Source organism: Protomyctophum bolini, assembly GCF_963924005.1.
Source record: "Protomyctophum bolini genome assembly, chromosome: 6".
NCBI classification, from domain to species: domain Eukaryota; kingdom Metazoa; phylum Chordata; class Actinopteri; order Myctophiformes; family Myctophidae; genus Protomyctophum; species Protomyctophum bolini.
In genome coordinates this window covers 24,713,937-24,776,741 of record NC_137867.1, presented here as the reverse complement: position 1 = coordinate 24,776,741, position 62,805 = coordinate 24,713,937, and the positions used below count along the sequence as shown (strand labels likewise).

General features: G+C 41.4%; 2 protein-coding genes across 2 annotated transcripts; both read left to right on the top strand.

Annotated features, from left to right (window-relative positions):
• Positions 1 to 2,121: 2,121 nt before the first annotated feature.
• Positions 2,122 to 49,697, top strand: coro1ca (coronin, actin binding protein, 1Ca). Its single transcript, XM_080766828.1, has 11 exons — positions 2,122 to 2,256; positions 24,290 to 24,489; positions 39,440 to 39,562; positions 41,051 to 41,180; positions 41,555 to 41,736; positions 42,812 to 42,931; positions 43,408 to 43,512; positions 43,617 to 43,762; positions 44,710 to 44,767; positions 44,903 to 45,145; positions 46,391 to 49,697. Exons 2-11 carry the CDS (start codon positions 24,292 to 24,294, stop codon positions 46,508 to 46,510), a joined length of 1,425 nt encoding a protein of 474 aa, XP_080622954.1. The 5' UTR covers positions 2,122 to 2,256; positions 24,290 to 24,291; the 3' UTR covers positions 46,511 to 49,697.
• Positions 49,698 to 58,166: 8,469 nt separating this feature from the next.
• tmem119a (transmembrane protein 119a) lies at positions 58,167 to 62,339 on the top strand. Its single transcript, XM_080766104.1, has 2 exons — positions 58,167 to 58,308; positions 60,121 to 62,339. The coding sequence occupies exon 2, from the start codon at positions 60,136 to 60,138 to the stop codon at positions 60,874 to 60,876; it is 741 nt and encodes a 246-aa protein (XP_080622230.1). The 5' UTR covers positions 58,167 to 58,308; positions 60,121 to 60,135; the 3' UTR covers positions 60,877 to 62,339.
• The last annotated feature ends 466 nt before the right edge of the window (positions 62,340 to 62,805 follow it).

Genomic DNA, 62,805 nt, shown 5'->3' with positions numbered 1-62,805 from the left:
GTCCCCACATGACATGAACCATGTCCAAAATGTCATCAGTAGCACAAAGCAGATTGGAAAGGTTGACAACGTGGCATCTGATGAAACTGAGACCCATGAGATATCACAAACAAAATCCCATTCAAATGCTGATTGCCAGCATTTTGAGCAGGATGTCAACTCATATGCCTCATTCCAGGAGGAGGAGATCTTACTGAATGTTGCAGCCTTTAAAAACATTTCCCCAGAGAACATACAGTCAACTGTTCCTGATGAAAGCGGGCCCTGTGAAGTGAGTGTCACTATCACAGATGAATGCTCATCTCCTGCATCATCCATTGCACCTGACAGCATCAGAGATGCTCAGTCTTCTTCCAGAGAAAATGATGACCACACCACAGATTCACACAGTTTACATAACAATGAGAAACAACGGATGGTCACTATTACTGAAATACCCCCCACTCTATCATGTAATGACAGATTACATATCTCAGAGACCCTGAATGCTCAGTCTGGGGAGAAGATAAACAAGATAAAGGTCACCATTCAAGACACTGAAGACAGTGGCAGTACTTCATTGGTGGCAGATGCTAGTTTGCCTCAACATGTGACAGAGAATAAAATGGCAGTGCAGCCTGATCAACAATCTGACAAGGAGAAAGGTGAAGGTCCTAAACTGAGAGACAAATCTCCACACTCTCACAAGTCTAGACCTCTCTCTGATCTCATAAAGGAGAACGTTCTACTTCTTGAAAAACTGCAGCAGCAGGATAGGCCGAAGCCAATCGAGGTCAAACACGATGGGATTTCAGAGCAAGGCCACTCTGTGAAGATTGCAGAGATGATGGCAACTTTTGACGTGCCTCATAAATCCCCAGAAAAGGATCTTGAGAGAAAGCCATCTGTGAGAAAAGGTAAGGGAATTAAAATAGTCTACTAACCTCATTACAGTGTCAAGTAAGAAGGTGCATGTTGAATGCACTGCAAATAACAAGGCAGAAGGTGAATTGTTTAATAACTTTTTCAATTCAATTCAAAGGAGCTTTATTGGCATGAGAAAAAGTATGTTTACATTGCCAAAGCAGAAGTGGAACAAGACAATCAAAATAAAACATTTGTATTTACAAATAAATATTGGATATAAATAGGAATTAAATAAAGGTGTAAAGAGAGCTGTGTTACATTAACACTTTAAACCGTCTTGTGAAACTATAAAAAGATTGTGCATTTTCTGTTAGAGATAGTTATACAATATACATCCATATAGGAGACGTTAGCTTTATACTTTTGATGAACAGTGTACACACAATGGTTTGAATTCCTTAAGGTGCTTGTATTCCATTTGACATCCTTCTCCTGTCACAGCAGCTCACAAATCTCGCTGCTGTGCAGTGTGCACATTGTTGTACTTCACCCAACCCTACAGATATGGGAGTTTTTTTGTCATTAGTCAATCATCCATGATCATTAAAATGCAATGCGATCCAGTGAAGTTAGCCTTCCTTTCTAGACAACAGGACGTCAGGACCTGAGGATTCCACAATCCACCACCTTTATCTTTTTTGCATGGTGCAATACAGTTCCACCAAATTTGAAATAGTGCCATCTTGTGGTGTTGTAAATAATAAATAAGTGGTACATTTTGTTCTTAGACTGAATTGAAATGCATTATTAATAAGTGTGAAGTGAACTATTATTCTTCACACGCACGCACGCACGCACGCACGCACGCACGCACGCACGCACGCACGCACGCACACACACACACACACACACACACACAGGGAGAGGGAGAGAGAGATGGAGAGAGAGACACACACGCGCGCGCGCACACACACACACACACACACACACACACACACACACACACGTTACGTACAACGTTAGATTTAGACCTGTGTCTCACAGTGAGACACAGGTCTAATCTAACGTTGTACGTAACGACAGCGGACTCCTCTGGGCTCACCTCATCATGGTACCTGAAAGATGCAGCGGTCCAACGGGTAGACAGCGGTAGGCAGCCCTAGAAGCATGTGGTTTGTTGTTCGTTGATTGGTGGCCGTGGCTGCTGCTCACCGTGGCCAGAACAGAGGCGGGATTAACGGGAGGGCGTTGCAAACTGCACCGCGCAGTGACAGACAGTGAGGAAAGAGAGACACACAAGCGAATTGTCAGCAGCGGCGCTCCAGCAGGGTGGAATTGGATAAACGTTGGGCTGTGCTCTCTCTTTAGATCATTCGTCTTTCAGGAATATTTTTATTTTCACCCGGGAAGGTAAGTTTCAATCATATGTTATCTTAATTTGGCGGGGGGTTTCTTTCTTTCCGAATTGGTGTTTTTGCCGCGAGCTTATCTGCTGTGGCCATCAAGACAGGAAAGTGCATGCGCTAGCTAAACGAACTGGACTGGTCCATAGAATGTGAATTGGGTTTGCAGCTAGCGTTAGCCGACGGTTAGGTAGCCTACACATCTAGAATGCTCATCCATCTTTCTAAAGCAAGAGTAATCAGACAGTGTTTTGACCTGTGTCGTCTTGTGTTGTTAGTAAGTTTTCCTTGGTAGTCTTCTACATTATGTGTCCAGTGAGTCGCTCGTGCAGGGTGGGGTGGGGTAGCTAACGCTTACGGAAGCATAACTTATCAACGATAGATCCATAGAGGCGGGGATACAGGACAGGAGGTGTAGGCAGTGCAACCGCACCCAGGCCCGTGGCAATGGGATCTATTAATGTGAACCCCTCCAGCAATGAATAGTGGGCTCCACGACACGAGAACGTGCTATAAACATAATACATACTACTGGGTACTGGCCAGGCTGGCCGTACAATGCTGGCTGGAAAGTGTGCTTAAAATATACACAGCTTTAAGATTAGCTCTACAATATAATATTGCTTTTACCTACTAATGAAATGACATACTATGGCCTATGGGGTCATGGTCGGGGTGACTGAGGACTAGGAGGAATGATGTGGAGTGTGGACTGACAGACATGCTTGCAACTGGGGCCATCATGCATGGTTCCTGTGTATCTGTCATGGTCTTTCACATTCCGCTTGTTTAGCCATAACACGTGGAAAAGTGTTAGTGAGAAAGTATGCACTATAGTCACAACAATAACCTAGAATCTCGTCGTGATGGGTTGCTTAGTGAATACAGAAAGTATTATACTCAACTGTGCTCGTGTACTTATAATTTATATAGAGCTTAGTTTCATTCATTATGTTGAAACTTGAAATCATACCGCTGTAGGAGTGCCGCTTTAGATAGAGATTTCTACCGAACCATGAGATGGACAAACTGGATAAGAACATGTGTAAAGGAATGGATGAGAGCTCTCCCTATACCACAACAGTTAGCTTAATGTATCTGTTATAGGGTGCACCGTGCAAGTGCATCTAGGGAATAGCCTATTGAACAAGTCAATTTCTCAAATCTGTCAAACATTTATTTTATTTTATTGCACCTGGTTGCCAATCAAGATGGTCAGTTAAAAAAACAAAAATACATTGCATGGATGCATTTGGGACGTATTGTCAGTGATGTATCTTAAGGTCATCAGGGTTTCAGGTCTCTCAACATCTTACCCCTCACTCAGGTGACCCAGCTGGGGGGGATCAAGTCCCCATTTAAGGTCCCCACCTTAGAGTATATTATGAATAGAGACGGCACCCAAGTTCTCCTCCCATCCACTTGCATTAAGTTGCTCTAAAGAGCATGAGGCGATTTCACTCCTCCTTCCGGGTAGGAACAGAGTGCATTCTGGGATGGATTTGCCCCAAACACATGAACGCGCTGCCGTTGACTATCATTGCACGCGTTCACGACTTCACGTATGAAACAGCGTTCACGTGTCATCGTGAACGTGCACAATGATAGTCAACGGACCAGCATATTCATGTGTTTGGGCCCACGCTGCAATACAAATTCGGCCACTATGTCCATTTCTCCTCAGGGTTTCATCCGGGTGCCGTCTCTATTCATATATACTCTAAGGTCCCCACACACCGAGCACATTTTTCGGGTTTTTAGCAGCGTTTCTCCATTGGTTTCCCTAAAAACGCGTTCAGTGTGCAACTACCTTTACTTCCCAGCCAGTCATAAATCCACGGGTCCGCCTGCAGTCCCCGCTCTAACCAGTAGGGCCGAGTGCTTCAACATTGGAGAGCCTCCCTGGGGGCTTGGTAGCTACCCTCGATCAGTCCCATTAGGGAAAGACGGGGCCACACAATCCGATGCTCCGGAACTACTCTGCCGGAACTGGGTGTGAGAGGAACTGGCACATGGACGGACTAGGCTCTGTGGGTTGACTCCTGTCTGGGCCCCCCTACTAAAACTACTACTCTGTACAACTATCTTACTCAATGTACTTGCATATTTTGGCTTGGGGGTTTTGGGAGTTCCTTGGTTGATTTGTGTTGTAATTCTTGTGGAGATGTAGAGCAGGTGAAGGCTGGCTGATAGACTGAAGGGGTTTATGTCATGTCCAGTGTCCACTTTAAGCACATCAACCTCTGAGGGCCCTTTTATGTTGCAATGCACAAGGTCTTTAGAAGTCCCCTGTCTGTTCTGAGAGAGGAAGTGAGGAAGTGGGTCAGGAAACAGGGAAATTAAGCACGAGATGTGAGGAAGTGTTGGTTAGGACTCAGGAGCAGACTTCATTTTTTATTTAACCAGCAGAACAAGGCACAGTGATGTGCCGTGGAGACGAGAGAAGTGTCCTTTTAAGATTAAATTGTTTAGAAGTCTGACTTTCACTTCCACGGCAAGCAGCTACATGTATGCTGACCCCCATGTAGCCTTCTGTGTCTGACCATAGCCATACAAGACTTGTGTGACATTTTCAAGAAGTTGCTGGGTCTTTACTTGTTTTTGTTGTTGCTGTAGTTCTCTTAATTCAGTGTTCATGTCACTGAAAATCGTTGCTTTTAGGAAGCTTGGCTGATCAGGGAATGGAATAATTGCATTTTGCACTTCATAGAATAGATTTCATGTTTTACCAGACCTCATTCTGTTCACATGTTTGACATTCCTCGGTTTGTGTCAGGTCCTGTCTGTGTGAGAGAGCAGATGTTATCAGTACTAACTCTCAGTAGGACTATTCTTGAAATATTTCAGAATGTAAAGACAGTTTTTGTTTGATTTTACAAATGTAATAATAATAATTTCTTTTCTGATAATATGTGAGGAGGGCAGGTGGGAAGATATCTGCACAGAACAGTAGTGTGTGACATTTGTACCCGCCTAGTGAGTGTGGAAATCTGCAGTACATGCAAAGGTTAATCACACTCATAAGTCATCACTCCCCAACAGTCAATGTTACTGTGGAACACATGTACACACACACACACACACACACGCACGCACGCACGCACGCACGCACGCACGCACGCACACACACACACACACACACACACACACACACACACACACACACACACACACACATTACAGAACAAACATGGTAAGTTCAATTCAAATAAATCTCAACATCAGCACAGCAGCACATAGAGTACTGTGATTGTTGCGAGACACTGGCCTCACCCTTCATACCGTTTACCGTACCTTACACTTTCAGTTATGGCTAATAAAAGTTGTGATTGTTGTCCAATGTCTGTGTAATACGTTTTTGATCCCCCTATAGACATTTCTTTTTAAAGACAATTAGTTAAGCATTGGTAATGAGGATTATTATTATTTATTCAGAAGGAATTCAAGTACCTTTCTCTATTTTCCCCATCCTGCTTTCAGAGCGTTATAATGCTTTGTAACACAAAACGTCCAGCAGATTGCACAGGCTAATAGTAATTCTTCCATTCATTCTTACACCCACATGACAACATCTGGTGAAATGGGGCAGTGGCCGGGAGGACTATTCATTGGGGGAGGGGAAACTGGCTGAACAGGAAGAGGACAGAGCAGGCTCAGCCTGTCATATATGGAAGTACAGTATTTTTGACAGTGATAGTTAAAGTCTTTAGCACTCTAGCTGACTAATGTTATTAGTCAGGCTATTATTATTATTATTACTTTAGTTCCATTCCTGTTGCGATGTTGAATTATCATTAGATTTGTGATGTGAGTGATCCCCCACTTTCAATTTCACTTTAAATATGTGAAAAATTAGCACTTCTAAAAAGTTTAAGAAGCTTTATAGGATTTCCCAAGAAGCCTAGTCTCTTTCAAAACTTGGAATTAAGTTGGATTATTGGATAAGAACCAGTTTAGATGGCAGCCTCCCTTTTGAGAGACAGTCAACATCTGATCTTTGAGCTTTAAGCTTTGTGTTTTAAATGTTCCTGTTATCGATATTGGAAAGTGCAATCTCATCATTTGACACTTGCAGCTATTGAGATTTTAGTCAATGTTGGTATCTCTCCCTGGCTCAGATATAGCAGATGGTTCTGTCTGTTGTGGAGAGATTAATAATGAGGTAGCTCGTGGCTATTTATCCCATGAAGTATTGGAAGAATTCCATGGGACACCCATCCAAATTATACATTCTGTTGCATACTACAATGTGTTTCCTATACTTTCCGTTGTATTTCACAATGACAGGGTAGTAGTGCATGGACCACATGGTTGCTCTGGGGCACAGAGAAGTGAAAAAGCAGCACCTTAACTCATTGTTGCTAAAAGTGCTGGAATGTAGCTGGAATCTGATCACAATGGTGGTCCATGGACTTGGATACAGGAAGGGGATTTAGGTGGCGTCTCATGCGTTCTTGGTGACAAAAGGCGAAAGGCTGCCAGTGTATGTAGAGCAGTGATGCGACAGCATTGGGGGTGAGAACCATGGGAGACTATGGGCAGCAGACTGTGGTCTAATGTCTATGTAGTAAAATATTTAGTGCTGTGTGTAACAACTAGCTTTCTGCTCCCCATGTGTTTAATAGAAATCTGCAGTGATGTAAATATGCTTTCAATCCCGAGACCCAGGGGTGGTGTTTTAGATGGGTGCCAGGGACATTGTATGAGTATTGAGTCCTACTAGTATTGCATCAAGTCACCATCCTTGGATGGTGACTTGATTGCGTCCTTTCTCAATTTAGTGAGTATAAGGATGCAGGCTATTTGCGTCACTGAATCTGTCAATCTGATCTCCTTTACAGGCCTGGTCCTCCTAGTTGAATATTACAATAACTGTGCTACACAAAAATGAGAAATCACAAGGATGTGGCAAATGTCCCCAAAGTTAACTGCAAAGTGTCTGCATGTCACATTGTCACTCTGCTTGCTGCAATGTGAGGTCTTAATTTCTGGTCATGACGGTCATACTCTCTGCCAACAGCTTCAGGGTGGACTGGTATTTGTGGGAAAACTCATCCTATTATGATAAAGTAGCTAGCTAAAGAAAATGCTTTGAGCTACACATTGTAACACCAGCTTTCTCAGAAGTAACGGTAAAAATGTAGTTACGTATGTTCTATATAAAAAGCCTGCATTGCTTATTTTGCATTTAGATGATCTCTTCAGATTCTGATTTAGGCGGTATCAAACTTTTTATATTTATTGACAATGTTTTTGATCATTTTGATAGCTGTTTTTGAATAATGCCTAGTCCCATTTTGGAAATATTGCCCATAAGTATACAGAACAGATACACACTTGGACAATTTGAACTGACTTTGTTCACCTTAGATTGGATCCCATACCCAGAATAAGCCCATATCATTCAGTCACACAAGGATGTAATATGAGTATTTGAATCCATGCTGTAGGCAGGTTAGTAGTTGCAATCTCTGTACCTGGATGTTCACTTTGCACTTCAGAAGACTAGCTACTCATCTAGATTTTCAGATTGATCAGTAGAGCCACTTTCAGACATGCGCTTTATTATGGAAGTTTTCCAGCGTTCAAACGTTGGGTTTTTTATGAATGCAACATTCCAGATCAGTAGGATCGGACATGCAACAGAATTTTTGCGGGCAGGACCCTGGCCTTGATTTAAGTCTGGGTAATATCCGCTCTCCTCTGTGAATGGATGCGGTGATTGTCCTGACGTATTGATGACGTTTCTATTGTTAAAGGGTGGAGCCTCCCTCCTCCCGTGTGTTTAGAGAGACTGAGAGAGAGAACTGAATACCAGTTAAATCATTTGTTATATAATTCATGTGGGAGTAGCTAATGTGTGCATCTAGTACCCACCCAGACCTCGGCCATCACCTTATGAGTATTTACTTTAAAGAAATAGTTCACCCAGAAAAATAACTATCAATTACACCCCATGAAGCCTTGAATTCATGGAGATTTTTTAGTTTTTGTCGCATTCCTAAGCCGGGTCATCGGTCAGTAGGAGACTCGGTAGGAGACTCCGGTTATCAAATTATTGGCTCACGACAAATTAAATCTCCTTGAATTCAAGGATGCATGGGGTGTGTACTGTGTAATCACTAGAAAACGAGCCATTTTTTGGGTGAACTACTTTTTGGGTGAACCAAACCGACAACTGCTAGTGGCGCAACGTTCCGTCAGATAAGCTTTATTATTGATATCAAACCAGATGGCTGATTCCTTTTTTTTTTCTTTTTTTGGCTTGGCCTTTCCTTCTTTAGTGAGACGGGTTCGCGCATCTGCACTGCCGTTCACCTCCCTTTATACAGGCTGACTAAAAAGCTGAATAACTCAAAATCTACGGAGCTCTCCATGGTTTGGATAAAACGTGCGATGTTCGGAGGTCTTTGCTGATTATCCGGTGATCTAGATGGGAACATTGGCGCTTTCTAGAGCAAGGATGGCTTCATTTTATCTCGCTAGCATTGACGCTATTTATTTAGCATCTAAGATGGCAGCCCAAACAGGATGAGAATCCAGAGTGTGTCACATTACAACTAGCCTGGGGTCCACCTATGCTTTCTATGGCATAGGCAGCTCCCGGCAGGATCCACCGGGAGAATCTAGACGTAGCTGCGCGACATGAGACTAATTAATTAGAGGGACAGACAGAGAGAGGAGTGTACGTGTGCGTGTGTGCGTCAATTTAACAAAGGTGCAGACAAAATCAGCAGAGAGTGATCTAATTTTGCGCTACTGTATGCCGTATTGAAGTGGACTCGGACCCAGACTTTTTTTCTCTCCCTGGAAATAAAAACGTCTGGTTTTACAACCGGCTCGGTTGCCAGGTGGCAGTAGATGGATTAATGTGTGAATACATCTGCATGCCACTGGACATTGTCCCGATCTGATTGTCTCCACCAGGTCGAAGGCATGGGGAGAGAGTATGTTTTGCACTCCGTCCGTGTGTGTCCCCGTCCGTCTGTGAACAGCTAATCTCCGGCACCGTTAACTCGGTCGATGCCAAATTTTGCACACACACTCCCTGGATGCCAATGATGAACCTCTGCCCCAACATTTCCAAAACTCCTGTTACAGCGCCACCAGGAGGACGTTTTTGGACCGTACACCTACAGATTTTGTCCAAACATCACGCAAATTGGTACACAGTCTCTCTAGAGCCATTCAACGAAACCGGTCTTTCAGATTTCTCAGACTCCATCCTGATTGGCTAAGATTGGCTTCCAAAGTTCGCAGGAGTGCTCAGTTTCAAACAAAATGCTGCAAATCATGAACACATCGTGAGGTTTCCGTGAAATTGTGCACGCACATTCCCACTAGTCCGAGGAAGAAATGCCACATGAACATTTTCAACTCAGTCTCATGGTGGTGCTATAACTGGCCGAAAAGTGTTTTTACCTCCAACTGCACGGATCTGTGGAGATCTTTGTATGCCAACTTCCTAGAGGCCAAGGAAAAACCTTTGCCTGGAATTTTTCACATCTGCTCTTTATAGCACCACCAGGAGGCTGACATATGTAAAACACATTTTCTAATATTACTCCTTCAGATTTTATCCAAATTTCACGCAAATCGGTACACATGCTCTCCGTAGTCATGTGATCAAGACGGCTTTGTTTGATTTCTCATAATCCACCCTCATTGGCTACGATTGGCTTCTAAACCTTTCAGGAGTAGCCCGCTTTGTACCCGTTTTGTACAAATCGCCACAACTACTCAACGCAGCTTCCGATTGTGGTGAAACTGTGCATGCATATTCCCACTAGTCTTTGGAAGAAATGCCACTTGACCGTTTTCAAATCAGCCTCATGGTGGCGCTACAACAGGCCAAGCCGCGACACACACACACACACACACACACACACACACACACACACACACACACGTTTATATTTCTCCTAAACATTTTGCCAAACATCACACACACACACTCCTATCCTCCTGATGGAGACCTGTGCCCAAAAGGGCACCTTTTCTAGTTCCCAGTCTTTTTCCAGTGTTCAAATGTGAATCTGGCTTAGGTCAGTTGTCGCTACTTGGGTCAGTTGTCGCTACTTGTGTTTGTGAATGTAGGCCTATTTCCTCATTGCTATTGTATTTTACTGTCAGCCCTGTGGCTCATTCTCAGGGTGTGGCAGTAGTATCTCTGTTGCAGTCCTCTCAATGACAAACCAGTTCGAGTACAAATAGCCATTGACAGAACGGGATGGCCAAAGGCTTAATTAGAATGCATGAACGTCACCATGTATGGCAGGGACAACGTCCGTCCATTGCTTAAGACAAGTCACCAAAAAGGGTGCTGGAATCCTCAGATGTGAGACTACTTTATGCACTGCTGTAAAACACACACAGATTCATATAGCCTGCCCTAATACATTGCCGTAGCATACACATACTTTGTGAACTGTACTGGCTGTATGTTGAAAAGTTGAACTTAAATTGAGATTATACATGCATGTCTCTCCAGGACATTTATAATATCTAAGAGTCACTTTATACGCTATATTTTCACTTACACATGTGTTTCTTGTCTATTATTATTAAATAAGTATGGATTTATATTCTAGAGTCTACTCTAGACCTTAAATTATATAAAAAATTATTTTCTTCTTTAGCCAAACAAACATAGGCTAAGTTATAATAGTAGTAGTAGTAAATAATGCAATTTTATTTTAATGTAATATGTCTCACAGACTCATGGAATCATGGGTTGTGAATAACGTGTGTGCTTAAGGTGGATGGACTGGATGAGTGTTACTATACAATAAGAATTATTTTGACCTAGAGATTGTACAAATAATGATTTCGTCCTTTCAGTGACAGTACACAATTTAAGATTGGGTATTAGCTATGACGTTGGTGTACTTTAGCAATGATCATCATTATGACCAAATGTTAATGTATGAGTACTTGATACTTGGGTGACTGATCTAGCCTTTGGGCCATCAGTGATTCATCACTGTTGTGTTGAGACACCATCTCAACAGCACAGGCAAATTGAGGCAATAAAAGAAGGCATGCTGGCAGATATGAGCCATCTCTCTCTCTCCCTTTGCCCCCCCCCCCCCATCCCCACAGCTCTGTTCCTGCTTTTCAGTCAAGGCACAACAATTCCCCTTGGTTTAAATAGAACAGTAGGCAGCCGTTTGCCTCCCTGATTAATTATGTTTAGAGTCGAGAAGAAAAGGCTCCCTGATTAGTTATGATAGAGTTGAGAAGAAAAGGCTGCAAGATCTTACTCCCTGTGTGCCTAAGTCAAGGCTGCAAGAGCTTACTCCCTGTGTGCCTAAGTCAAGGCTGCAAGATCTTACTCCCTGTGTGCCTAAGTCAAGGCTGCAAGATCTTACTCCCTGTGTGACCTCAATTCCTCCTTCCATTATCACTTCACATATTGTGCCCAATCCCTCAGGGCAGCCTTATTGATTATGTTGTGAGATTGTTTAATGTATATTGCACACATGGCACGGGGCAGGGTTGCAATAATATAGCTGCTTCTGAGATAAGTGTGACCTGGTAATATCAGATGACATGATGGAACAAGATATCTTGGCCTGTATGTTCAAGTTTTAGCTAGACTAACTACTGAAAGACACAACAATAAACTTACTGACTTTTGCTGAGCTGTAGATATCTAATGTCTGTATGGAGTGAGTTGTGGATTGCAGAGTAGGATGTTAAGCCTGTACTCACAATTACAAACCACGCCATATCACTATGATTTTTACATCACTTGACAACATGGCAGGCGTGCCAACAGCAACGTCTTGAGGCTCAGTGATGTTGAAATGCTGCACATCGCCTGTCTCTGACACATTATTAAGAAAGGATGCATTCAAAATGATCAAATCATCATCCACGGGACGCATCCTAATACCTTGTAAATGAACAATTTTTTTTGTGTTGAAACAATGTTTTTTAGAAACGTCCCTGTAAACAACAATTGCAGCAGACATTTACATTTTGTGCATACACAGACGAGGCACGAGGAGGAGCACTTTTCTACCGGTCACGGGTGTCATAGTGACCCGTAGAAGAATTCTACCCCTCGTGACTTAACTATGCAATCACAAAAATTGCTGATAATTCCTCATTATAATTCAAAACATAGCTGGGTTTCCTTCAGGGAAAAAACCATAGCCTGGGGGGGTGCATGTGGGGGCTGAACGTGTGCATGAACTGGGGCCGTGCTATATGGACAAACGTTCATGCCATTGTGGTAGCCTACATCTTTCTGACGACTTTAGTCTCGGCGCTGGACAATTTGTCTCGGCAGTGCACCGAAACACTCGGCCGAATTCCAGCATAGTGATATAGTTGTATAATAACATAGTGGTAACACTTGCTATGCAGTCCATGTCTATAATGTATTATTATAATCTGCTTATAAATTCTAACACTGTATAATTATAGTTACAAGCACTCATAAATATTCTTTATGTAAATTACGAAGCAATTAATTATGACATATACGGTCTTGTATTATAATACTTCATAATTGTTTTTTTGTGTGGGGCAAGGTTCATACTGTGTATCATTTTCAATTCTCATCTGATCATCCTAAATTCCTAATAATAATCACTGTTATGGTGTTATTATAACTGACTCTGAATGTTCCCTATGCAATAACCAAACAAAAAGTAATAAGTAAAGCAATATGCTGTACACTAATAACTAGAATAATATTTCACGTAAATTGCACGCTGCGTTCATGATTTGAGGCTAATGTTAGCCAATTAGGATGGAATATAAAATATCGGACAAATCCATCTTGAACACATGACTATAGAGATAGTGTGTAAGGATTTGTGGGATTTTGGGGCAGAATCTGGAGGAGTAATATAAATAAAAAAATTCTCAAAAGTCGGCCTCCTGGTGGCGCTATAACAGGCCGTTCTGGAAATTTGGAATCGACCGGGTTAACGGTGCCAGAGATTAGCTGTTCAAAACTTACTCTCTCCCCATGCCTTCGGCCTGGTGGAGACAATAATCAACTGTGATGTTTTACATTCAGATTAGATTTGAGGGGTGGAATAAAATTGAGTGGTCATTGGTCAACTCAAAGTGTTTTACTTAAACATCATTCCCAGCTAAGGAGCTTGGTGTGTATGATGACATGAGGACCATTTACCATAAAATGTTTTGGGTCAAAGTTCACATCCTAATTCCTGACTGTTCTTGACCCATTTAACAATATTATTATGTTCTTGCAGAGAAATATAATTGTACAATTATAAGCAGATCATAATGAAAACATATAAATGTATGTATTATTTTGAACACGTTCTAGCCATGTGATGGTAAGGTATGCACAGCAAGTGTTACCGTTTAGTTTTACTTCTGATGATGATCCCCTCACTCGCTCAGCCTGGACACCTCTTGAATGATCACCATTGGGTCCCGGGACCCATTACAATGACAAGAGTTCAATATCACTGGAGGCTCGTGAAGTGCACCTGAGCGATCTGCTAGGTGAGCGAGCACCAAGCAGCCAATGGCCTCATGCGTCAACAAGCCTGGCACGTGGCATCCCCGTTGGCCATGAAAATGGGCGTGTATGGACTCCTCTGTTGGCTTGCTTTCCATTGATCTGACCAGTGGCTCTTTGAGGCCTTTCTGCCTGAGTAACGGCTGCTCCAGTGACCAATGACCCAGATTAGTGTGGCCACTGTCACTGCTTGCCCCGAGGATGTGTCTGCCCAGTGCCTGTCTGACTCGCAGCGTGGTGGCATTTCCTTATATTTGCAAAGCAGTCTCCATGACTTTTCTGCATGCATATGCTGGGCGAATAAATATGTTGTGAACTTCGATTCAATACTTTAATGGAGTAGATCTCCCCAAAATGTACTTATTTTTGTATCAATTACACTCCCCATGAAGCCTTAAATTAATGGAGTTTCTTTTTAGTTTTTGTTGCATTCCTGAGCCAATAATGTGGTCATCACGTCATCGGAGGAGTAGGGGACTCATCAAATTATTGGCCTAGGTATGCGACAAAAATAAATAAATAATAATAATCATGAATGCAAGGCTTCATGGGGAGTGTAATTGATAGAAAATGAGTAATTATTTTGGGTGAACTACAGTACTGCTTTAATAATGCTAGGTAATGTTGAGTATTTTATAAATCACTGTACTTCCAAGTTGAACACAGGACTTCATTGTGCTTGCTTTTTTCTCAGTGGCAGCGTTCTTTGTTATGTGTAGATAACAACAAGGAAGGGTCAGAGACTCACCCACTGCTGATATAGGGAACGTTCTGAAGTTATTATCCACAAATGGTTTTGTCATGAAATATACAGTTACATATCATAGTTTCTTAAAGTTGACAGTCATTGTTAGTAGTTTACAGGGACAATTGTGTTTGGTTACTTTAGACCAGTATTTTCAGGATATACGGTTTCAGCATGGCCTCTAGCTCAGATATTACTAATAGTTTAGTAAATACTAGGGGTGCACCGATGTGGAAATTCTTGGCCGATAGTCGCCGATGTTTGTATACCGTATTTTTCCAAATGGTAGCCTGGGCTGTTAATATGCTAAATATCACTGGACGTACAAGGGTGTATTACCGGATTTGGCTGCAGAGCAGAACATCGGCTACTGCCATCGGTCAAAGTCAAGTTTTTTACCGATGCGCCGATGGCCGTTAACAAGGCAAACATAGGCCCCTACAGATTGTCGGCCGATGCATCGGTCCACCCCTAGTAAATGCTACTAGTAATAGTGAATACTTGATAGACAAAATTTTATATACCAGTAAGACGCCTGAGGGCGAGAAGCGTCTTGCTGAAACAACAGAGCTTCTTAATATGGCACAGTTGAGAAGCAGGAGCTAATGATGCTTGAGACCGGCGTGTGCACGCATCTGCTTGGGTGACCAGGCAGACTGCTGGGCAAGTGTTGTCGCTTGGGCATGGGATCAACTTTGACCAAAAAATGCACAATGAAAAACGGGTATGGCCAGGGTTAATGGCCTTGGGCAGGGTTCATGGCCATATATAGCGTGAGTGTAGAGGGTTTGATGATGTCAGGTTGACATGCGTGATCATATATGGAGACGTGATGTCACAATGCGTGACCATAATGGAGACGTGGGTGACTAGACAAGTAGACGTGATGTCACGATGCGTGACCATAATGGAGACGGACTAGACAAGTAGACGTGATGTCACGATGCTTGACCATATATGGAGGCGTGGGGTGACGGATTCACTGACTGACGGGTTTTCATAGTAAATGCGACTTGCGGTTGCAATAAGTCATATAAAATGTTTTCAGTTAAACACTACACATCCCCCTAGTCATATACCAAATATTGATATTTGGGTCAAGTTCTAAACGGTACCAATGGTGAAGATCCACCAACGGTGAAGTAATGGCAGAAGCTTCCTCCTCCTGGCGAGCATTGTCAGGCAGAATGACACCCACTGGCCAAGCTTCACTGTCTGTTGCACAATCAGCAGCACACCCCACCCAAGTCACTTATGTATCCTTCTATAGTTGTAAAAGCTCTACCTCCCTCTATAAATGTGTATATAATGCCTCTAATTCACTGTTTCACAAACAGTGGGTCACTCGAGTCATGACCCATTTGTGGGTCATAGAACAAATCCCAATTTGTCATATGTCATATTTCAAAAGAATATCGTTTGTATACATTTTTCTAAGAAATCCCATAAAATAAAAATATATATAATTAAGAAGTAGTAAACAACATTGATACTTGGTGGTGAAAATATGCTATTTCCGTGCTCGGACTATAGGACTGGTTTGCAACACTCAAACTGAAAATAGCCGATCTACAAGTTAGCAACGTGGCGTGCCACAAAGCAACGCGTTGTGCACTTGTAAATCTGATATTTTCACTAGTTTGGGTCCCGGGCAAACGTCGAATCTCTCTTCCCGACTTTTGACCTGAAAAGTTTGAGAAGTTGGGAACCACTGCTTTAATCTATCTTATTGGGTCATTTTCCCAAAATCCTCCTTGATGGGGTTCTTGATCTTTAATGGAAGATTATGTTTTGCTAGCCTGGCTTTGGCCAGACACATGTGGATTCACCGACACCACCTCCCCGGTATGAGTCTGGACTTCGGCCCATAGGCAGAAAGTATGCCTATATGAGAAATCAGAAAATGATCGGGGCCAATCAGTGACTGCGTTTCAACTGCTGTCCGACGCAACAAGTTTAAGTTTCCGCAGAAACGATAAAAACAGCTCTAAGTGCAGTTTTTGACTCAGACATGTATATCTGACATAGCTTGCTCATGTTTATGTAGAAAGTAGAAACTAAACGGTCCAACGGACCTTGTTTTTTAGCGCGGTATCTTTCAAGCACTAGCGCTAGCACGGTCAGCGTGTTGTTATGCCGATTGGCTATATGAATCAGTCAAGGCACTTACGGGACGAACCGTCCAGACCGGGGAGGAAGCGAAAGTGAATCCACGTTATCAGTCTGACTAAAGCCAGGTATGTTTTGCCTGGTTGCCATACAAATAAAACAAACACAACAAACGTACATAAAACAAACATTTAAGTAGCATCCAGTATGATTTGATCTGTCTCTAGGCAGAAGGCACATACTTTTGATGATCAAGCCATTGATCTTAACCCATTTTGGGCGGGGGCCCCTTTTGGTGTTAGCATTACGCTATGCTTTAGCTATTGAAAAATCGAAGAACGACTGACATAGAAACATAGCTTTTTCAGAAAACTGTCATTTTCAAACGGACATTTTTAGAATCTCAGGTCAGAATGGGTTAATGATGCGTCAAGCCATTGACACGCTTGAATGATCATCTTGTATAGTGTATATATAGTATAGTTTAGTTTGAATAGTCTTCGTTCGGGGTGAGAATTGTCATAATTTCTGTTTATTTATTCAGCGATAAAAACACAACGTTTCCGCCTCTACGGCTTTTGGCGGGTGTTATTACCACTGAATGAATACATAGTTTTGGGATCATTAAAGTGCAAATAACATGCATTTTAAAACTGCTTTTAAACTCTTTCAGCGCCACCTGGTGGTCACCAGTTTAGGCTTTGGTTGCCAATTCGCCCATTATATAAAAAAGAAAGAAATTGTAATTCTATTATGCATGTAATGTGCATGTCATCACCTGCACACCAGATTAGAGGAATTTTCAAAATATGAAGAAAAAAAAGGGAGCACGTCTTGTCGCCCGTGGCATCCGGTCCATAATTGGAAATAAAACGTCTTGTCGTTTATGGCTCTTAAACTGTTTTAATATTTAATATCATATTGTCTATGTCCCTCAAAGTTATCGCTATTTCTCGAAATAGCCTCGAAACCTGCACTCTTGGACTGCTAATATTTTCTGTTTATACTTTTTCCTCTACAAAAATGTTTATAATATATAGGTTTGTAGTTAGTCATTGATTATTCCTCAGTCTCTGCATTGCTATTTATTCTTCAATCCAGTTATTGCATAGCCATAAACCATAATGTAACAGAACTAACAGAATTGGCCCAGGTTTGTTCTTCTGTCAGTGGTTGGCTTGGCTTTTATAGCATTATAACATATGATAATGATAAGTAACATATCCTCTTCTATTTTGTGTAGTGCTGTGTTTGGTGTGTCACTGTGTCTGCCTGGTAAACCTTGTGCAGGCTCATTTGACCTCAAGAATATATATTGTTTTGTTGAGACTAGCTAAACTATTGTGATAATGTTGTGTTAAGAACAGTGCACAAAGACAATGCCCTCCTCACTTACAATTTTATTGCAAATTAACAGGCAATAGCATTCCTATCCAGACTGTAGACATTATGGTAACAAGACAGTTTTCATTAGCCAGTACTAAGAATCCTCCCAGGGTGACCAATAAAACTTGTTTGTTTGGATGCCTGTTTTTTCCTCAATGACCTCAAGTCTTGTGCTGTTCTCAGTTCCTCTCTGTTATACATATTCATGACTTAACGTCACATTTTTACTGGCAGGGGATGGGGTTGATATTGGACAAGCAATTATATTCAGGTTGTTGAGATCAGTAGTTTATAATCTTTGTTGGCTTCAGTACCCCCTTTCCTTGATTTCTGAATCCAAGTACCCCCCATTACCCAACTACAATATTTTGTTCAGAACTCTGCAAGAGAAAGCCATAGCTGCCTGTCATGTGATGCTATGAATGCTAATTTGTGAAAAATATATTATACAGTATTACAAAGAAGAAGAAAAATGGTGAGTGAAAGATTTGCAATTAGTTCTTCCTCAGCATATTTATTTTAAAATGTGGCTATAACATTTCAGTTATACTCAGTTTTAACTGTTTTGTTGTAAATATGTTCAAAATAATATAGGGACAAATAAGTACTGCTTTAAATTCAATAACGGATGTGCTACTTAATTTGGTTTAACACTTTACAGTTCAGCAAGTTCACAAAGTTTGTTGACGGTAAAACAAAGTGTTCCATTTTCCACTTTATCTTGCGTACCCCTGTAAGTCTGTGTAACCAGAGGGGAGCACACACACACGTACACCAATTTTAGAAACACTGGTTTAGATAACAGTTGTTCCAGACTCCTTAGTGATTTCTTGTGTTTGATGTCATGCATTTCAGTTTTCCATTATTTTCCCTGTATTTATCTAAAGGACTTCGACAACTACTTGCCTTCTGATACTCTAACCTTACAAGGCATAATTTGTGTTGCTGACAGTGTTTCTTTTTTTTAATGGCCATGCCTTTTTAGTTTTGACCATAACACGTTATGTTTCTTTTTTACATTCCTGTGCTGATATTTTCCTGATGTTGCTAAGCAGCAGCTCTGAGTTAGTAAACATGGCCTGGAGACCTCTTCGCAACTTGGCAGAACCATTAGCATAGTCGACTCGAGTCCGAGGCATGAGTGAGTCACGGCTTGACACTGACCAACCCAAATGCATTTTCCTGTTCAACCTCAGTGAGGTGAATCTTCCACAAATGAAACCAAGCCATTGATGTTATTTTGTCATTTTGTCATTTTCGCTCCTTTTACTAACAATATGTCGCTCTAGTGTTGCTGCGATTACTCGGGTCATACATTTTAATTTTGAGACATATCGTGTTCTGTTCACTCACAAGAGAACTAGAAGAGCATGAATGACGGGGGACAACGTGGTAATTTGCCAGTGTTTTTGAACAAGCATACCTTGTAACATTTGTGAGCATGTCTGTGACTTCAAAATGATGGAATCCACCGGTGGTGTTTGCGTCGATGAGCGGTATTTGTCGCAAACATAAATTACAGACCTAATAATCCTTTCCTCTTCATAATGATTCTGCAGCAGTAATATACCAATATAAAACAAGGAGCTTCTTTTGGTGGTATTTACTAGGCATGTAATTACTTAATTTCTGTGCAACAACTGTAAACATGCTTTCTTGTTTAGAACCTAGCTCGAGTTAACATGTAAAAAAAAAAAAGCTTTCTTTGATGGCATTTTAGGATAGGTGTAGACCTATTTGACAGTGCAGAAACATAATTTCCTTCCTGGATGTATTAACATCAACAACTCACCTGGGCACAGACACACTAGTAATTACTACTAAAAGCACTTGCAAGTTGGGAAGTGGAAAATACTACAAATACTGTACACGTTCAAGTGTGAAAATAAGTGAAAAGGTGTGAAAGCGGGCCAAAAGAAAAGTAGGCTTTTCAAAGGGAGACAGTCTGAGACACATGGTTTTGAGAGCAGCAAGGTGCTTGCCTGAGGTTCACTGGTTGGGTCAGGTCTTGAGCAAGCCAGGACACCTGGTCATCTGAGATTCTAGACATCACAGTGCACTGCCTGTAGTAGACCAATCTGCACAGTACACACCCGTCACCCAGTGTCATTTCAGTGAAACCATTATTTTTTTAATTTTAAATACTTTTACTGAAATCTGGTTGCAATGCAATCAGGGATATAATGGCAGTGTTCTCTCCTCTGCGTCATCAGCGCCCATACCCTTGCCCCCGGAGTGAGCAGGATAAGAAGTGGCCTGCTCACTCTTCATGGAGTGAGCAGAAACCATGAGCTCAATTCGGGGCTCTCCGGGTTGGCAGAGGGAGAGTAGTGCCCAGGATTACAGTTTAGGCAATTGGCACGGTACTGAAAACACATTACTGGTACTCCTTACATTTAGTTATAACCTGCTATATTCTTTGTCGACCGGGTTCCCCCTCCTTTTTCCCCTCTCTACACCAAATCTTTTCACCAAAACTAGCCAATCTACAAGTTCACAAAGCGTTGCATTGTGACAAGTTTTTTTTGTGAGCTTGTAGATCTGCTATTTAGCCAAATGTATCCCTATTAACAGTCTCTCAAGCAAGACAACAATTCCACAAATGAATACTATAGAGTCTGGAACAGCACCTCCTGAGTCCTGAAAGCTGATGTATGTGTGAAGGTCTGATCTATATCAACTAGAAAAAGTGCCCTTCTGGGCACAGGTCTCCACCAGGAGGATATGAGTGTGTGTCATGTTTGGCAAACTGTTTAGGAGTAAAGTTGTACACAGATCGATGCAGTTATAGGTCAAAACAGGAATTGCCCTGTTATAGCGCCACCGTGGCTGTCGTCCTCGGCTTAGTGGAAATGTGTTTGTATAATTTCACGGAAATTGCACACTGCATTTGTGATTTGTGGCATTTTGTTTGAAACGTACCAATAATGCGAGTTTTGGAAGCCAATCTTGGTCAACCAGGATGGAATATGGGAAATGGTACAGATCCGTGTTGATCACATGACTATATACCGAATTGTGTGATGTATGGATAAAATGTGTAATGTACGAGTAATCTACAGAAATGTGTTTTGCCAAAATCAGCCTCATGGTGGCGCTATAACAGACAGTTGTGGAATATTTGGGGCAGAGGTTCGTCGTTGGCATCCAGGGAGTGTGTGTGCACAATTTGGCATGGATCGGGCCAACGGTGGCGGAGATTTGCTTGTGACAGACACACACACACACACACACTCGCACTCTCTCACACACACACACACACACACACACACACACACACACACACACGGACGTGGTCGTGTTTTCTACTTCTTCAATAAGGTAATATATCTATAAATGCACCATGTGTCTGTACGTACGTGTGTACGGCTGTAATGCACGTAACTTGAGAACAGTTATCCCAGCAAATTCAAATTCGATACATGCGTTCCACACCCTCACAGGGAGTGCAGTGCCTGGTGTCGAGACGGTGTCGAGATCGAGACCACCACAAAAGGCCTCTGCCCAGGCTCTGGACAGGGCCCCTGCCCATGCTCCATAAGTCCATATATGGAGCTGGTCTGTTCTGACACCACAACACTCGTACAACGGGTATTGCATAGCCAGGTGGGGCATGGATCTTCAAGCGCCAGAAATGGCAATATCCTCAAAGGCTGCCTACGACATCAGTCATTTAACGCCTGTCATCAACATATTTGGGCAAAGTTTCAGCCTAATCCCACCTGCAATTGACTTGCAGTATAACATTTCAGTTCTAAAAAATACAAAATCTTCATAATATGTGAGGGAGATTAGCCCTGGACAGACAACCACAGACGCACACACACCCCGTACTGTACACACACAGACACTCTAGATGGCTTGCTTCCAAGGAGCCACTGTAACCCGAACAACACTACTGCTAGACTGGTGGCCTAGAGAGTGAGGCATGCCAAACCTAGGTCTTTTTCAACATAGATTGAACTCATTGAAGTGAAAGAAATGTCAGCATGTTCAGGGTTAGGGTTAGGGTTAGGCCTTTTTATGGCTTTCTGTTTCTAGTTTCTGCCCACAGGCACTAAATACTAAGAATGAACACTGGTATGTTTTGAACCAGACAGCGTTAAGTCACTTCAATCAGTTCCAATAATGGAAACTCACCATGATAAAATGATTGAGTGTTATCTAAAAAAAATGATCAAATCTTATACTTATCCTCCCATCTGCTGTGCTGTCTAAGATGAAACTCAGTTTAACTGCTTGTCTGTTCAGACCTCTGCTGGAAACTTCTCATTCAGAGATTGGCTACACAAAACATTTGCAAAAGGAAGTAGAGTGGCCTCTTGGGAATCGAAAGCTTCCTTGTTCGATCCCCAGCTCCCCCTGGGTTAGTTTCAAAGTGCCCTTGAGCAAGACACTTAACCCCTAACTACTCTCGACGAGCAGGTCCCTGCCTTGCATGCGTGCTGCATTTGATAACTTATTTCACAAAGGAAAATAGTTTAGAATGCCTGCTACAGCGCCATATCTCTACAGGATGAACTTCCTGTTTGGGATCGGATCCATCCGCACGCAGTAGGAAAAACATGCCATGCATTTCATGATTCTTCTCTATCTCTCTCTCGGTCTCTGTCTCAGACACCTTGAAAACCAGCAATCTGTGTCCTCCTGCATCACATTTGTGAACCACAGTCAAAACTATCAATGAGGGTTGTCTTAACATTCGTTTTAGATGAGACTGGAACTTGGTTTGGTTTTTGTACACTGATCTTAAACTGCTCTTTCTTCTGTAGTTTGAGGTGGTCTGTTATTGTAGGCTGAGTAATGGCTCTTGTAGCTCTTGGATTCTTTTTGCCAAACCCCTCTTGTCTGCCAACAGATTTATTTTAATTTTTATGTCTGTGGATAAGAATTTCAGCAGAAACGGCAACACAGTGTAGTAGCAGCAGGTATATTCAGCATCCGGGCCCTCCGCAAGTTTGCACCATTTAGCCAATTATTATAGCTTGCAGCTGGTTCAGTTTAGGTTAAGGTTATTAAGCACGGTTAATAGTAATTAAGGTTGGGCATCAGTCTGGTGTGGTTATGGTTACGGTAAAGGTATGGATCTGTGTAGGGCCCGCAAACTTTAAAGGCAGCCATAGTCGAAATGAAATAGGGAAATTGGGAAAATCTTGTACCGTACATCTTGATCACCAATGGCTCCAGCGATAATGTATACAGAGTGTGTGAGTTTTGAACATCATCAGTAGTAGTAGCAGCAAAAGGTGTGTTTTGCAAGTGGCAGAAATGACTGTGGGAGTTGAGTTGTGTGATGATTGTGATCCAAGGAATCCAGGGGATTTTATTTATATAAGAGTTTTAGGCCAAAACATGAAGAAACCTGTTATAGCATCACCATGAGGCTGATTAGAGAAATGTGAGATTTGAGTTTCTTCGTTGGCCTACTGGGAGTGTACATGCACACTTGCGGATGGATGCCTGATCTTCTGATGTATTGTGATGTTTTTTTCTATATGATATTGTATTACTCGACGACACTGAAAATTAGTTTGATTACTCAGTGTAATTTCGAGAATAAAACATACAAAACTTGAATGAATGAATGGCTGGATGGACACTCACAGGAGCAAAACCATAATCCCGGCCGCCCTCATCTGTTCTGGCCTGGTGGAGATAATATAGCATTTTCAAGCTCATTTCATTTGGCTAACTGTTATAAAATACACTGTATTTGATCATAGCTTCATTCATTACTCATTGCTCTATAAATGCATACACACTGCATTTAGTAAGTTTAATGCTTCTTGTTCGTGTATCCTGTTGATGCGTGTTGTTGGAGCAAAGCAGTGATAACCGCCCCATTCTTGCAGCTGAGCCATGTGCTAATTGCTAGCCACATTAGCTCATGTCTGCTGACAGTTGGTGGTCTGTCGGAGAGGAGAGGCAAGGGGAGCGTCTATTACGACACAACTTTGGAGTCAAAGAGCCTCAAACATCTGGATGGGGAATGTTTAACACAAAAAAGTTCACAGATGATCTCAAGCTGTTGTAGCAGCTGCAGTGCATACTGTATGTATTGGGATGTTTTGCACCCTATTAGTTGTAAACTAATTTTATTCCAGTACCCTGGGTGTGTTGCTGTTCATGTTGCAGCAGCAACACATACAGTATGTAGTAAGACTACATTCTTCATAGTATGTTTTGGTTTTGAAGTAGACGCAACATATTGAACAGTGCTCTTCATTGATAAAAAGGTAAAGTTTGTCAACAAACAATGCTGAATTATCCTCTCACCTCTTCTCTGCACAGATATGTTCAGACGAGTTGTTCGGGCGAGCAAATTCCGTCACGTCTTTGGCCAGGCGGTAAAGAATGACCAATGCTACGATGATATCCGGGTATCAAGGGTTACATGGGACAGCGCTTTCTGTGCAGTCAACCCCAGATTTGTTGCACTAATCATTGAGGCCAGTGGCGGTGGAGCTTTCCTCGTTCTTCCTCTTCATAAGGTAAGTTTATCTTGTCCAATAAAGGGTTTGATAAATCATTTCATTCATAAATAATTGTTTTTGTAATTTTTATTTCAAATATTTTTGGGATATAAGGTCACATGGCTGACTTCGGCCTACTACTGTACATTGTGTTGTTTTAACAATACCTCAGGCCTTCATAAGGGACTCCACATACCTGCGTGGCTTGAAATCCTATCCTGCCACTGATCCAGCACAGACAGTAATAAGACAGTCATACAATGCACTATTTACTGCGTTGCAGTGAACTGAGAGTTGCACAGCAGGAAATCATACATTGATCAGACATGCTGCAGTACTAATGCAAAACTAGTTACAACCTGTTGCTTATCTTGCTTACTGTATTCATTTACAAAGAGTACATTCTCCATTAGTGCTGTCAGAACGAATTTCATAATATGAAAGAAATTCGAATATTAAAAAATATATATATATTCGAAAGCTAAAATTGCCATTCGAATGGAGCTTTTATCATTTATTAATTCTATTTAATATTTTTATTTAGTTTTATGTTATTTTATCCGCTCACTAAATGTATGGAGTAACTAATCTACCGCTGTGAAATCTCCCCGGCCGCTTCCACTGCATGTGAAAAGGTGCACGTCCGGTCACGTCGCAGAAGAGGTCATTGATTGGCTAACGTAGGGCCAGATTTCAGGGTAAGCCAATCAGAGACAGTCTACAGGGTGGGCGGGCTTACTGGCAGTAACCCTTTTAATCGCAGACACACAAACCCTTGTAACACATACATAGATACGTCTAGTATACTACACAGACAGAAATCGCCGGTAGAACGAAAATCATAATAGTCTCACGACACAACTTTATTGCACATCTGTGCTTGCTTTTCATCCACGCTTCTATAGCCTTTTAAATCTCATTTCCCATCCACGGGCACAAGCAAAGTGATATCAGCATCTTCCACCCGATCTGTGGTGTTGTTTCTGACGAGGGTAGCAACTAGTTAGCATGGGAGCTAACATTAGTTTAACTCTGTTCGATATCGTTAGAAGCCAGACTGTTCTGACCCCATAATGAGTCCTCATTAATAACACTATGGTACACGTGACGGGAGGCGGCCTTTTTTCCGACAGCATTCTAGCCGACGGGGCAACGGTCCGCTCCGCAGCGGGGGGACATTGGACAATGCTGCGTTTACACGGGCAGATACAGACGAATGCTAATATCATTTGGAGCAGCTACTGTACACGTCTGTTTGCATCAACATGTTGCTGGCTTCACAATGAATGATAGACTTTATCGTTGTGTCTGCCCTTGTTTAATGGTCAGGGTTTCACTGTCCATAGCAGGCAGACCTGTCAAAACTATGCACTTCCCAAAACTCACAAGACATGCCAGCCACGTGTATTATTATAGGCTAAATATGAGCTAAAATAAACAATGTAAATATTCGAATATTTTCGAAAATTACAAATAATTAAGCAATGAAATTCGAATTGGATTATAGAGGTGAACTGACAGCCCTATTCTCCATCCATTCTTTAAAGAGCCGTGCCTCAGGTTGTGATTTAGCAGAGCTTCTAGGTGTGTGTGTGTGTGTGTGTGTGTGTGTGTGTGTGTGTGTGTGTGTGCGCGCGGTTGGTTTGCTCAGCTGTACCAGACACACGGGTGATCAGTGGACTGAGTGGAGACATGCAGAGATTGCAGATTAGACCTGATGTGGAGTGGACTATAACCCAGGTGTGTCACCTTGTTCGCTGTGGTTTAGCAGGACATACTGTAGCAGTGTACGGGGGAGACTGTGGCTCAGGAGGTAGAGCAGGTCGTCCAATGATCCATGGGTCGGCGGTTCGAATCCCAGCTCCTCCTGTCTACATGTCGAAGTGTCCTTGGGAAAGACACTGAACCCCATATTGCTCCCGATGTGCTGGTTGGTACTTGGTACCTTGCATGGCTTCCGCCAATAATCGGTGTATGAATGTGTGTGTGAATGTAATGCACAATCTATGTAAAGCACCTTGGATAAAGGCGATATAAATGCACCATTTAGTGTACGCTTCCTGAACAAGAGGTAGGCTCTGGTGTGTGTGTGTGTGTGTGTGTGTGTCAGGGGAAGAGAGGATGGTAGGAATAGTTTTTAACATAAATTGTATAGATGGATCAGTATAATTAATTCTAATGCAGATTGTATGTATGAGGCCTACATTGTTATGCCTAGTCCTATACACTACTTGAACTAAACCTATTAACCTTAAAGGTATATTCAGTGATTTCACTTAATTCAAATATATTTTGTTTTTTTTGGATAATCCTCCCTACTGTAGAGTGTGCTGACCATATAAGCCAGGAGTTCCTTCCTGTCCCCAGTTATGCTGTTGGCCTGTTGCGTGTCCCCCCACTGTAGAGCGTGTGTATGTATGTGCACATCTTGTTACCGGGGTGGACCGGGGGGTTTTCCAAATCACCAAAATCACTGAATGCTCCTTTAACTCAATAACACTAACTAATCCTACGAAACATGAAAAAATAATGGTTACATGATTGTGCCTGACCAACCAAACATGAAAAATAATGGTTACATTATGATTGTGCCTGACCAACCAAACATGAAAAAGAATGGTTACATTATGATTGTGCCTGACCAAAAGACGTTTACAAAAAGCAAGCTCAGATATTCCGCTAAATTATACATAACATCATTCTTTTTAAAAACTTAAGCATGACTCAATGTAACATTATCACTACTGAGGCAGAGAAATATCTACAACTCGGGGTGCTGCAAACTTTTAGAGTCCCAGAGTTTAGACACGGCAGCAATGCCCTGGACAGCGTGTGCACACAGTACAGACAGGCAGGGGCGGGTCTTTATACGCAACCCTATCAGGATTTTGAATGACGCGTTGCTGCACATGCACCACCAGTCCTTCACATTCAGCTCTGCTGCTAGTAGAATCAGTCAGATCAAGGCTCACAGTCAATACAGTCACTCTTACTCCTCAAAGCCTAATGATATGTTTGGCTCCAGAATGGATGACGTGTACGGTGTACTGTAATCTGATTCTGAAGTTGCTTACTTGCTTTAAAGATGAGATTGTGTTTGCTGCTCGGGGATCAAGGAGAAATTGTACATTTGTTTTCTGTAACTCCTTTTAAAGGCTTTGTATCACTTGCCAGAGTGACGTTCCACATGTGCTGATGCATATGCAGATGATGTAACAGGATTACATATGGGTATTTTTAGAGGGAAGAAAGTCTTTTTATCATCTTGTCAGCAATAAAGTAGTGACATCTGCAAGGTGACTTTTGAACTAACAAAATGTGGATGCATGGCATGTGACAGAGAGTCCCCCACCCAGCATTATAGCCAATAGAGATTTAAATGAGCTTTTGTCGTTAAGTCTTTTGTCCATGTCGATTTTGCGTACAGAGACTTCTGTGAGCAGTGCTGCTGACTCTTTGAGTCCCTATATACCTTTGGTATATACCTTTGGAGTGCCTTGATTCTTATATTTTTTCTAGTTTTTCATGTGTTTATGAGATGACAGTACTTCATTAGATTTTGCATTACTCTATTCCAACCACAAAGCGTGTTTGGAACAAGGCAGTGTTTTATAGAGCATTGTCCTGTAATCAAGTTGTTTAGACCTGTTGTCATTGTAAGCAAACATCTGTTGTCATCGTAATTCGTAAGCAATGTTTTTTATATTCAATGGGTCAAAAATCATCATAACCACTAAGGCCGCTTTAACCCCTCTGGACCCCTTGACACTGCTCCTAGGAAATGTTATGATGACCAATGGTAAATTGCTTAAGTTGTTAGCTGCAGCAGCAGCACATTGCCAATGTCTCCGTTTGACTGCCCCGTGTCCCAGCGTCAAGACGCGACACCATGAGTGACACGAGTGCTTCTGTGGCGTTGACAGATCCAACCTGGGCCTGTAATTACTGCCGTGTCATATGAGTCTGCTCTGGCACGGGGTACCGGATCCCCTGGCCTGTCATCACACAGCTTACGCCTCTCAGCACCTCACTGAATGCAGAGCCTTGTCCCAGAGTTGGAGCCGGGAGCTAGATTAGCTAGCTTCACACTCCTTCTGTCCTCCTCTCTGTGTCTCCGTCTTGGAAATGGACTGCCCTCTGCCTGACATGTCTCAGTACAGTGATGGTGTGTTCATAGAACAAAGTCTGCTTTCAGCGCTGAATTAAAAGTGGTCAGAGACTGATGTCTTTGTGTGCAAAGTAAAGCCTGTTCAATTTCCTGCAAGTGAGGCACAGAAAAAAGCTCTTGATTTTAGATCTGCCCACATGCAAGCTGTCAATTTATGTATTGTATTTTCCAGGACTGAAACAAATTTTCAATCATTCTAGTTGAGTATTTGCCTTCAAATCTAGTCCTATATGCGCTGATTAGAGCAATGGTCACTGAGCCATGGCCATTTGAAGCGTTAAACATTGCTCTAACACTGATGTAGTGGCCCATATGTTTGCGATTTCTTGCGACCAATCTAGTGTCAGACCCCTGGCCTGAACAGTGTTGGTAGCAGATTTGGTGCGTATTCGAGCAACAGAGCACCTGTGGCCCCTTATTGTCATGGCAGAGCCCCTGAACAGTGTTATGCCAGGTTTGGTACTAAGGATTGCTACAACGGTGCCTGCCCGGTGTGGCTATTGTCATGACATTGAATGGTTTGGTGCGGATCAGACCTTACAAGTCTGGATGAATTCCTGTTCTGTTCTTTGACTTAGAAGTGTCTATTTGTCTGTCTCTAAATGTTTTGATGAATTGAACAAGGTGGACCCTCTTGTAAACAAGTGTAATGCTTAATTGGGTTGTCCACTCACAGTTAACAGTCTTTGTATTGAGTTTGTGCTTGAAATGTACTGTAATTCTGCAAACTGTTAATAAATATTTCAATCAATCAATCAATGGATGTTATGTTTGTGACATGCACCATCCAACCATTAGGCAATTTTAATATAAGATTGCGTTCAGTATATTATTATCACAGAATACGATTGAGCAAAGTATTTGCTTTTGTCTCTGGTAAAATCGACTAAAACACAGAATTTATCGCAATTCTGGTATTATTATCTTTTTGTTCAAGATTTCTTTATTGGTATTTTTCAAATCACATACAGGTCAATAAGACAAAAGATCTCTGGTATTGTAAGGCTTTTATTACCATGTTATTTCCAAATAACTCCTGGGTGTAATGTTTGATAAAATAAGGCAGGTCCATCTGGACATCTCTAGTGCCTAATGCTGACAGTGCAGATCTCTGATTGACTGAGAGGAGAGGCTGTTCTGAAACTAGACTTCTGTTACAGATACACTGCAAGTGGTCAGTAAGGTTGCCCTTCAAAAATGCAGTTCTTTAATATTTAATTTATACATAGATGTTGCACCATTGTATAGATTTGTTTCAAAAATGTATAGGATGTTTCTATGCCATGCATGTGCTTTTGTGGGATTGAACCCTGTGCCATGGTCAAATCTCTGTGCATCTCTGCAGGGCACATGGATTTCAAACCGATTATTGGGTATAGTTTAACTTTTTGTTGCAAAGACACGCAGCCCTCCCCCAGTGTGATGGTGCATCTGGCTGGCTAGTCCATCTGCCCATGCTGTGCTGCTCTCAGCCTATGTGGGCAGCCAGCTGCTCAAGGCTTTTGTCCTACACTCGCTCCCAGCCAAGCCCTTTGTCATTGCCACACTCTGGCAGGGGGAGGTGGAGGTACCATGCTCCTATCCCCCCGTCCAAATATGCCTCACAGTATGTCCAATTTGTGGCCAAAGATTGTACAACTCTGTTGTTTTAACAATATAATGGGAGCGCAAGAACATTTGATTTCATACCTTTTATTATAGGTCTGTTGTGTTTACTGTATCTCTGTCGTGTCTAGTTGTTCATAGAAAGCATCTCTTGCAGGGTGTGTGTGTGTGTGTGTGTGTGTGTGTGTGTGTGTGTGTGTGTCACACGCGCTTGCGCGTGTGAGATTGGTGTTGCAGTCCAGCATGACTCAACTCAGCTATGAGCATTGTTGCTGCCTCCTGTCAGAACACATAGGGATTTGTGGAGAGGGTGTCAGGTGTCTGGCTAAACACATGTCATGCCCTTCTCTTATGCTTTAAATCTCCCCCCTTTTTTTCTTAGATTCGCACTAATTTATTCCCTTATTTCCATATGAAGGAAGCTGTGGTATTGTGAATGCAGCAACTAGCAAGCATGCAGTGAGAAATTCCTGCACCCCCCCCCCTCTCTCTGTCTCAGTGACTGGCCATAGATAGATTTATATATTACACTTGCCTTGAAATTATTATTTGATGCAGGCAAACATGACATGGTTCCGTTCTCATTTCTTTTCTGGAGTATTTTCATTTTCCGCACTGTCTGCAAGTGTTAGTTACTGTGTAAATATATTTAGGGCAGTATTATCTGTGGCTTCCGCTTTGGGCTTTTCTTGGTCTAAAAGTATGGCCATAACACCAAATGGTGTGTATTGCGTACTGTAAAAGGCATGTTCCATGCTAGCACTTCTGACACCACCTTCATACAAACTGCACAATGAAATTGGAGTGTGTGTGTGTGTGTGTGTGTGTGTGTGTGTGTTTTATTTGGATCCATTCCCTCAATCCTCCATTCACCTTTACTCAACCTTTGGTGTAAGTAAATCCCTGGGCATGTGCATAAACACACTTTCTATTTCCCTCTCTCAAACATACACGGTTGGCTACTTAGTACTTACTAAGTCTCTCATTATACACAGAGAAGATGCACACATAAAATGAATTTACCATGTTTAACCAATTTAAGACCCATTTACTTATGTCATACTACAAGCAAAAATACAAGCGCACAAAGTGATGAGATGTGAGTGACCCACTATTGTGAACTTGTAGATTAGCTACTTTGCTATTTTCAAAAATGTGAACGTTTTGGGACATTTTTAAAGATGTTTTGCTTATAATTACATGCCCAAGATAGGGATTGCAGTGCTTAATACAAAGGGTCTTTCCCCATACTCTGCTCAATCTGTATTCCAGGACCTCTATACTGCCTCGCTGCCTCTGCCTTCACCACTGCTGCCGCTGAGTCCTGCTGACTGCAGATTTTACCATATATGGTCATTCACTGCTCCCTGCCTGACAGCCTTCCAAGACCATTTCCTCCCTGCCTTGCCATTGGCTGCTACTAGCAGTGCCGGTACACATGTGATAATACTGGGATAGGCTGAAAGAGGAAGCGCGGCCAGGATGAGAGAAGTGTTTCTAGTGTCATGTGTTGCCTGTGTGTCAGTCTTTTACTGACTTTCAATGCCACATTATATATTCTCATTGATTTAAGTCGGTTTTCTTCTGTGAGATCTAGTAATTTGTAGGGTTAGGGTGGTCTGGTCTGTGTAGTTATTTGGTGGTTTAGTGAGTTGTCTATCATTTCCTTGAGCATTTTAACAGCTTATTCAGATAACCTTCTCACCCAGCAGACAGATATGCCATTGACATGTTGCACCGCCACCAATATTCCCCGGCTTCAGAATATCTATTCAAATCAGTGTTTTTGTGTCCATTGCTATCATAGAAATGGCATGAAACTAGTTTTTTTTAAATCAAGTGTCCTTTCTTAGGGAGCAATTGTATATATATTTAATACTTTCTGCTGGTTCCCAGCTGCAGAACCAGTGAGAGAGACAAAGGTAGTGTATAATTAGCTGCTGCTGACTGCTAATCATCACCCTCCATGGCCCCTGACGATCATAACAGTGGCCTTATAGTTCTAGACACTAACTTTGTCACATTTGCAGTATGTTGTTCGACTTGTAAATACTTAATTACCATTAAGTCTGCCCCTACTGTGCTGAACTGTATTGTACTGTACTGTAGTCAGTGTACTGTGTAGGCCGGTCCCCTATCATTCAGAAGCTGTAAATCAAATATACATTTGTACTTTTTGTAGTTGTGTGTCTGACTGGGCAACTGTTACTGTTTCAGCTGTGTGTCTCAAGGCAACAGAGGCAAAGGAAAAGTGGAAATTTCCATAGAGCAATGAAGTGTGTTGAGCCACACTAATGGAAGATCGTGTGTGTGTGTGTGTGTGTGTGTGTGTGTGTGTGTGTGTGTGTGTGTGTGTGTGTCGGCCTATCGTATGAGTGAAGATTTAGTTCTCTATTGCTTTGAGGGAATTGCCCTTCTTCCTTATCAATTCCCTTTGTGTATCAGACAGATTTGCCTATCTCCTGCAATGATATGCATAGTATTTGTGTACAGCCTCATGAGTTGCATAGCAACAAGTGAGTATAGCTGGCTGCAGACATTCCTCACTAGGATGTGAATGTCTGTAGTATAGTCTGTAGTGTAGTTAGGGACGTGTTTTTCCCCCCAACAACACCGGAGATATCAGTTTTCTCTGCTCTCACCTCCCTCGTCTGGTCAGAATGATGCTCACTCCTACATCTAACCACACTCCCTCTGGGCTGGTTGCCTTGGTGATGATCACTGCTCTGCCTTTCCTTGCTTGGCTGGTTTATTCTGTTAGCAGCCTTTTTTCCAGTGTTGTGAAAGTGTCCTGTGATGTCACCCACCACCCTGCCAAGTAACCCCTACGTTCACTTCTAAGGCCCTGATGAATGTTAATTACTGCAAGACTATTTATCCAGGTCCCATTTAAAACAGTAGGCTACATGGTTAATGTTTAAAGATGTATTTTATTTCTTTTTTCAGCCTTATTAAAGAAAGTAGGGATAGGAAAGTGAGGGCAGACAGAGAGGTAGACTCCCAAGTCAGAATTGAAAGGAGACATTGCAGTATTATGGCCAGCAAACTAATCAGTTGGTCACTGTCTGAAGTATGTTTAATGTTGTGTATATCAACATTGGAATCGGTTTATCTGGGGGCTCGTTCCTCTCCTGAATCACATCTTCACAGGGAAAGGGTAGAACATTCTTTAAGGCGTGAATCAGGGTGTGAATATGCCCCTTAGGCTTCCTGAGACAGAAAACGAGTGTGGGACAGGTTGCCACAGGCCAACTTGTCTACACGGCTCTCAATGTTGATCTCATTTTAGTAAACTAGCTCAGCATTATGAACAACATCTCATATGTTACAACCAGTGTTTCGTGGCTGTACAAAACCATACAAAACCATGCATTTCTAATAATATGAGCTTTGTTTAATTGGCATGGTGACACCTGCTCAACATCAGAGGTGTTTTCACAATTTGATGGTTTATTGGCTTGTGCTAACCATTACGCTTACCTCACTCCATACGAACCACATTCCTGCCTTATGTAGATTATCACACTATTGAATAATGTTTGTCCAGGCCCAGGGCAAGATCCACTTGTGCTCCTTGCTCAGTCCTAGGCATTCCTAATTGTGTATATCAGACACAAACATGATTAACACCTCAAAGGGTGCTACATTTGACACCCCAGCAGCCCCCATGCTCTCATTAGTCATAGCCATACCAGAGCGGCCTGGGGCCGAGGTGTGGAATGTGAGGAACGCCTGGCTCTCTGGTGAACTGGCAGGCAAGAGGCCTGGCGTGCTCTCTGGTCTGGGCCGGTCAGGATGTCAGATTGCAGCGCTTAACTTTAACATTGCATGTACTACAGTAGGCGGTTAACTTAAAAGCTTGTGATGTGCTTACCCCACATCTAAACGCCACCAGATCATGTTGTTGAAAAATACAAAATGCATATGGTGAGTAAACTTGATTCTAATCGTTTTTGATCATGAGCAATGGAAGTCTGTACTTAAATTCATATACTGTCCAAAGTTATTCAGTGTGTCACTGTCTGCTCTTGACTGGATTGGACTGGAGTGAAATGTTCTAACTTCTAAGACGTTAAGATATGATGTCCTGACTGAGGTCAGAAAACTGATCAAGCACTATTGAACTTATTTTGTTAAATGTATTCTTATCCATCTTTATTTGGCTCTTGACACTACTCTTACCTATGTTGTGTTTCACTCTTTAGTATTATTGCTGCCATGACACCTGAATTTCCCCACAGGGATAGATATACATATTTATCTTATCTTGTCTTAGAGGTTTCAGGCTGTCAGCCCTGATCTCCAAAGGCCTTCTGTGAGGATAGCAGTCATCAGAGGGAAATACCAGACAGACAGGAAGTTGTGCGTGCTTGCGTGCGTGTCATCAAAAATCTGTTATTTTCAATCAGCCACACAGCCAAAAAAGTGCAGGCATATAGTTAGTAGAGCTTAGGTTGTGATGCGTTTCTACCTTGCACACATTAGCAATCAACACAGACTATGACACACCCTGGTCATAGCCTGCTGTTTTACTCCCATGTCATACTTGTTCATGATGGTTATAAAGCTCTGTAGTGCAACTTAACATGTAATCACCCAGTCTGATTAAACACCAAGAGGATTTGAGAAAGTGACATAATAAGATCAACAAAATAATCCTTTGGTCCTGTCATAACACAAACTGTAGCCCTGATTAGAATGTTGCTAAAATGTTGTTGATTGAATCAGATTATCTACACTTACTCAGTTTTCTTAGATAGAAAACTTTTCTAAACAGATGGACACAGGGCAGAAAAAACACTATAGTGAGATGGGTCCCATAACTTCTCTTTTGGCTGTTATTTGAATAGCCAAAATGTATAAGATCAAGTAATGACAGTCTTGACAGATATGAGTATGGTTGGGTAAGAGTCTACTATAGCTGTAAATAACAAACATAATTCATGTTGGTGATTATATAAAATGTATTATCATATTAATTTATCATTGTTAAGTTCACTCTGTATATCCACGGGCATAATAGCATGATGATGCCATTACAAAACATGGGCTACATGTAAGAAATGTGTTTAATAAAACAAAATTAACTGCTACATTAACACATTTTGCGGGGGGGCCAGTTGGTAAAGGGGCGAGTCGTCTGGTATCCGTGCACTGTCAGGTCGGCACTCGGAAGTTGTAGGGCTTTCAACCGTCGGGTATAGCAGAGGAGATAGAGCTCTCTAGTTGGCTGCTAAGAACCCTTTCTAAAATTTATTTTATTTAAATTTATTTTGTCTGAATACAGCGCATGTCTATGGTATATTGTATATTGGCTGCATGTGTGCTCATAAGGCAGACAAAGTGAGACGTGTGCGTCATCTCAAACAAACACCAGCAGTCAGCTGTCATATTTGTTTTTAAATGAAACTAAGCCGTATCTTTAACTTATAAATATCATAAGCACTTACTCCTGCTTTTCTTTACGGCGAGAAAGGTCTGTAAAATCACGGAAGCAACCTGTGGTATTCGATTTCGCTGCAGTTTTTTTACAAGGAGGATAGGTTGGCCATTTTATGCATTGAAAATACTGAATAATACTTATGATGTTGGTTGTGCAAGCCTCATGTGGTGAGTAGCCTATCTTACAGTAGGTCACTCAAACAGAAATGTTTTCCTAGCTATTTATTATAATCATTAGCCTAGTTGAAGCACAACTCTATGGTCGCGTTGTGCTGCCCATGCCCTACGCACCCTGCAGTGCATAATATCTTTATAATTTATTTATTCATGTTCATGTATTTGTTGTTGAAAAAGTAGTGGTGCAGAATCCAAAACCTTTTTTCAACAGACTTTGATCTCCAGGCTTGAAGTTATAGTATGTGTCACAGGCTGGCCCAACTCTGCTTCAGTCAGGTGATTGCACAAGCGACAGGCCCTCTATATTACAGATATATTATTGACGTGTGGCTCATAGGCCTCCAATGAAATACTGCAGCAGGTGAAACGTTCCATTCAGTCTAAATTGACTCTGGCAACCACAGTACTGCGGGAGTGTATTGTGCTGTGGCAGAAGACTGGAGGCGACCTCTGCTAGGCTTTGTTGTCTGCTGTAGCCCAGGCAAGGAAGTGATGCCGAAAACTGGAAATCCTGAACAACGCACTGACTCATATCCTGGTATTCAGGCCCAGATCACTGTTTACAGGGTAATTTATACTATAAGTGTTTGTTTAGCTCTCTTAGGTGTTTGAAGAGATCTCCTTATTCTTACATTGGCAAATTTTGATCCTTGTCTACTGGTACTGACACCTACTGGTTGAGAAGAAGCCCTGTCTGAAGCTCCTAAGCCCAATATCTCCCCTGGCCAAGACGGCATTCCATCTTGGATGAGAACCTGGGTTACAGTTGCAAGTACCCCTCTCCACCGAGAGAAGACGGATTCTAGCGTATACTTTTAGATTCTCAGTATCCCTTTTAAACATATAGTTCGCCTTTTCTAATCTTTGAGTTATGGTCATTTCATAGTTCATACTCTATGGTGTGTGTGTGGGGGGGGGGAACTTTATTCCGTTTTATAGAACAACATTGGTGATTGTTTTCTGCTTATTTGTTCTCAAAAGTACATGGGAAAATCTGCACTCCCAGAGCATGAGTGAATGCATAGTGCTACATTTAGCCTATCTGGCACATTGACATTATTGTCAATGTGCCGAGTCTAATGGTAGAATGACTGTGGGCAGTGAGATTTATTTTAATTTCTTTATTAGGTAACCATTCTACTTTAAATGGTGCTGCAGCAGTAGCATGGAATACTGTAGCTGACATCATCTATCGGGCCCTCGTATGGCCTTGTTATGGAATCAACAGCAAAGAATGGGGCGTGTCTCATAATACTCATCAATCCATATTCAATTCATTGCTGCTTTGCTCTCTAGGGCTGTCACAATCATAATCCTATTTCACGATATATTGTCATACAAATAATTGTGATTAGAGATTTTTGTGCATTGGAACATTTCTGATTACAAATTACATTTCTGTTTGCATTTTAGACTTTGTGGAAGAAAAAAAATACATTGCAAAGGGCAGATATGACAATTAACTTAACCAGTAAGACCTAAGGGCCTGTTGAGAACTCTAGTTTTCGCCGGCTGCCGGACGCGGCTGCACTTAACTTTGGGGCAGGCCTCTCTTGAGTTTGAAATTTGAATGGACAGGTATAAGTCAAAAGGGAGACATCGAAGAGGAAGGATGGATGGGGAAGGATCAACATATGGAATGTCAGAACCGGTTCTGACATATATCCATATATGGAGATCTAAGGGTTTGAGGTTTGAGGTCCGATGTAGAGTTGCTGGCCAATATTGATGACATCAGGAATCTCCATATATGGGCTTAACTGCGACAGCAGGTCGCATACATCAGGGTCTCCACATCTCCATCCCTGATGATGTCACATGATGTCACTAGACCTGGGCACCATATATGGTGCCTGACCAACACACTGATGGTAAATGCACGATTCCATATTTAACTGCGACCTTTGGTCTCAATAAAGCAATGACTGACATAGCTTGTAAATCTGCTCTTTCCGCTATTTTGGGAAATTTTATGAACATTTCTCTACTGTTTCTGCTTAGAGTCAAGCACCACAGGGGGTGCACACGCCACAGTTTGGGAATCCCTGTCTTAGACAATTTGATGATTATACGAATTATACGATTATGCAAAATAATTGCGATTAGACGATTATGTGATAATTGTGACAGGCCTAATTGCTCTCAACAGTGTGTTGAGAAAGCAGCTGATATTCCCGACTTTTAAAGTTGGAGCAAGTCATCTAAATGAGTGGAAAAGGTCTATTGTCTTGACACAGTTGGGTGTGCATGTCCTTGTGTGACAGTCCTTCAGGACACAGTTGGGTGTGCATGTCCTTGTGTGACAGTCCTTCAGGACACAGTTGGGTGTGCATGTCCTTGTGTGACAGTCCTTCAGGACACAGTTGGGTGTGCATGTCCTTGTGTGACAGTCCTTCAAGTCATCTAAATGAGTGGAAAAGGACTATTGTCTTGACACAGTTGGGTGTGCATGTCCTTGTGTGACAGTCCTTCAAGTCATCTAAATGAGTGGAAAAGGACTATTGTCTTGACACAGTTGGGTGTGCATGTCCTTGTGTGACAGTCCTTCAGGGGGAAGCATTATATAAAAGGCTCAGTAGTGGTTCATTTAGACTTACAGTGATCATTTAATAAAGGAACGGTTGTGGAAAACTAAGCATCTGCATCTGGGTGTAACTTTCCATAGATCCCATTCTCTTAATTGTCATCCCATAGTATATATATTTCCCCCCCCCCCCCAAATGGCCTTTCCATAATTTTAGTGTTGACATTGTATTGCAAATCTTGTCAAGTTTTTTTTTTTTAAACTTTTTATCAGTTTTATGTAAGGCATAAACACTTTAAAGCACCCCTTTATCTCTGCATGTCTGCATGCCTGCTCGGTATAGCACCAATGCACCCCTCTCAGGGACCTTCTGTTTCACAGACTGCCTCTGTGCAGTCCATTTCCCAGATTGCACATAATGCGTGAATGGACCATGTAATAGGGCTAATAACGTGTAGTTAGGCTTCGTTTACAGAGCTTCATGGGTGTGTTCCGTGTTTGGGGGATAGGGCTTTTACCGTAGGGCTTGATGGTTTCCTCTTTTCTTTTCTTTTTAAGAGAAGCTGTTTAGGCAGTTTTGTTTTATTTTAGACAGCAAAGTGAGACAAGAAACTGATGTCAGAGAGGGATAAAGACATAATAGATGCTACCTGTTCCAGGCAGCCAGTATTGAACCATCAACAGCTACCACCAGTGCACCCCAGAAAAGTGTCATCTTGTCCAGGTCACTGCTAACAGTGCTATGGGATATTTTATCTTTGATATGGAAATGTAAATACCGGTAATATATACCAGTAATCGAATACCTATAGATAGATTTATTTTGTCAAATGATTGTATGGTGCCATCAAGGCAAATATGTATACATATTAGGGCACATTTTAGCACGGTCAAATCATCAACCACTGGACTGTGTTTTTGTGAGTTATATAGTTTGCCATTGGGATTATACTGGTAATTGTCATGTTTCACAACTTCCGCATGGGCTGTTGTCTAAGCAGAACCAGCAGGAGACTAATCTCGTACTTGTTTGTTTGTCTTTCCCTTTACAGACAGGCCGCATTGACAAATCATACCCCACAGTGTGTGGTCACACGGGCCCTGTGTTAGACATCGACTGGTGTCCCCACAATGACCAGGTCATCGCCAGTGGCTCAGAGGACTGCACAGTCATGGTAAGTTTGATGTCATCCTGCACACCTTAAGTGAGACAAGTCGTTCTTGTGTAACACACACACACACACACACACACACACACACACACACACAAATACTTCAGCTAGTAACTGACTTGAGACTACATGTTTTGGTTGCGAAAGACCAGATTTTCATAGCCCCGGGATGGGTACAAACCTCACCCTCTGGATCAGATTAGGCACAAATATGTGTCATAGGAATCAGAGCTGGGCGGTGATTTAGCTGCTTTATTGGGCTGATGTCACCGATTTTATTTGAATCCAGTGCTGTACATACTTAACTGTGTCCTTATTTGGCCCATAAACGGGAGCTTGGCGGGTGACGGATGCGTAGATAGGGCTGCTAACCTGCTACACTACTTGAAAGAGTCAACTTCCCTGTTTAACCTGCTCAGAGCTATAAAACTACCCAGGATTGTGAATACATGCAGTGTTTTCACAGGCCTGTATGTTTGCAGAAGTTGACCCATCACTTGATTTCTTTTCAGCATTTAGTTTGACCTTTTGGGGGATGAACAATCTGAATATGCTCTCTTGTGTGTGTGTGTGTGTGTGTGTGTGTGTGTGTGTGTGTGTGTGTGTGTGTGTGTGTGTGTGTGTGTGTGTGTGTGTGTGTGTGTGTGTGTGTTAATTAAACTAAATCAGGTCTTTATTATGCCAACATCAAATCCTATGGATTGACTTCTAAGTCTCTGCTGCCCCCTTCTGGATCTGTGAGAGAATTGTCATCTAATAATAATATAGTTCCCCCACTCCTTTAGAGTATTTTTGGTACATTCTTTCAGTACATTAGCACATATGTGAAAATGTGTCCTCTACATTTACCCATCTACTGTCTACAGCTCCCAGGGAGCAGTTGGGGGTTAAGTGTCTTGCTCAGGAACACTTTGACTCATAGAGCGGGGCCGGGGGGTGAACCAGGGACCTTCTGTTTCCCACACAGTCTCTCTACCTATTCAGCCCTCGCCGAATGACTAGACAGAAGCTGTGTGTTATGTTAGTAATAATGTGTTATTGTGGACTTGTCTTGACTTAATGGCCTTCCTATAACCCAGTGGTTCCCAGACTTTCATGTCGAGGACCCCACCGTTTAATTTCAAGGACCCCCAGTTTGACATGCATTTGTCTACGGACGGACCTCCATTTAATGGCATTTATATCTCTGGGACCCCAATTTATTATTGTAAAATCAGTGTTAGTGTACAAATGGGCCCCTTAGGATCCATGTGGTTCCATTTGTACACTCTCAGAGTTACAGAACCATAAGGGTCCATTTGGTTCCAACTATTATTTAGCTGAGGACCCCCTGGAACTCCCTCAAGGACCCCTGAGGGTCTCCGGACCCCACTTTGGGAACCACTGCTATAACCCACACACCATACACAAAAACCTTACGGGCTCTACTATGTATAGCTCCTTGTCTGTCTTTGTTTACTGATAGTGTTTGTCTGTCATGTTTCTTGCTAGGTATGGCAGATCCCTGAGAACGGTCTGGTCACCAGTCTGGCTGAACCCGTTGTGGTCCTGGAGGGCCACTCCAAACGGGTTGGCATTATCTCATGGCACCCTACAGCACGCAATGTCCTCCTCAGTGCAGGTAAGTGCCTTCCTCCTTTAGCCGTGGGAGGACCAAAATAACACGTCTGAAAGCTACTGGGGTATAAAATATTATGTAATCATTCATTTGTAAGCTTTGTGCAAAGCTGAAAATTAAATACAATAATTCACATTGGCCTTGTTTGTTTGACTGAAACAAAATAACATACAGTAGTTGGATTTATTTTTTAAATTGTGCTGGTGTTGTGGTTCTGGTGTGCTGTGTGCTTATGTGATCAAATCATGTAACGCCTATGACTTTATTTTCCCCCTGCTCAGCTTCAAAGTCAGCATAGATCTCTAGGCTAGAATCTGGAATCGGCTGTCAAGTACTGTAGCTTTTAATGTATGCATGCTACTTCTCTTTTTCGCCAGGTTGTGACAATATGATCATCGTCTGGAACGTTGGCACAGGGGAGGCCATGATCAACCTGGAGGACATGCATCCAGACGTTATTTACAGCGCATGCTGGAACCGCAATGGCAGCCTCATCTGCACCTCCTGCAAGGACAAGGCCATCCGAGTAATCGATCCACGAAAGGAAAAGCTTGTGGCTGTGAGTGGTGTTTTTGATTTGTTCATGTTTGCCATTCTTCTGTGTAGGACAAAGCATTTCACTCAGAATTGAAGGCTTTGACCAAGGAGATTAGATGGATTACTATGAAGAATAAGAATAACATTTAAAGAATAGGGTAGGGGCATCCATAGTCTCGCGTTACCAGAAAACTATTCCACAATCTCCGAATGCTATATAGAGTCTGGGACTATAACCCCCATGAGCTGAGTAACGGAAGCTGCCACGAAAATATATGTTTTTATTTCCTTTTCTGTTAAGCAACAAGCTATAGCCTTAGATGTTTTCTATTTATATTAGGATAAATATGCGCAACTGTAAAGACGAAACGAAAGTGGCGAGGAGGCTCCACTTCCGCTGTATCCGGATACTCATGAGACCTCTTCCATTGGCCCAGACTGTATAATGAAGCATTTGGAAATCGTGGAGGCAACAGTCTGGTAACGTGAGACTAGGACATCCAGGGTAAAGTCCACCACTAAAAATCACACCCGTGTGAAGTGACTGGGGCGCTCTTATCATCGTACATCATCATACATCATCTCACTCCGGCCAATCACAATTTGCGTCCTCACCTTCGTCATCAATGTGTTTACACAAACACTCAAAATTGTCCATTCATTGTCAATGGCATTTAATGTTTGTGTTAGGACAAGATTTGGGTTACACACACCACAATTAGCTGTGATATTAGTCTGGCCTTGCCAGGCTACCACGGTGCATCCAGCTTGGCTGGTCGCTTCACGAGCACAGTTGGCATTCTCTGTTGCTGCACTAGTGACTTCTACAGGTTGTTGAGCGGGGAGTGGAACTGGAAAGGATAGCGTGTTCCTCTGCATGCGTTACGTCCTCCGAAACAGCTGGCTGGTATTAGGACTAGGAGTCATGTCCACGACCCAGATCAGCAGTGACAGGGACCATACACATTGGGGGGAATTGACATACAGTAACTAAATTGGGAGGGAAAGTATAGGGTGCTGTTCTATTACATTTTAATCAGGATTTAGAATATGAATATTAACCAGTTGTATTTTGACCTGTGACCTGTACTTCACAGGAGAAGGAAAAGGCACATGACGGATCCAGACCCATGAGGGCCATTTTCATGGCTGATGGCAATGTCTTCACCACAGGTTTCAGCCGCATGAGTGAGAGACAGCTAGCCCTCTGGAACCCGGTAGGTTGCAATTTCCATGGAGACATGGAATAACATCACAGTTTTACTAAATGAAGTCAAGAGAATGCAGTAGACTAGAGGGTTCCTTTCTATTGTCCTTAAGTCTGGTTTGGCCCGATTTTATATTTTATACCTCCCACTCTGTGCATCACTCCCTTGGGTCCTCCGCGATATGCACACAGAGTTTGATGTCAGTCGGCCATGCAGTTCTCCTGGGGGGACACGTACACAAACAGATTTTGCGCATTTATAGAAGGATTTGTTTAATTGAAAAGCATACAGCCGATAACGGTTTGAAGTCACAAAATGTATTTTCATTTTTTCAGGCAACCAGAAGGAAAAAGCTTGCTTACATTAAATAATTCTGTACAGTACATGAAACAAACATTCCTGCTGGTATTTGTTCCAACTGTCTTAAAACCTCTAGAGATGAAGCTCATCAACAAGACCACTCTGACCACATGCTTAATTTTCAGCAAAGCATGGATGAGGCCATTTCTGTTCATGAAATGGACACCAGCAATGGAGTCCTCCTGCCCTTCTATGACCCAGACACCAGTGTGGTTTATCTTTGTGGGAAGGTATGTTGTGTCTAAACAATGTTCAAATGGAGTTTTAAGTCAAATCCTATGTAGCACAATGCTGAAATAATACCACCCCTTTATATTTTGTTGGTGTTTGACAGGGTGACAGCAGCATTCGTTACTTTGAGATCACGGACGAGGCTCCGTTTGTCCACTACCTCAACACTTTCACCACCAAGGAGCCACAAAGGGGTATGGGCTACATGCCCAAGAGGGGACTCGATGTCAATAAGTGTGAAATAGCAAGGTAAGCTTGAAGAAACAATGAGTTCAATACAGGGATTTTCAAACCCTTGAGCACACTCCCTTGGGCTCCTCAAAGGTCACGTCAGGCCTGTATTCATATCCATGGAAAACAGCTCTTATCTCTCTACAAATCAATAAGACGTTTAAAATATATTTTTGGTCTTAATGCACTCCATTGTGCCCCTGCAAACCATTTGGGAACCACTGGTTTGTTTATTTACACCATATTGGCATGAAATAGTTGGGTAAACGGGTGTTACCAATGATACTGAATACGGTTCTGTTCCATTCGGGTCAAATTGTTGCTATTGTCACCTGTGAAGAATGTAACCTACTATTTAATGTTAATATGGCTGCTGTGGAAAATATCTACTGGGTATCATGATAACTCGGAGGGGCCATGTACTGTAGTCAAGCTCCTAACTCTCTTACAGATAATCAGCTGATGGCTCAGCTGAGAAACTATCCACATCAGCTGACAGCTCAGCTGATTCTCGCACCAATCAAATTGAATTATTCGGGTCTCTCTTCATGACAAATAATCCCTTTTACCTTTTACTAAAAGGGGCAGCAGTTGGTCAGGACATAGAGCAGCCGACTTTAAAATCGTTCGATTTCCAGCTTCTCCAGGCTTTATGACGAGGTGTCCCTGAGCAAGTAACTGAACGTTTAATTGAGCCACGATTCGACGCGAGTGGTCCTGATTCCTGAATGAAATTGGAAATATGTTTTATCTGACGACCAGAATAAATGTTTTTGTAATAGTCATGCCTGGGTACTTGTTCCTACCATCTCCACTAGGAGGTAGCACTTCTTCACAATGTAATAAGTACGCTCTCTTGGCATACTCATTACAGTAAAACATATTTTTAAACACACTGCCCCATGAAATTGTATGTTCTTTTAATGCATTACAGATTGGGTAATCAGCCTCTTGTGTGTTGACAGATTCTATAAACTGCATGAAAGGAAGTGTGAACCTATCATCATGACTGTACCTAGGAAGGTGAGATTAAATCCTAAACCACACACAAACTGCTATTAGGCCTCTTTTCACCTCTCTTTATTGCTGGTGTCCATGTAAAAAGCCAGGCATGTACCTAAATGTTCTGTCCATGGTCTGTCTTGCTCTACCCTCCAGTCGGACTTGTTCCAGGACGACTTGTATCCGGACACAGCAGGTCCAGATGCAGTTCTGGAAGCAGAAGAGTGGTTTGATGGGAAGAACGGAGACCCCGTACTTATCTCCCTTAAAAACGGCTATGTCCCTGGCAAGAACCGCGACCTCAAGGTGGTAAAGAAGAACATTCTGGACAGCAAGCTGACCAAGAACGCAGAGAACGCGGGGCCCCCCAACAAGCCTGCCTCTCCAACTCCATCCATTGTGAGTCGGCTAACCCACTCTAATGTACTCTAGTGATTTGTTCCATGCTGTACCAGATTAGTCCAGTCCAGACACACCCACTACATATTGGATCAATGGCTGTTGCTTTTGAACAAGGATAGAAATTAATTCATAGCATAGAAATTAATTGCTGTGCTTTTCTTTTCTTTTTACCACTGCACTGCCCTTGGCATGCCTTTTTCCATCACTGATTAACACGATGGACACCAAAACGTCAGATGACTTGTTCAGATTTAACCCCGGAGGTCGCCGAACCGGTCAGATGGCGGGTAGTAAGCAGGCAGCCAAATCTCAACACTAACCTTTCGTGCTGTCCAGGCTGCTAGACAGCGCCATACCTTCTTCCCACATGAGGATCAATGCGCACGCCTCCCATAAGGATCCACTCATTGTCGTTTATTTGTTGCTTGTTTTCTCCGAAAAATACTACAAAGTTCTGTTTTAGTCCAATCCGCCCGATGTTCAGATGTAAATAGTGATTTGATTTCTGATCGTATCGCGCCAGCCATATTACTACTTGTGGTGAAAACTAAGACATGTCAGCTTGTGCTCGTAAAACTTTTTCCTCCGCCTCTCATTGTATTGGGCTGTGTGGGCGGAAGTGGTTGGCACCTATATACACAGATATACCCTGGCTGCCTGCGGTAATTTCAAATGAACACCAGGGGGCGCTGAAAGTGTTGATACACAATTAATCCTGAATGCATCATGTTGCAGTTGAGTCTCTAGACCAGCAGAGTTTGTTAGGTTTAAGATTACAAACTGAATACATGAAGTGGTTTTTAGATGTTGTCTCTGACCCACAAACTGAGGGTCTGCTGGTGCTCTGCGCACCCAGCCACTGGGCGTCCTGCCCCATCTCGCCCACAACACAGCCGCCCTCCCTGGGACCCAGCCCATGCCTCCACTGCTCTCTGGAGATTTGGCCTATAATCATAGCTCACTGGCTCCTGAAATGCAGGCTACAGGCCTGGCCAGGCGGTATATGTTAACCCTCACGGCTCTGCCACATGGCACTTGAAGATCCAGCTGTAGATTGTGATAAAAAAGAGGAGCTGCCGTTATTGACTGTTTTGTGAACAGGAATAGGTTTGACATTAATCAGAATATGATTTGCCTTCAGGAAATTTGCATAGCATTTGTTGAAAGATTGATAAAAATAAAATAAACATTATCATGTCATTAAATAAAATGTCACACATACGTCTTCTTTTTTCCCCACAGAAAAGTGAAGCCAGGCTGGAGGAGATCTTGAAAGAAATCAAATCCCTCAAAGACCTGGTCAGCAGTCAGGAGAAGCGAATCATCAAACTTGAAGACCAGATGTCCAAACTTGCCATTTAAGGATCCTCCCCAACCCGCTACAATTCAGGACGTTCCATTGGCTGGGAGGTGGGCGGGACCCGTCACTGCCAATCTCAATGACAGCGTTCCGCCTGATGCCTACCTAGCAACAATCCCTAGCAACATTCCAGACAAACTTTTTTTCTTAGCTAGCCCCGCCCCTAGCCCTCAGTTAACACAGATGGATCAAAGAAGGACGTGTGACAGATCTTTTTTTTTTTAATGGATTTTTTTTTCCTTTTTTTTTCTATGTTGTTGGAAGAGAAATCTATTCCTTTTAATCTCTGGCAGTCATTTGTCATTTGTCCATAGGTTGTATAAACAGTCTTAACTATCCCATTCCTTTTAAATTTATGACCAAGAAAGAATCCTGTGTGAACAGTCATGTTTTGGTATACTGAAATGTTGTTTTTTCTTCTGTTTTTTGTTTTTTAAGCAGGTATCAGTATTTACTATCCTTATAGGCTACCCCTACTTACGCCGTTGCCAAATTTTAAGTAACTTTGTTTACACCTCCTTGACAGTATTTTTGTCTTCTTTTTGTGGGAAGATTGAAAATGCGAACGGTGAGGGACAACGCAGTAGACTGCTAATGCGAGGAGGGGAGTTCTATCAGTGAATCACTTAATGCACAATATCAATAAAGGAAAATGTGACCGTTGGTCACCATAGGCTGACGGCTCAAAAACTCTGCAATTCTTGGGATTTGGGAAGAAAATCAATATTGACCGTCTATACTACTTAAGCTGCCACAGTCTTTCACATCTGTGTAAACGTATTCCTATTCTTCTTGCTTTTCTCCACTTCGCCCTCCTCCTCTCCCCCAAGCTTATCTGTTCTACTATCACTGCACACAGCAAGTCATGTAGGCATGCAGTCCTTTCATGGCTGACATAATACCATGCCTCCTGTACTAATGGGAGTATAAAATGATCAACGGCTCAGATGAATCTCATTCGTCAGTTATTGGGTGAAAAGCAACACTTCGTACAATCCTCTCTCTCCTCAGTGTCAACACTTCACTGTGGTCCATAGCGTCGACTCCGCTACAGTGGTGGGCTGTTAGTGTGACTGTGAACTTTATGAGGTTTTGTGGACTTTTTCTCCCCCCCCCCCCCCCCCCTTTGTTATGCCCTTGGAAGGACCAATGACATTGTGGATTGTCAATTTTCCAAAGAAAAGGCCTGTTAGCTCTGCTTTGTTGTCATAAGAGGTTCAGTCACCAACCTCAATGTTTTGTATGTGTGACGTTGCTTGTGTTCCAAGACCAAGGCCTGATTTATACTTGTGTTGTGCACTAAAAATAGCTGAGCTTGTAGATCTGCTATTTTCGGTGTGTGACACTGGCATGCAACAAGTATAAATCAGGGTTATAAGTATAATCAAGTGTGGTGGGGACTCTTGCCATCATTCTAGTCCATTATATGCCACCATTGGCTCATTTGTGTTATATGAACAACCCAGAACTTGTATAGAATTTGTGCAAAAATGACCAATTAATCCCCCTTGATTATAACTAGGTATTGGCTTAATGGCTGGTGATCTAAATGCAAATTGCGGTGTCAAGTGTATGTGAAAATGTGCCTGGTGTTGGCCATTCGGGTGCAATGATGTACCTACAATGTTTCATGTGCTCCTTGTTTTGTTTTGCCTTCACACAGCAAATTGTGATGAAGCGGTTGGTTATGAAATGAACTTACAGTGAAATGTGACAGACTTGCCTATAACTACAGAGAATTGAAGCGTTGATTCCTAGCTACATTGATCATTTTAGTCTCTTTCTTGCTCTGTTGTACTTTGTTTCCCTCTTAACTATCACATTTTTTATGGTTATGTCTTAAATGCCCCAATTTTGTATGGCCAAGTAATTAAAGCAACCAGGAAGCATTCGGATTGTTTAAAATATTTTCATGTGTTTGCCAACTGTGATAAATGATTGTTTGTTTTGGTTATGGATGTGTTCTAGAAGGAAGGTGAGACTGTTCAGTCTGTTGTTTGCCTTTAAAGTTTGTTACCACTGAAAAGACCAGAAAGTGCCATAGAGGTGGTGCCATGGGAGTGTTGAATAGAATTGGTTTGAGTTGCATAGGAGTGACATTAGATGGGTTGACCAAGTTTCATGTTGAAGGGCTGAAGAAAGTATTCCACACAAATCGTCTCCTTAATGGACCCTGTATTGTCCTATAGCGTGTCAGTCCCCTGGATGACATCATTCAGTCTTTCCCATTCCACATTCCAGTATACTGTTTGTACTACACAGAATATATGCTAAAATATTGTTTGATGCATTCGTAAGTCGTATTCTTTGAGTGACAGTTGAATGCACCCAAAGTTTGATTTGTTTCCACCAAAACATGAATTGGGGGGGGGGGGGGGGAAACAAGCAAATGCAACCCAGGCAGCTGCTGGACACTTTCAAGGGCAACTGATTCATGTTCTGTTTCAGCACCATTTGTTCACAGACCACTAGTGAAACTAAATCTAAAACATGCGACAGAATATTTAAGGAAATGTGTCATGTTGAATCTGTACTGCCCTATCTTGTACATTAGACTGCTAGTCTTTGGTCTCCTTATAGCACTCTTGGAACAGGAGCTATGATTTATTGAATTGAATATAATGAATAGTTTTTCAAAGGGACACTGTAGGTCGGAGGAATGTGCAGTTGCAAGGTAGAAGTATTTGAAATAAAGGCCTAGCAAATTATTGAAGGCTGTGTAAATAACCTCACCATGTTTTTTGTTTTGTTTTTGCTTTGCTTTATATTTGTCTTTGTTTTATTTTAATTATTTTTGTTTCTTGTGGTTGTGCTGAAGAGGGTGTTGTATGGGAGTTGGATTATTAACCATATTCACACAGTGGCCATTTTAATCTTATTTAATTAATTACTTAATACCCAAGTATTAAATAAAACAAAATGGCTTCCTTGTGAATGTTGTCAATGGCGTGTTTGAAATGTTTCCCCTTCTCTATGTTCCTGCGCCTTGCCATAACCCGTCATACGATTACAAAAACGTCTCCACCTTATCACAGGTATTACACATATAGAAACAAATCAGTCACAGAAGAAAACATACCAGGATTAAGCCTCATGTGGAGGTATGCTCAGCATTTTTGTTCATTATTCCTGCTTCAAGTATCAAACGTTAATTATAAGAAATATTAATAAACACATTTTAAAAAAGTGGCTTTGCTGTATAATTTTCAATTGTTTTAAGTTGATAAAAGTTGAAAATTGTTTTAATTTATCAAAAATGCTCTCATGGCGTGGATTGCAATCCATTCACTTTATCAGATTATTGTCTCCCTATGGCCTGCTAACAGCCACCGAGGTGCGCACATGCACCTGACTATCACCACCAGTGTCCATCCTCCTTTTCTGCATAAGTAAACGGTATAAACCTACACTGTTATTAATAATTACATCGTATTGGCTATATTCATTGTGGAATCACATTTTCTTAAAGGCAGGCCTATAATAGGCCTATGTTGTTGCGTGTGGCCATGACATCACTCACCCACACACACACACACATACTCAGTCATTCAATCATTGTCTGTGCTAATTCTCTGTCTCTCCTCCCCACTCAGACTGACACACCCAGACTGGCATACCTGCAGCAGATTCCCCTAATTGTCATCTGCTGCAGCCCTCTCTATAAAAGCCAGCCAGCTCAGTGTCATGGCAGACACAGACCCAGCAACATCTCAGTCCCACACCATGTCAATACTTGTTTTGAGTTTACTTTAATTTACTTTAGTTTGGCCTGGGGATGACCGGCAGTCTTTGTTTTCGTTGTTAGTATTAGTTGGTTGTAAGTTAGGCGGGGGGGGAACGGCTTCGACGTCCCTACAGGGGGTGGCCTGGGGCCCCCCTCATTCTCCTGTGTTTGCCGGCATCTCCAGGTCTTCCTCAATTCTCCTAAGTTGGTAAAGTACCACTGACACTTATGTATTGTTTAATATTTTGGTTGCTCACAGGTTTCCATGTTTCCATCCCTGTGGGGAAGTTTGGTTAATAAAAACCGTTTCGTGATGTCCATCCTTTATGTTGAGTTCTCCAATTCGAGCCACTTGTGTTATTTATGCACTTTGCTTGGAGACCGCAACACAGCACAATTAATTTGTTATCCAGGCTCCAGCAGCAGCAGCCAGGTGACTCAAAGCAGTAGCCGTTGCCCGGCAGTAGAGCTGAGAGGCGAGGGGGAGGAAAAACAGACCTTGTGAAAACAATTATATGATGTGTTTTAGGGTACAAATGCCCTCTCTGAACAATTATTCATGTAGATCGATCATCCAGTGTCTGTATGTCTGTACATCGTTTTTTATTTTTGGTGGAAATTTGCATTGGCCTTCATCTCATGCCAGTTCAGACAGATGTGACCACTGTCATCCAAATAACGGCATACCTCAAAGTTGCACCTTTGACCTTCATGTCACCTTCATCTTAAGTTTTCCCAGTGTGCATATTTCCAGTCTCACACTTGTGTGTTTCAGTTTCAATCTAGGGAAATGTTCCTTTTACGGATATGGATATGGATAGTGCAGATCCATATTCAGTTCCATTTTTAATGGCACTCCATTGATGATATGCACACGGCTGCAATCTTGCCAGAAAGGTGCTACCTAGGTGCAACTTCCCATAGACAGCCCATTCATCCAAACAGAAAAGTCCTATTTAATTGTATTAAATAACGTCAAACTCTCCAACATTGCAGCTGTACGAAAAGCTTGAATTCTCGTCTTACTATCTGCAAAGTGTTTGTTTCATAAAAATCCACCGTAGACATGTTATGAGCTACTTCTGTCAAGAAATTCATTCTTTGCTTGATTCTTTTTCTAAGTGTCAGAGTTTGGAAGCACTATTTAATTCCTGCATTAATTCTAAACAGGTGGCACACATGGGCTGTTGAGTGATCAACGAGCACTTCCAAACTCCAGCACTTGGGGAAAGAAAATCATCTGCAAGGAATTTCTTGACCGGGAGTAGCTCATAACATGTCTACAGTGGATTTTTATTAAACAAACACATTGCAGATAGAAAGGTAACAAAGGTTATAGCCCATGTTTTTTGAAATTTTGGAGAAAAAAAATCCAGGCCCATGAATTAGAGGATAAAGCTCACATGTTACCCAAATAGTTGAATACACAAAAGCTAAGGCACTGGTGTCGTACTTCTGGTTTACCGGAACGGGGTTCAACTCCCTGCAGTGCCCTGCTCAATGTGTTGTATTTACCGGAAAAATTTAGTGTTGCGGAGGATGATAATTTACAGGTCCAGGTGTGCATACGCATGTGCGCCTGTGTGTGTGTAGGTGCATATGTGCATTTGTGTGTGCACGCTTCCATGAAAAAATGAAAAAAACGATGGGTTATAGCCCATGTTTTTTGAAATTTTGAAAAAAAAAGTTAGCCTCGTTTCTCATTTTGGACCATGGGCTATAGCCCATATCGTACGGCATACTATGGCACGCCGTTTTTCATCATTTTTGAGGATTTGAAAAAAATGAAAAAATGAAAAAAACGATGGGTTATATCCCATGTTTTTTGAAATTTTGAAAAAAAGGTTAGCCTCGTTTCTCATCATTTTGGAACGTGGGCTATAGCCCATATCGTACGGCATACTATGGCACGCCGTTTTTCATCATTTTTGAGGATTTGAAAAAAATGAAAAAATGAAAAAAAAACGATGGGTTATAGCCCATGTTTTTTGAAATTTTGAAAAAAAAAGTTAGCCTCGTTTCTCATCATTTTGGACCTTGGGCTATAGCCCATATCGTACGGCATACTATGGCACGCCGTTTTTCATCATTTTTGAGGATTAAAAAAAAATGAAAAAATGAAAAAAATGATGGGTTATAGCCCATGTTTTTTTAAATTTTGAAAAAAAAAGTTAGCCTCGTTTCTCATCATTTTGGACCGTGGGCTATAGCCCATATCGTACGGCATACTATGGCACGCCGTTTTTCATCATTTTTGAGGATTTGAAAAAAATGAAAAAATGAAAAAAACGATGGGTTATAGCCCATGTTTTTTGAAATTTTGAAAAAAAAAGTTAGCCTCGTTTCTCATCATTTTGGACCGTGGGCTATAGCCCATATCGTACGGCATACTATGGCACGCCGTTTTTCATCATTTTTGAGGATTTAAAAAAAATGAAAAAATGAAAAAAGCGATGGGTTATAGCCCATGTTTTTTGAAATTTTGAAAAAAAAAGTTAGCCTCGTTTCTCATCATTTTGGACCGTGGGCTATAGCCCATATCGTACGGCATACTATGGCACGCCGTTTTTCATCATTTTTGAGGATTTGGAAAAAATGAAAAAATGAAAAAAACGATGGGTTATAGCCCATGTTTTTTGAAATTTTGAAAAAAAAAAAGTTAGCCTCGTTTCTCATCATTTTGGACCGTGGGCTATAGCCCATATCGTACGGCATACTATGGCACGCCGTTTTTCATCATTTTTGAGGATTTAAAAAAAATGAAAAAATGAAAAAAACGATGGGTTATAGCCCATGTTTTTTGAAATTTTGAAAAAAAAAGTTAGCCTCGTTTCTCATCATTTTGGACCGTGGGCTATAGCCCATATCGTACGGCATACTATGGCACGCCGTTTTTCATCATTTTTGAGGATTTGAAAAAAATGAAAAAATGAAAAAAACGATGGGTTATAGCCCATGTTTTTTGAAATTTTGAAAAAAAAAGTTAGCCTCGTTTCTCATCATTTTGGACCGTGGGCTATAGCCCATATCATACGGCATACTATGGCACGCCGTTTTTCATCATTTTTGAGGAGTTGAAAAAAATGAAAAAATGAAAAAAACGATGGGTTATAGCCCATGTTTTTTGAAATTTTGAAAAAGAAAGTTAGCCTCGTTTCTCATCATTTTGGACCGTGGGCTATAGCCCATATCGTACGGCATACTATGGCACGCCGTTTTTCATCATTTTTGAGGATTTGAAAAAAATGAAAAAATGAAAAAAACGATGGGTTATAGCCCATGTTTTTTGAAATTTTGGAAAAAAAAGTTAGCCTCGTTTCTCATCATTTTGGACCGTGGGCTATAGCCCATATCGTACGGCATACTATGGCACGCCATTTTTCATCATTTTTGAGGATTTGAAAAAAATGAAAAAATGAAAAAAACGATGGGTTATAGCCCATGTTTTTTGAAATTTTGAAAAAAAAAGTTAGCCTCGTTTCTCATCATTTTGGACCGTGGGCTATAGCCCATATCGTACGGCATACTATGGCACGCCGTTTTTCATCATTTTTGAGGATTTGAAAAAAATGAAAAAATTTAAAAAAACGATGGGTTATAGCCCATGTTTTTTGAAATTTTGGAAAAAAAAGTTAGCCTCGTTTCTCATCATTTTGGACCGTGGGCTATAGCCCATATCGTACGGCATACTATGGCACGCCGTTTTTCATCATTTTTGAGGATTTGAAAAAAATGAAAAAATGAAAAAAACGATGGGTTATAGCCCATGTTTTTTGAAATTTTGAAAAAAAAAGTTAGCCTCGTTTCTCATCATTTTGGACCGTGGGCTATAGCCCATATCGTACGGCATACTATGGCACGCCGTTTTTCATCATTTTTGAGGATTCGAAAAAAATGAAAAAATGAAAAAAACGATGGGTTATAGCCCATGTTTTTTGAAATTTTGAAAAAAAAAGTTAGCCTCGTTTCTCATCATTTTGGACCGTGGGCTATAGCCCATATCGTACGGCATACTATGGCACGCCGTTTTTCATCATTTTTGAGGATTTGAAAAAAATGAAAAAATGAAAAAAACGATGGGTTATAGCCCATGTTTTTTGAAATTTTGAAAAAAAAAGTTAGCCTCGTTTCTCATCATTTTGGACCGTGGGCTATAGCCCATATCGTACGGCATACTATGGCACGCCGTTTTTCATCATTTTTGAGGATTTGAAAAAAATGAAAAAATGAAAAAAACGATGGGTTATAGCCCATGTTTTTTGAAATTTTGAAAAAAAAAGTTAGCCTCGTTTCTCATCATTTTGGACCGTGGGCTATAGCCCATATCGTACGGCATACTATGGCACGCCGTTTTTCATTTTTGAGGATTTAAAAAAAATGAAAAAATGAAAAAAAACGATGGGTTATAGCCCATGTTTTTTGAAATTTTGAAAAAAAAAGTTTGCCTCGTTTCTCATCATTTTGGACCGTGGGCTATAGGCCATATCGTACGGCATACTATGGCACGCCGTTTTTCATCATTTTTGAGGATTCGAAAAAAATGAAAAAATGAAAAAAACGATGGGTTATAGCCCATGTTTTTTGAAATTTTGAAAAAAAAAAGTTAGCCTCGTTTCTCATCATTTTGGACCGTGGGCTATAGCCCATATCGTACGGCATACTATGGCACGCCGTTTTTCATCATTTTTGAGGATTTAAAAAAAATGAAAAAATGAAAAAAACGATGGGTTATAGCCCATGTTTTTTGAAATTTTGAAAAAAAAAGTTAGCCTCGTTTCTCATCATTTTGGACCGTGGGCTATAGCCCATATCGTACGGCATACTATGGCACGCCGTTTTTCATCATTTTTGAGGATTTGAAAAAAATGAAAAAATGAAAAAAACGATGGGTTATAGCCCATGTTTTTTGAAATTTTGAAAAAAAAAGTTAGCCTCGTTTCTCAGCATTTTGGACCGTGGGCTATATAGCCCATATCGTACGGCATACTATGGCACGCCGTTTTTCATTTTTGAGGATTTGAAAAAAATGAAAAAATGAAAAAAACGATGGGTTATAGCCCATGTTTTTTGAAATTTTGAAAAAAAAAGTTAGCCTCGTTTCTCATCATTTTGGACCGTGGGCTATAGCCCATATCGTACGGCATACTATGGCACGCCGTTTTTCATCATTTTTGAGGATTTTAAAAAAATTAAAAAATTAAAAAAACGATGGGTTATAGCCCATGTTTTTTGAAATGTTGAAAAGAAAATCCAGGCCCATGAATTAGAGGATAAAGCTCACATGTTACCCAAATAGTTGAATACACAAAAGCTAAGGCACTGGTGTCGTACTTCTGGTTTACCGGAACGGGGTTCAACTCCCTGCAGTGCCCTGCTCAATGTGTTGTATTTACCGGAAAAATTTAGTGTTGCGGAGGATGAGAAACATTAGCAAATTGCGGAGTGTTGCGGAAAAATTGTGTTTAGTGTTAAAAAAAAAAAAAAAAAACGATGGGTTATAGCCCATCGGTTTTAGATTTCTTTAGAAAATCCGCAATTTCCAATTTCCGCAATTTCCGCAACTTTCATTTTGATGCAATTTCCGCAATTTCCAATGAACCATGTAAATACAACAAATTGAGCAGGGCACTGCAGGGAGTTGAACCCCGTTCCGGTAAACCAGAAGTCCGAGGCCAGTGCCTTAGTTTTTGTGTTGTTAATTTACAGGTCCAGGTGTGCATACGCATGTGCGCCTGTGCGTGTGTAGGTGCATATGTGCATTTGTGTGTGCACGCTTCAATGACCACTGTTGGACCCCATGGGGATCAAGGACCTCTGGGAGCCACCCATAATTCACAACGGTCACAGCGAACTCTGTTGCATCACAACTGGTGGCCAACAGTCGTAACCAACACCGCCGCCGACCCACAGGAGAATACCATCGCACAGTGGTATCAGACCAACGGGAACCACTGCCATATCGACGTACGGCATACTATGGCACGCCGTTTTTCATCATTTTTGAGGATTTGAAAAAAATGAAAAAATGAAAAAAACGATGGGTTATAGCCATACTCTAAGGTTATAGTGCCGGTTCTAGGCCTTTTGAGGCCCTAGGCATCATATTATACTGAGGCCCCCCCCTCCTGCTTTGCCACGGCGGGGGAGGGGGTCCGGGGGGGCGCTAGCCCACACGGGGTCCAGAAAAAATTGTAAATTTGCCATGAAAATGCTTCAATCTGGTGCACTTTGAGATCAAAATTAAGAAGCTAGGTGGGGGCCACATGTGGCCAGTAGCCCATGTAAGGGATACATGAAAAAAAAAAATCTTCTCCCTGTGACGAGGCCCCCTCAGTGGTTGAGGCCCTAGGCGACCGCCTAGTTCGCCTATGCCTAGAACCGGCCCTATGTCAACCCCACCCACTCACCTCCGCCCCGAGAAAGACCCTTTTTAGATAGGACTGTTCTGTTTGGATGAATGAGCTGTCAATGAGAAGTTGCAGCTAGGTAGCACCTTTGCTGGCAAGATGGCAGCCGTATGCATATCATCAAACTTAGGGTGTCAGCCGTTTGACTTCTGTCCTCCTCTTCTGTGAAATATAACTCAAGACTGGACAAATTATCTTCAATTGTTATCTGAATTTGTCTCTGTTACGTCTTGTACTTTTTTGTTCGCTTTTCCTTTTCACTATATATCACTACCGGTACTTTGATTCACACATTTTCTGTATGTCCTCTTTAATGCACGTTCCGCAGGCCACCATAATATGGTCCATAAATATAGCTCTTTACTTGAATACATAGCATCAAGGAACAATATTTTTCCAAATTAGTTTAAGAAAATATATTCAACTGTGTCTGGGGTGCCCAAAAGGTAGATCGTCACAAAGGCTGTGCAGGTAGATCATATGGCTTGGTCCTACAAATATATTTAAATATTTAAAAAAACTGTTTTGCATGTGCTACTTTGATTGACATCTATAAGGGCCTGTTAGCTCAAACCTACAATGCAATACTTTGTTTTCTAGACTGTTGTACACAAACGTCAGTAGCATTACAAAGTTATAACACAAAAAAAACCTACCAATTCAAAATGTTCCTCTATTTCCCATTCCAAGTGTGCTTGTCACATGTCTTACTGTATGTAACTATTCCAAAGCCACTCTTAATAATTTTGAAAGTGGCACTCAAGTCAAAAAAGTGTGGGCACCCCTGGTGTATGTATAGATTTTGAAATCTAATGTTCTTAAAACCTTTTGATTCATGTCATTGGCCCTATTGCTTGTAAAATACAGTTACAGTATGCTGTACACACTCAAGCTTACAGTCATTGTAGGCTGGCCAGCCATAATATCAAGATCCTCTGCCAATTGTGAACAAAGTTAAACATTTTACTTGTTCCAAACAGAAGTCCTACTGTACTCTAGAGATAAAAACAGCGTATATGTTCACTCTGTACTGTACATATGTTTTGGAATTAAAGGCGTGCCTACTCTCTCTTCATAGGTCTTGTATGTCCAATCGAGGCAGGCTGTAATCAAGGGAACTTAATTAGAGAGGACTCAGTGGGAGGCAGAGAAATCTAGGGACTCGCCCTGCCAAGTACAGAAATACCCGCTAACCTTCACCATAGGAGTGATGCACAAAATGGTTTTTGGGAATCTCACATGGAAATCTCAAGTGGGATGATCTTCAGTGAACATATCATTGATAAAAATAAACAATAAAGATCAATTATATTGATGTGATTTTAGTTCAAGACTTAATCATATGTGAGAATGCCCAATCGCTATGATATGGTGTGTCCTTCTACAGCAGTTTAGGAAAGAATCTGGTTGAACCTGGATGCGGATGGAAGATGGGGGAGAGTATAGACTAAGAGGGAGGAGATGATGAAAATAGAGGGATGGACATCATTTTGCAATGAACAGGCTTTTTAGAGCGCAGGGAAAAAAACTCAGTAATTTCCAAGCAAGGGCGTATGCTTGGAAGCCTCAGTTTCCTCTCATTACTCTTGTCTCCCCCTTATTCTCTCTTTCTCCCTATTTCATTCAAGTTGTGTTCTGCTCAGAGGACAAGCCCAAGAAATCACATGCTGTAAGTACACATACTGACATTTTGTTTCATTTTTACACTATATTCAGATTTTGTTACATTTATTTGAACTTGCATTTAAGAGACAAGTGAAGGCAGATATGCATACAGTATTTTGGGTGATACTGTATCCCAAGTAAGAACATTTGCATCTATTTGCTGTTCTGATGTTCAAGAGTTCGAGCTGTGACTGGTAATTGGTATTTGGTTAAAACTAACTTTTTTTTCTTTTGTTTTTTGTATTCTGATAGTAATCACTGTTTATATAGTTTGTTCAGTAACTCTCCAGCTCTTTAATAAACAGAAAAGACAATTTCAGGTGGGTTGCCACTCTCAGCCAAACAGAGAGAGTACCCATTTAGAGCGTTATTTGTGTTTGTGTGTTCCTGTGTGTCATCATTTCCAATTTCATTTGTTTAATCTACTGTATATCTTGTGTGAGTTCTCTCTTCTAATTGGATCAAATTGATTTCTCTACCTCAAAATGCATTTTCTGTTTAATAAAGAGCTGGAGAGATATGGAGACTCCTGCTACTGAACAAATCTGAATATATAGCTATTTAACACCTATTTTAACAAAGAATGTCACTTACGCTACCTTTAAGTCTAAGTGTATATAATTCATTACTTTTATAAGAAAACTACCAGTTTTATTCAGTGAATAGGCCTATGTGTGTTTCATTTTTTTTTTTTTGCATTCCTGATCCTGGTACAAATTATTTACTTAACCTTCTATCAATACCAACCTTCTCAATGTCGTTCATCTGTGAGTGATGTGATCTGATTTAACAGTATAACTATATTACACATAGTACCCCCACACAAGTAGACATTGGGAAATTTATTCAAGGTAAAAAGAAAAAAGGGGGGGAAAAAGCAGTTGATTAGTCGAGGTTCGCTCTAACATGTTGATTAGTAGCTCGACTTTTGAGTTAAGCATTGTCTAATTACATACCATGTTAAGATCTACAGTAATGACTCTGTTATAGGTTGCGATTTCCAGGTGGTCCCCGGCTAAATGATGGAGAGTTGGACCCTTATTAGATCTTTAACTCTTGAGAGTGTAAAATGAAACCAAATGGATCAAGAGTTATTGTTAAACATCTGCATTACTTCATTTACAAGAAATCTAGTAATCTACACAATTAGCAAATGTAGAATAATTGTTATTTGGACAAAATCCAATCCGACGAGAACAACATACCGGTACTAAGTTTTGGGTCTGAGAGGCTAAATCTCATCAAACGGTGGTCCGTGGCTCAAATGCCAAATAAATAACCCTGATATGAAAAGGGTTGAAAACCACTGATGTAAAACATTAAAGCCAGTTAATCGGTACAATAGCTGATTGAAATCCACAACACCCTCCCTGTATCCCATGCATTAATATCTACTGCTAGTCCAGTCTTTTGTACAGCAGCTGCTGCTCTGTGTAAATATAGAGGCCACAGCCACAGGTCTCCCACGCCTCTCTGCTCCTTGAGGAATATATAGCTTCCTCTTGGCTTTGGTGTGGTGGATGGGTGGCCTCCCTACACTTTACAAATTATAAGCCCTACAGCACCAAACTCACAGTCTCCACCCCGAATAAATGATACCTAGCCTACTCACTCTGAAAATAGCTGCAGGGAGAAAAGTCGTGGATGTTTGAATTACTTTATTCTTTTATTTATTTTTCTTTTTTTACGAACTATAACTAAATATTTTCTGAAACATGTACCATACATTTCTATGTCTTGCATGGGAAAGTATGCATCTCTGACTAAAATATATGGCAGCTGTGCATTGAATCAACACAGTCTCTTGTATTTGTAGGATTGGGAAGAGAAGATGAAGTCCCACTTTGTTTTGAACCTGACGTGTGTGGCCCTGGTCTTGCTATGGGGTCATGGAGGCCATGCCTCTCCTTTATTCTACAACATCACCATGGATGGCAGTGGTGATGGAGGGGAGCCTGAGTTCCTGTTCCCGGTCGCTGTCTCTACTCGCGCCCCCGTTGACATCACCTCGACCACTGATGCTCCCACACTCGTTAACACCATCACCACCACCATGATCCGACTCAAGGACTTTGTCCTCAGCCGAGTGGTGGACTTCTTACAGGAGAATCTACTCATCATTATTGTTGTGACCTCTCTCCTCATTGTCATGGTCTTCATCATCTGCTGTGCCTCTGCCATGAGTCATAAGCGCAAGCTGGAGGCCTACAAGCCGCCTGCTAATGCCCCCAAGAAGCATGTGGCAGACAAGACTGCAGGTGTCAAGAATGCAAGTGAGCTCCAGGACAGGCCGTATGCTGTCGACCACGTCAAGAAAATTCAGACACAGAGCATGGCATCACCCAAGAATCTGCGCATGCCCTCAAAGGCACTGGTGGGCGAGAGGGGCAGGGATGTCAGGTCATCTCCTCGACAGGAGGTCCGAAAAGTACAAGAGGCAGTGGAGGTGGAGAAAAGGAGGGACGAGCCCAAGTACAAGCAGAGAGAGGAGGTGCACCACAGCTCCAGTCCAAGCACCAGCTTCAGTCAGCCTGTTGTCTGCACTTGCCATCTGAAGAAGGCCAACCACTAGGTTTTATATAGTGTACCAACCACTGCTGTTGATGTAAGAGGTGGTATGTTGGGGATCCAACCAGGAAGTAAATAAACAAGGAGGATTTTGTTTACTACAACACACAGACAAATACCTCAAAATGTATTATAGCACAAATAATTCCATAAAATGGAATTATGACTGCTCCAAGAATTAAAATGTTATTTGTATCTTAAACAAAAACCTAAAACATTGAAACGGTGAATATCACTAGATAGATACTGTTTAAATCTGAGGTAAATAATAAAAGAAAGAAAAAAAGAAAATGCAGCAGACAGAAAATGGATACGATAACAGGATGTTTCTTGTCTGCCAGACCATAGTCCCCACATTTACAAGTAATACATATTTCAAATATGCCACATGTAAAGAAATTGTTGCATATTTCTGTTAACACATTGGATTCTTCTTAAACATTATAGAATTATACTGCTGTAACCCAATGTGTCTGCTGAACTTATTAACTTGGTTTTCTACTATATTATCTTATTCTATAGCCTACTGTATGTGCATTAGTGCTCAAAATGGTTGTGTGTTATTACATTTGATCTGGAAATATTGATAGTTGTGAAAGGAATATGGTGTGTGTCCATATCGCTATTTGTGAAGATGTAATGCTAGTTTTGGATCAATCAAATATGCATTTTGGTGCTGTAAATTATGCAAAAATGAAAACACGTAGAATATGTTATTTTAATTGAGTGGCAGAAAATATTTCCTCATATTGACATTAATATTAACTTTTAGTTTTTATTTACATATCATAATTTGTATTTCATTTTGAGAGCCTAGGTCACAAAACTTTAACATACTAAAGATAGACCTGGTTTGTCTGATAAAATATAATTTTGCGGACATTTCCATTCCTCAATATTTATTGTGAATATAATTTGGATGTGTCCCCAAAGTATTATTATTTAATTTTCTCATAAAACAGTTTTTTTTTAATTAGTGCTTTATGAAACAGCGATAAAAAAATCATAAATGACTAATGGGCATATTTATATACAAGATAGATTTTAGCTTTAGAATTGTTTTTATCTGCAGTCAAAAACATATACTAGGACTGGAGACATTTGCTTTTCTTTTTCTGTTTTTCTTTTTCTTTAAACCTTTGTTGGTTAAAATGACTCATGGAGGATAATAAAGACAACTAGAAACAGTTTTCTTCTTATTTCTCCTTTACATCGTATGATGGGAAATCCATGTGATGTTACACAATGAATGAGTCTGTTTGTCCCACGATACTGTTGACTGACTGTAGGTATGTAAGTGTGTGATATTCTGGTACTGTAACAAGGGAGGAAATTGTGCTAATAATGGAAATTAGTAATTTTTTTAAATTTTTGTAGTTTAAATCAATTATTTCAACTGATATTTAATTTTTTGTATACATGCATCTTAATTTAATCTTTTAAAGTTTAATAAACTGTAAATCTTGATATATCTTTCATTTTTGAATTACATGGTAGAACAAATGTCATACTGAAAGACCCAGAACTACAGTTGGCCTTAAATAGGAGACCTGAGATTAAAATAGGTTAGAAACAAGGAACAAGTGTTCTTAGTAACTAGTAGTACACGTTGCGTAGAGTGACCAAACCCGGGCTCCCCCAGAGTTAGTGTCAAAGTGTCCTTGAGCAAGACTCTGAACCCCTAATTGCTCCCGATGTGCAGGTTGGTGTGCATGGTTTCCTCCGGCATTGGTGTGTGAATGTGTGTGTGAATCAGTGAATGTACTGCATAATCTCTGTCTTGGATCTTGGATAAGGGCACTATATAAATGCACCATTTACCATTTACCTGATCTATTATTGCAAGCTTTCAATTCAAGAATAATTATTTTTAACACCAATGTCAGATCTATCATTTTGTGAGACACATATTTTACAGCTAATTAACATTTCA

Excerpts from the sequence above, each read along its gene's own strand:
- tmem119a (XM_080766104.1), top strand. The coding sequence starts at position 60,136 with ATGAAGTCCCACTTTGTTTTGAACCTGACGTGTGTGGCCCTGGTCTTG.
- coro1ca (XM_080766828.1), top strand. The coding sequence starts at position 24,292 with ATGTTCAGACGAGTTGTTCGGGCGAGCAAATTCCGTCACGTCTTTGGC. Across the intron at positions 41,737-42,811 it reads GAAAGGAAAAGCTTGTGGCT|GAGAAGGAAAAGGCACATGA; the intron begins GTGAGTGGTGTT and ends TGTACTTCACAG. Across the intron at positions 45,146-46,390 it reads CCTCTCCAACTCCATCCATT|AAAAGTGAAGCCAGGCTGGA; the intron begins GTGAGTCGGCTA and ends TTTTCCCCACAG.